Consider the following 72,089-nt stretch of genomic DNA (forward strand, 5'->3'; position numbering starts at 1 on the left):
ACCCCTGTCCTGAGCCAACCGATTCCAACCATCGCCCGCGAATTTCCTAATTCCATCGCCCAACCTAATCTTCTGCCGTTCTCGACTGCGCTTCTGTTCTCTTGGTACCCATTCTGTAACCCTAAGGGTCCAACCGTTATCTATTCCACGCACAACATGACGTGTTCAGCTCATTTTTTTTCTGTTAATGTCAATTATAACATCGACTATACCCGTTTGCTCTCTGATCCAATCCGCTTTCTTTCTATCTCTTAACGTTATGCCTAACATTCTTCGTTCCATCCCTCTTTTAGCTGTCCTTAACGTGTTCTCCAGCTTCTTTGTCAATCTCCAAGTCTCTGCCTCATATGTAAGCACCGGTATAGCGCAAACTAACTGTGTGGTATAGGCCATTCACATCACTGCGTTAGAAAAGAAAAAAAATCAAATGAAACACAAGTATCTGATCATAAATTAAATACAGTAAAGTTACACTGAATATAGGCAGCCTTGTCAGACCAAAAATACTAAAGAAACCAACAGGATAAGTTTCACGAACTTGAACATGACTTTTATTAAACGCCTAAATTGCTTTTCGAGATTGAATTTTACAATTTTCGTTGGACTAATGACTTATGAGATATATTAGCGGCAATAAAGAAGTCATTAAAGTCATACAGATCCAGCCCACGTTTATAATTACTGAAAGTGAAACACTCAGCCTCCGGCTGTGGGCGTAATCATACTACCATATGGTGTCTTTTTATTGAGCATTGAGTGTATTCAACCCTTATCTTACACGTCCACTCCGTCGGTGCATCAGGTAATACACGGCACCCGATCATTCTCAACTGTGTCGACGTGGCCGGGCGAATCCAGCACTGGCGCTGACCAAACGCTTCATGTGCCTATTTCTTCTCTAGCCTTCCTTTTGTCCTCGCCACTCTAGTTCCCCTCATCAACACTCACATACTCCTCTCTACCGTCCAAACGCGGCCACGTTCATCGCAAACCTGGTCATATAACTCCGTCAGAAACTGAAAAGGAAGTTTTCTTTAAATCAAGCCTCTGCTCCAAGCGCATTAATGCGGAAAACTAACCTCCGCTTTGACACAGTCCAATGACCAAACACCGTATTATGCCGGTCCTATTACACACAGAAAGTTAACCTACAATATGCGTTAACACAAGCGTAACACAAATAGGAAGCTGAAGGCATGACTTGCGCTTTTTCTGTGCGTCGCGTGGGCGCTTTTTGCTAGGCATGTCGACCTACAGGCCCAGTTTTCTTCCTTGCTCAAGCAGTAGCTAAAGCCATAAGGTACGAAATCTCATCGGGAAGGCACGCTAGCCAACTACGATGCTCTATATTCTATAAGCGTCCATCATCACTAAAGTGGATGAAAGTAAAGCAATGAAAAATTTAGCGCCACAGGCCTAGTTCAGGAGCTCAATAGGAAAAGCCCACTAATACCACTGTCACACAGCACGTGTAATGTCATTCGCAGCGAATGAGATTACGTCTTAATGCCAGTTTATTGCTACTACGCGGGCATGGTGAAGGATATTCGCAGATAATGGCATTCACCTATTGCATGAATTTCCCGAACTCATGCAAGAGCGATTTGCGTAACCTCGACGACGGCGGCTTCGCAAAAAAATTATGAAATCGATAGCTAAAACAAAATGCAATCAGAGCAGAGGTTGTCATAATTGCTCTTATAAACTCTTTAATAATTTTGTGACATACAGCACGGGTAGTCGAAGCATGATAGACGGCAGGGGCTTCGCAAAAAATTACGAAATCGATAGCTAAAACAAAATGTAATCAGAGTAGACGTAGTCATAATTGCTGTTATGAACATTCTAATAATTTTATGATGCACAGCAGGATGGTTGAAGTAGTTTGTGCTGCAATATTCTTGTTCCCAGTCTCCCACTGGATGCTAGCACCTCTTCTCCGCCATGTTTACAAACGCTCGTCTTTTCTTTTTCTTTTGCATTTCTGCATGTTGCTTTCAAAGTGGTGCCGCGATAAATCCTATCCAGAAACCACGGAAGGCAACTCTGCAGCTTGACAAGTGGAGAATGAGAAGCGAATAGCGCACTGGACCGACCACGATACACGCGCGCTGCTGAAAGTTTGGGAAGACCACTCCACTGATTTGCGCACGACGACGCACAACCTGAAAGTATGCATGTCGAGTGCGGAGTGTCTGCCTGCCGATAAACATCGCCATCAATTGCGAATGCCATTTTGTATAACCTTGTATAGAGGGAGCGCAAGACCGCAACGATATTCGGTATGATTGTAATTTACTGTGAATGACTTTACACGTGCCTTGTGAAAAAGGTATGACTCTGCCACTCGTTGGTGAGTTCTGCAAAATTAACGTTCGAGAAAGGGAGAGGAAATGAAAAGAGGGGAGCATTGTAGAGTATTGTGCATCACCAGCTCGATGGCACGGCGAAGGTACGGACTGGCGCAGAAGATTGTCGTCCAATGTTGTCTTCCAGTGTGAGCTTGAGCTCCACATAAAGGCAGACTATTGCAGAAGTGTCGTAGTCATTCGTAAAGAGGGGCCTATAATACCTAGCAGGTGGAGAGCCCGTGCGATAGAAGTAAATGGGTAACGCAGGAGGCTTGGCAAGAAGGCGGTATAACAGGCATACAAGAATTAAAGTTTGAGATATGAATGCTATAAACCGCGTGTGTTAGGATTCTTGCCACAACTATATCTAATAAGGAACCACGTTTTTTCCGAGTAAATATATTTTTATGTCTTCAGTGCTGGATTGATGGATTGATGGATTGATGGACGGATAGATGGATAGGTGGATGGATGCCAGGAGCGTTCTCTTTGAAACGGAGTGGTCGGTGGGTTGCTTTAATGTTTCAACAACGCCATCTGGTGCTTCTGCATGCCACTCTTCTAGTTAGGTTTTATCGCTGGTTAGGCTTGTCCTTCGAATCATTTTGCTGATGTCAAATTGCGTATAATTATACCCATTTGGGGGAACTACGGCGACTGCGCAATTTCTTTGCTGTGCTACTCGCCCTTTTTTGTTCACTGTGACTAAAATAAACGTTATGGTATGTGTTGCTGGGGGCAACTGTTGATACTCCATTCTGGCAAAAGTAACTTCTTTGGCAGCTTTATTTGTCCTATCCAAATGCTGTTGCGAAAATTCAGAAATGTAGTTCAGTGCGAATACTTTGCTAAATCCTGACTACTTCAAGCAATGTGTAAGAAGTGTAAGCATTTTGAAAGCTTCGGGATGTTGCATGACATTTAGAAGCATATGATAAGAAAACTAAATCGAATAGGTTTTAGGAGCAGCCATCAACAAAACACTGCCAGGTCTTGCTTTTTTCTTGTCTGTTCCATGGGCCTCTATGCTAAATAGATAGTTTCGCGATGAAGTTGCCTTCCTATCCCCCATGCAGATATCTGAGTTAGTACAATACTGGAAACTCAATATTGCTAAGGCCAAAAAAACAGGGACATACATAAAGATGCTGGCACACGGCGCTAACTTCCAATTGTTTATATCGGAAAGATTAGTATGACACGCTCCGTATATTATTTTTATCTGTAGTTATAATGGAGAAGAGCGAGACGGGGGGGGGGGGGGGGGAAGAGCGGTGGAACGCAAACTACCTGATTTAAGTGTGAAGTATTCTTAACAAGTTCACAGTACATGTTCTAGAGGTAGTCAAATCACTCTCATTTGAGTGAACTTGAAGAAAAGGTTACACGAGACAATATCAAAACTATAAATGCTTTTTAGAAGTTTAGGGACAAATGAATGCATTCGAGTACCCCTATAAATTGCAGGTTTCTGAACGCCTAATATCGCAAAGTATCACAAGCGCATTTATTTTAAAGTATTACGCAGCGAATGCGCCATATAGATTCGAAATTTATTTCTTGAAGCAAGGCACAAAATACACGAAAGCTTACCTGACGTGTAACACAGGCACATGACGCGCAGCATCGCCGATGGGAGAACGAATCTCATCGGTAATGGCAATGCTTGAGCCATTGTTGAAGTAAATGTTTTCTCGAATTATAAAGGCCGCCTTCTCCCTGCGCAAGGTTTTAAGTTCCTAAGTTTAGTTCAGTTGCGAAATTTACTTTTCTCCACTCTTTTAGGAATGCTAATATTTGCAATGGGGGGTATACATTCGTCAGAACAAATCTAAAACGGGTAAAACCCTTCATTTCATAACCCTGTCTTCGTTTTCCTCATGAATTCATTTACTGTTGATTAGAGGCAAAGCACTGCTACTATTATAAATCACACTAGCATACACAAAAGAAATGCACACGTATTATACAAGTCAAAATTGTTATACATCGCACCATAATAAGTAAATCGTGACACTCTCTGTTTACAGCCAACGAGGTTTTGAGTGATAATATCTAAGCTAACGGTACATCTTCCTCCCTCTGTGGCACCTAATCAGCGGAACTTGTTTCTGTTGAAGCATCTGCTTAACGCAGACACTCGCTGATGGCTAAATTGGGCCCTATAGACAAAAGAAATATGGCGTTTATGTTCTTTAATAGAGGAAAGAACTGAACCGTCAGTAAAGAAAGAGAATGTACAAGACCTAGGCGAATACTCACTTTTTAGTTAACTATATTCAAGTATCAAGCACAGATCTGAGCACAATAAACGTCTGCGTGAAATGCGCACTACGGGCTGACTAAACACGGAGCACAACGCAGCTGACCACTGAACAGGAGACGCGTGTAGTTTTTCTAGGGCCGCGTCATACAAGTATTTGTACTTCATTTTGCCTTCTACGCAGCTGCGCCATCGAGGTGCTTGTTATGCTGGGCATTATTTGTCAAGATTCCAAACACTGATGAATTCAACAGCGCTTTCTATGTGCGTCTTCTCGGAGTTTACAAACGATAACGAGAACCTTCAGACGAGTTCTTCATTGTCTTCAGTTTGTGTGCAATCATTAAGGACTTGTTGGCAATGCGAAATTTCAACTTAAGGTCGCGGGCTGCATCCCAACCTAAGCGTGATTTATGCGTGAAACGCTGGCAATTCTGCTGCTGCTGCTGCTGCTGCTGCTGCTGCAGGTGGTCATCACAATCTAGAATAGGTTGCTGGCTCAATTTAATTCATTACTGTGTCGATGTGCGAACCCCAAACGACTCAAATTTATGTAATTGGCCCTTATTTTTATGCATGGTTCGACAAGCTAAGCTCTTGAGCTGCGCAGTTCATGAAAGAGACATTAAGCTAGCCTCACTTCAATGCTTTGATGAACCTTTATTAGGAATATGTCGTCAAGTGCTAAAAAATATTACATGCACTAAGCACGAGACATCGTATAAACGTGGTGGTACGTAGTAACACACCCTCATTTTGAGGACTTCACTTTACAAGTGACTGGTGTATATCTGTCGTATAAAGTGAACATGACGTTATTTTAGCACCTCGCATGACCGTAAGGACAACAAATATCTGAGCACTCAAGCCTCCTGGTAATACAACATGTAGTATATTGTGCAAAACAAAATCAGCAGAAATATGCGTCCCCTACAAGAGCTACAGTTCTACATAAGATCATCATCACGCGATCTATTCTCCGTATATCGTCACGTGAAAGAAGAAGAGAACGCAATTTGAGCAATCACCGCAGTTCTTAGCGCAATATAAATTCTGAAAACTTATGAAGTGTGAAGTAGAAAGGCAACAAAGAGGTGAAAGGCGCTGTTCAACGTGTTAGCATTAGGTGTGGCGAATCTAGCTGGAATGCTGCATTTCCTTACTTTGAAGATGAAGAAAAAAAATATTTGTTTCAGTACTACAAATTATAAAATACACTTTGGCACACGCAGTGCTTGTTTTATTCCAATTATTTTGCACAATGACCTTGCAGCTGCTCAAAGCTGAGTTCTTAGCAGTATAAAAACTATATTATCACCGCGCAGCAGAGCCAACCGTACGAACATTCCTGTTTGTAAAAACCGGTCGTTAAAAAAATTATCTTACCCACACAGTTTTTACAAAGGCCGAACAGCAATGTATAAAATATGCCCTAAAACAATATCCACATGAGCTATCGAAGGAGCATGCATATTTACGGCGAAGGAAAACAAATCTGTGTGAAAAAACAAGGTGGACATCAACTAGGCCATAGAGCCAGTGACGCCTAACTTAATGCGAACAAAAGCAATTTTCTAATAAAAAGTTCTCAATATTTAACCTTATTTTCTAGTTTTCTTTTTTTTTGCTTTTCTATAAAGGGGGGGGGGGCATAGTGATTGCACCGGAAGCTCCTCCTGCCACTATTGTCCCCTGAGTCAACCATGTGATGTTCCACGGTTTTTTGAGACTTGTTACACGCAAAATGTACTGGTTGATGATAGCATAACGACGATGATAATGGTAATGAAGGGGATTAAAATTTAACATCACCATGCATAAGGCCATTCAATACCTAATAGTAGTTTAATGTGAACGCGTCAGCTGCGTGTGTAGTTCTGGGTCTAACACAGCTTGTTTTCGGGCCAAAAGGTTCTTAGACGCCTTGTTAAAAGCGGCGCGAATTTTGTTTCCTACCGGGTATACTTTGGCAGTTATCCGTATTCTTCAGCGTAGAATATCATCTGTGGGCACCGACTTGAAATTCCCCATCTCGAAAACACGGCAAGCCGATTACAGGGATAGTCTCAATGACGCTCGCGCACGTGATGACTGCACTCCGAAGGCTGTGAAAGGCGTTGACACTGACATAATAGTTCTGTGGAAACCCGCAAGGAGGAGAGAGGTAATTAACAAATGGAAAATGAGACATCCACTCAATCTTGGCAATTCTTACATGGCTGTCATTGAATGGCACTGGCTGAGCCCTTAATTGCTTCCTACATTTTTGTGAGGAATTTTCTTTTATGGCTGTAAACAGCAGTAATTGGAAACTTTGTTATGAACGGACAGAGGAAGCAGCGCTCAGCTTCTTCGCGTATCCACTTTTATCTGCAAATCGAAACAAAGTCGACTCCTGTGATTTATATAGATCTGAACTGGACTGCCTCCATTGACCTTCAACATACATGCGGATATGGCATCACTTTTCGTCTCCGTGGGCAACAAAACCTAGCAAAAGTTGTCAACGTCAAAGCGTCAGCCATAGAACATTTGTCAGCACGCTCGAATTTCCCATGCATATTTCCACACAGTCATGACTATCGTCTTACAGTAAAGTCATTACTTGCAGCAGTCTGCGTTACAATCAGGTTCTTGCTGACAATAATTTCTTATCAATAACTAGCAGTCTTTTTCTTCTCTTGTTAATGCTGTACGGTCAACTGCAACTATCTTAATATAGTGTAGCTTCTATTATGCATAAAACCTATTGTACATAAAAAACATGTTAGAAAAGCCAGTCATATCGTATTTTGCGTCCTGTCTCTGTTCATCGTGCATGATCCGAGAGCTGCACTAGCGAATGGCACTTTATAGAACATCATAAAAAACGTGTTATACTTATACTGCAATGTGATTTCTCAGTGGTACTCAGTGTCAAATAGCTTAATATGTGGTGCCTAAAACGAATAAAAGGCTTTTAGATTTCTTTATTTATGCTGCGTCATACATCTCACCACATCGAACTTGATAAGTGAAAACTGGCGATGAAACATGCAAGCACATGTGTCGTTGAAAATGATTACTTTTTTCCTACAATCTGTTCATCTCTCAAGTAAACTGCACTTGGTTGCTCGCTTGCGTATTTGGCTTTTCTGGTTCTCAATTCTTGTAACTCTTGACTTTATCTCCGTAGTTGTCTGCAATACTGAACTTGTTTATTTTTATTTTTTGCCACGGCCATTGCCGTTATAGCACTAAACAAAAGCGTGACAGTACTTTTGGAGGCATTATCAGCAGCATAGAAAGAATCACTATTTAGCAAATTCATTATTGTTAAGTCAAACTGATTTACCAATAACAGCGATAGGTATCGCGGTACGAAAAACCTGCTTCGATATATGTTTTACGTAAAATGAAGAGCAGTCTTTGAATGTTTGAGGAGCTAAGAAGCAATCTACAATGCAGACAGCACGAATACAAGTAGGCACTTATTCATGTTTTTTTTTCATATTTCTACAACTTTTTCATTTCTGCTACTCTTCTTCCTAGATGTGTCCCAATGTAAACTTTTTCTGTAGCGATGGATGAAAACTCCCCTTCTTAAGCGGCGGTATGCCGAAAGCACGATGTTTTAAGTATGGCACTATCTCAGTAAATTTGCACATGAATTTAAAGCCCCTCAACTCTTCTAATGATGTTGCTAAATGTAAATATACAATTTTCTAGACACACTACAATGAGATCACCCGTAAATCATCGGCATTGCTCTACATTGTGAGTGTATTTTAAAAAAAAGTTAGCTTAGCGGAAGTTTGTGAACACTGTACACTCTTTTTACAGCTGGATATCATCTTTTATGTACAGTTAGGACATTACCTAAGCACTCCTTCTTTTCACAGGAATAAAAGCCATTACGTCAAACAAAGAGCACCTTTTTCACAAGAAATGCCAGCGCTTTATTAGTGAAGCGCCGTGGAGTGCATATTGTCGAATGTGGACCCCACACATAGAAAACTAAACTTTCATTCGAATGTAAAATTAAACGCAACCTCCGAATTTAGGCCAACTTTAAGATATTCTTTATTTTTTACTAGGATAACTGGGCGACTTTACAAATACAACTTATGCGACAGAAAAACACCGAAACCCTCAACATTTTCTTCATTGGTAAACAGTTTTTTAACTGCGTAAACAAACGACCCCAGAGAGAGAGAGCACACAAGGACAAGTGCCGTCCTTGTGCGCTCTTACCGCGCTTGTTTGTTTGCGCAGTTAAAGAACTGTTTGCTAATATACAACAACTCGTCCAACAGGAAGCTCTTATACGCTACATAGGTCCTTCATTGTTCATTCTGCATCTTTTTCAGCCTAGTAGTGTATGCATAGCGGTCTCTATCAGCTTCGTGGAGTGTCTATAGAAGAAATCCTAAAGCATATTTGCTTCTTTTTTTGTTTTTTCTCAAATCACTGCATGCATTTTGGGCTATTCCTACATCTGACTAAAGGTATTTTCTGCTCGTACTTGGCCCCCACACTCTTTGAATATATATTATTCAGGCGTCATGGTATACCATTTTTTGTGCAAACTAATATTTAGGAAAGAAAAATTGACTTTTTGGAGACAGCATTAGGGTGACGAAGACGCTCTTGGTTGTCACTAGTGCAGGCTTCTCAGCAAAAACTTCACACACAGTTAGCAACATAGATATTCCAGTGATTTGCTTTCAACTGTAGTAACCTCAAAAATGAGCACCGATATTTCTTTCGCAGTCATGTTTTTACCAAGAACGGGTCAAGGTAGCCAGTCTTTCCTTAAAGCTCGGGCAGTGATCGGCGTGTACTTGCTAGCCTACTTGTGCTCAGATGCAGCGGACCAGTCAATTCACGGTTACCCACCCGGATGTTTGCAAGTAGGCAGTAAATTCTAAAGCGAATTATTTGCGCTCATTTTCGTTGTAGTCGGATTTTCGGATTTGACACCAAGGAGGATTCAAAGTATATTTATTACTTCCTTGTTTGTGAAGCGCCTACTGACGCGCGAGAGCTATGGATCATTCATTGGTTTGGATACTACAGTGAACCGCTTGGTGGGATGTTGCCTTTCCTTCTCTCGCTTGCCTCTCTCTCTGTGGTTGCTGCGGGATAAAGCAAGGGTACCCATCTTCCATGACTGTGTTTGCGCCGCGGTACAAAATACACATAATACGAATCTAGTTACAAGTGTAGCCCGCTATACTACTACTTCAGATGTGCTCATTAATGAATCTGTTTACTATGAATTTGCACAATGAAACAATACACGCTATCTGAAAATCCTCACAATTACAAATATGCGCACTCAGGGGCATCATACCTTTAATAAACCACGTAGCTTATTTAGAAGCATTCGGCTCTTTGGTTTATTACAGTGATCGTCGGTGGTCACCATTCGATTTTCATTCTCGGAATGTGATGCACAAGTTGTCGATGAAATGGGAGCTCAAATGTTTCAAAGCTGATAAAAAGCTTTTGGGATGGCATTATCAAAGCACATTTCAAGTATTTCGAATGATCTACATAATCTTGAAGCTGCACAGCAGTCCCTACTGTGGCGGCACTGGCACTGAGTGATCGAAGAAAAGTGAAGGCCTGCAAATCAATTAGGAAGGTTACCAATAAAATTTTCGGGAAATAAAGAAGGAATATAATTAATCAAATGCTCCCAGTATTCTTCTACAGTGAATTCAGAGTACGAAGGAACCTTATTGTTTCAAGTGACAGTCGTGTTTTCAGAGTGAACGAAGTGCGAAATTGGTAGCGTGTGTTCAAGAGCGAATGGAGAGGGAAGTTCTATAAAGGTGTTCGCTTTTACCAGCGCTATGCCACTTTACACATAGCAGGAAGAAAAACGGGTTGCTTAAGGAAACTATGATTTAAATTCTTCAATCACACACCCTGCTCACACGATCTTGTTCCATGTGACAGCTTTTTGTATCAAAATTTTAGAAAGTGATTAAAAAAATAAAGTCTAATGAGTCTGGGGTCATAGACGTGGCGGAGTGATAACTAAACTTGCAATCTTTACATTTTTTGCGGGATTTAAAAGAGCTGCTTAAGAGTTTTGCGAAGTGCGTCGTCCGTCAAGGAGCATTTGTAATACAAAGAAAAAGTTTCGAAGATTTCATGTTATTTCCTTTTCCTGCAAGCCGAGAACATTACAGTCCCCTCGTACAGTTTCCGGACGTTTTCATATATCTGCTTCTCGCGTCCTCGAGAATGCCTTGCCTGGAGTCTGCGAGCCTGCAACGAACACTCACAAAAAGTTGACGCACGTCACAAACAGATGGGCCTTATTACAAGCAGCACACAAGCCCGTTTCATCGCCTTTTTTCAGAAATATCAACTATTGTTCTCCTTTGCGTGTGGTTTCGGAAATTGTTATTGTATAAAACATGAACTTTATACTTGCACATTTATATATGTATATATATATATATATATATATATATATGCAAAAAGAAAGAAAGACTAACGCTATGACATGTGTTCTCCCTGACGTTTTGGCCGACGAGAATCCACATTCCAGTATGATCACTCCAATATCGTCGTAAGAGTGTCCATTTGTGCAAAAGTGCTTTGAAAACGCAAGGTGTGGGAAATGCTTTGCGTAAGAACGACGATTATGAAATCGGATTCTAAACGGCGTTCCTGTTCGGCCAATATATTGTAGGTGGCAACTACCCCATTCAAGCAGAGAACTGGCGTTCGACTTGTCACAGTTGAAGCTGCCTTTGATGTGGAGCGCAAAGTTTGCAACACAGCTTTTTGCTGTTATTGTAGTTGGAATATGTGGGCATACCTTACTTGCACCTTAAAGCGTACCAGCTTGCGGCATGAACTACAATCTGCAGGTGCGCGGGCGCCGATTTTAGAAGACGTTATCAAATCGCGAATGCATTCTTAAGCACCGGTACACTACTCGTGGTGCCTCTGTAAAAGTTGTTCTAAGTCTTTCACTTAGGCCTAGAGTGTTTTGATGGCGTTTGAGACTGCCGGAAACATTCGGAGTTAACTTGACCCAGAAAACAAACTTTTAACGGTATCTTTATCTTTCTAAGGAAAAAGCAACAATTTATTATGCATCTGTGTTTTTGAAGAGCTGTGGAGCATTTCCTTTTAATTCTTTCTTGTATAACCAAGGCGCTCATGGAGGCCCCCCATTAGACATCACATAAGAAACACTAAAAAAGAGGACATAAGCTAACTTAAACAACTTCACTGCGAACAATTGACATTGTTCTGTCGAAAAGCGTTTGGCCAGGATATAAAAGAAAATTCGAGTGAACATGTACATTGTGTGGTTTTTCGTCTGTTTCTCGACCCATACGCAGGCGATGATGCAAGGGTAGCACCGATGTGTCTATTGGCTTATTCCACCGACGCATAAGGCATGAAACCCTGCTTGATGTCTCGGTAAGCAAGTATTTCATATAAATGGCGATCCTATTTTAGTTAGTCAAATACACGGAATACCCAACTTTTCCTTGTATAAACGTGTCTGTTACTTCACATGTGCGCAGCAGGATTCCGTTTTATGACCCACTTCTCCGGAAGTCGTCACAGTCGTCTGTCTATATTATATCCACTACAGGACATACACGTTTTCAAATGATATAGACGACCCGCGTATTACCCACAGCCCTGTGATGTAATCAGGTGACGCTGATTTCTGGAAGCCATGGTGAGGGATACATACAAGCAGGCTCCAGTAGCCAGTTACGTGCCTCACCACGTGATTGAATGCGTTGTGCTGTTTCTGCAGCTTTCCTCCACTACAATTCGCTATGCACACCGACAGCTGCGTGTTGCTACACAAGTAGTTTGTCTACACGTGAACTTCGTCATTAGGTGAACAAAACTGAGTGCGGCGTTGTGTGCAATATCTGCGGTCGTTCGTCCGTATTATAATTGATAAAAGATAAGTGCAGCCGTCACACGAGTATTTCTAGATGAATGCATACAGTGTTTTCTCACTAATGAGATAGAACGCACTGTCATAATGATCTCTGCCACTTGCCTAAAATCGCGTCAAGAATGACAAAGAGGGCAATGGCATCGGTGACGCGCTCAATCATGGCGGCACTTTATCACAACACCACTAAACAGATATTGCAGCATGCCGTGCTTCTTGAGTTACTTCCATATTTGTCATGCCGCTTGCTTTAACGTGATTGCGAAAGGCATAAGACTCCACAAAATGTTGTATCCGTTGCAGTCAAGCTTTCTCCCCGTCGCTGATTTCGCTTTATAGCAGTTGGCGAAGCCTTCGTGGGACAAACTCGGGAGCGTGCCAAGATATTCCACCTATCATATTGTGAACGTTCAGGCTAGCGTTCGCAGAGCCATGCCATGTGGCTAACACGCTATGCGAATTTAGAACACCACAGCAAGCTGAAAGAGACGTTTAGCAGGGTGCGCCCGTCTACAAAGTTCGAAGGCGCATCGTGCGCATGGCCACGTGTCTATCCTTCACGATGGGGGGGGGAACCCAATGAGCGTACAGTGTTGTCGGTATTATGCGAAATATTGATAGGTTCTCCTTTCCTGCTTCAAGCACATTTTATTCTATGCGCTCATATTTCCTAACCTGATTCCACTTGCTAACACTGGGCCATTCTCCACTTTTGTCTCTATTCCATCACACCCGCAATAAGAGATATGCAAGGTGCACATTCATCTGGCAACACTGGTCTGGTCAGATTCACTGTGTTAATTATAGCGCAGCTCAGCGGCGGTTTGCACGTTTTCAAGCTAGGCACTAGTGGTCGAGCGGATATTCAGGATTCTAAATGTAACAATTGGCTTCATCGTCGAGTGACTAATGAACAGCGAACTTCCTTTTGCCCGCCAGAAATAAAAAAAGTTGCCCGTCCCCTTAGCATGCTCTAAAAAGTACGAAGGCGAAAGCCTACACACTCATGAGATATTTATTAAATTACAGTACATTCTCATTCGAATGCGTTGTTACTTCCTATAACTTGTTTTCTCCCACCTAAGGTCGGGGGTTGCAATGCCTCCATTAACTTCGCCCTAATTAACACGAAAGATCATGGGTTCATCTCCGTGTCCGTGTCTGCCTCTACTAATACAAAAGATAGGCAAGTTTTGCATCCAATTCAAGTAGATCGCATGCCCGCGGAGTACTTTTCTACAACTGAGGTTCGTCGATTGCTAAATAATATAAAAGAGAGCAAAGCCAGTGGCCCTGATTCTATCCCGGCTGCAATTCTCAAGGACTGTTCAGGGGTATTAAGTTTGTATGTTTATCGGTCATTTCAATGTCATTTAAAGCATGCTCTTTACGCCGTGACTCGACGTTGGCCCAAGTAGTGTCCGTAATTAAATGTGGGCCACGCAACAACGTTCAGAACTTCAGAGTGGCGTCGTTAACAAGGATCCCATAAAAAATAATGGAACATGTAATTTATTCTTCTATATTGTCAGATCTTCAAAAGCATAATCTTCTAAATGACAGAGAGCACTGACTTCGTCACAAATTTTCATGCGCTACAAAGCTGGTAGAATTCACACGTGGTTTGGCTCTGGCTATTGACAGGCGTGTAGTTGTTGAATGTGTTTTCTTCGGTTTTCGAAAGGCGCTTGATTTTGTTGCACATGGCTTACTTACATCAAAACTTAGGTCTTATAATCTGGATCATGTGCTCAAATAGATTGCTCAACACCTCTCTTTCCAGCAGCAGTCTGTTGTTTTGAATGGTATTTCTTCGGTAAATGCCCCAGTCACTTACGGTGTACCCCAGGCATAAGTACTGGGGCAATTCTTATTCTTACTGTTCATTAATGCCAATACGGATAACATCACGTCATCGTTACGAATGTTTGCCGATGCATATATTTCATACAGAATCATTACCAATCATAGTCATTACGTAGCTTTGCAGAATGATTTGGACATTGTAGCAACATGGTGTGCACATTGGATGATTTCGTTGAATGTGAGCAAACGTATGCACTTGACTTTTACCCGGAAGCACTCCTACCACGGATACAAGTATCGAATCAGTGAGGCTAGCTTAGTTACTGCAAAGGAATTCAAATATTAACGTTTTCTTTTGACCTCGAGCTTGTGATGGAATAGACACATAAACTATTTACCTCATCAAGCGACGTGGGTGCTAGGCTTCTAGAGGCGAAATTTCAGTCGCCTGCCCAATGGCCTGCCCCGCAGGGGCGTCTTCGTCAGCAGGCGTTTGGTGTGTTGCGACACCACGTAGCCGAGCACACGAGTGTTGGCCCCTGCCGCGTGTAGCCGTGCGCGGCTTAACCGTGTCTGGGGAAGGGGGGATCCTGGGGGTTGAGCCGATGCTGGGTGTTTGGACCTTTAAGGCTCCCCGGCGGAGGCAACACACCTCTACGGCCTCAGCTTCACATAGACGGCACCTCCATGCTGACCCACCTGGAGAAAATCGGCAGTCGCCTTTTCCTGTCCCCCTCTCCAATCTTCGTCTTTCGCTCCCACTTTTCCATCTTTCCTGTCTTCTCTTCACTTCTTTTACTTCCTTATTTCTTGGCGGCAAGGGTTAACCTGGTGTAATTATCCAACCTTGGGTATTTTACAGTAGGTTATAATGGTGATGCATGGCTGGCGTTGGCAGGGTTTCTCTAGCAGGAACTCTTGTCACATCCCCCTGTTGGGCTCCATGGTGGGTGGCCAACATCGCCGCCGAATTTTCCAGTTTCTTATGGTAGAAGCTTTTCTCCCATTACCTGATCGCTCCCTGAAGAGTGGGCGCACCGATGAACACTTCAACTTTCTTATGCAACCGAAAGTGTCCTTTCTTAAATACCACGTTGTCCACAGTCAGCACGAAACGAAGGCAGTCCGAATGATATCACCATTTCTTGTAGCCAAATCTATCACTGAAGCAACAGACCCAGGTTATAAGGTAACGAAGATGGGAAGTCGCGATCTTCTACTCCTAGTTCGCGACAAGCCACAATATGACAAACTTTCAAAAGTTGTAGCATTGGGGGCATTCCGATTTCTGTAGGCCCACACCGGTCGATAAACACAGTGCGCGGTGTCATCTCGGAAGATGACCTTCTCGAACTTACCGAAAGTGAATTATTAGAAGGATGGCAAGAGCAGAACGTTGTCAAGGTACAAAGGATAAAAATAAGGCGAGATGACAAAGAAATACCAACTACGCACATAATCATCACTTTTGGAACTAGCAACTTACCATACTCAATAGAAACAGGATACTGCAAACTCCGTGTAAGGCCATACATTCCTAACCCACACGTATGCTTCAAGTGTCAGCGGTTCGGGCACAGTTCACAAAGCTGCCGAGGGCGCACTACTTGTGCAAAATGTGCATCAAACGAGCACTCGTCCGACACTTGCAATTCCACCATACGTTGCGCTAACTGTGAAGGGGATCACCCCGCATACTCTCGTTCTTGCCCATGCAGGAAATAAGAAAAACAAATCATCAAAATCAAAGTAAAAATGAACCTTTCCTTCCAAGAGGTGCGCAAACGCTTCTCCATCAATCAATCTAGTCCATCCTGCACCGATGTGGCGCGCCGGGGGCAGCGCTACATCCTTTGGCGGCCGCCCAAGTCACATGGAGTGTGACGGCGGTCACGCCATCAGCCCCCCCCCCCCGGCTGGAACAGCCAGCGCTGCACCAGCCCCCACAAAGGAGGACCAGCCGACCCTCGGGCCTGTTGGACCCAAAGCCACTGCGCATGCAGATAGGCCCGCCACCCCTGCGAACGTGCCCGCTGCGCAGGCACTATCCACCGCCTCAGACGAGGTGATGAATACAAATACGAATCCGGCGCCTCAGACGCCGAAGGAACGGCGCAGCTCCCTCGAGCGCGCCTGGAAGTTAAAGAGATCTCGTTTCACGGGGCCTGGAAAGGTCTCGTGAGATAATCTAATCTATATTTCTTAGTCACACAGCACAAAACACCTACATTATGGATACACATATAATACAATGGAACGTTAGGGGTTTACTCCACAACCTAGACGAAATTAAAGAACTCTTAAATAAGTACAATCCAAAGGTGTTGTGTGTCCAAGAAACGCATCTTCATCCTTCACGCACGAACTTTCTCCGGCAGTATGCCATTTCTCGAAATGACCGCAAGGACGCCCTCGCCTCGTCTGGCGGTGTGGAAATAATAGTAGATAAGCGTGTTGCTTGCGGCAACGACAGCTTAAAACACCCCTAGAGGCAGTTGAAGTCCGTGCGGTACTTTTTAATAAGTTGATCACAATTACCTCTGTATACATCCCCCGGAACTACCAACTTTCAAAAACAGAATTTCATACCTTTATCTATGAACTGCCCGAACCTTGCATTGTCGTTGGAGATTTTAATGCACACAACACCCTTTGGGGAAGCCGTCGTTGTGATGGCAGTGGACGCTTAGTGGAAAACTTCCTCCTCTCTACAGATGCTTGCTTGCTAAATGGAAAAGATCCTACATTTTACAGTGTCACAAACAAAACATTTTCTTCTATTGATTTGAGCATTGCATGGAGTTCACTCTTGCCGCATCTGGAGTGGAACGTGATTGAGAATCCGTATGGGAGTGGCCATTTCCCCATTGTCACAAAACTAACAAAAGGTGGTGAGTGCTCTCCACATGTCTCCCGGTGGAAAGTTGATTGTGCCGATTGGACACGATATAGGGAGCTGACACATTTGACTTGGAATGACATCTGTAATCTTTCTATCGAAGATGCAGTGACATATTTCACGGCGTTCATAGTTGATGCGGCGTCAATATGTATCCCCGTAACAAATGAATCGTCCTGTAAGTGACGTGTTCCATAATGGAACGATGACTGCAAAAAAGCGCGTAGAAATCAAAATAAAGCTTGAAACAACCTTCGAGACTCTCCAGCAACGAAGAATTTGATCATTTTTAACAGAATAAAGTCTGAGGGTAGAAGAACGCGGCGCTGTGCCAAAAGGGAGAGCTGGCAAAGATATATTTCCAGCATCAACACTTATGCTGACGAACGAAAAGCCTGGAACAGAGTGAATAAAATCAAAGATCGGCAAACTCATCCTCTACCATTAGTAAACACGCAAGGAAATACTCTTCAGGACCAAGCTGACTCTCTTGTGGCACATTTTGAAAACATTTCTAGCCCATTGCATTACTCCGATGCATTCCTTAGATACCAGCAACAAGCTGAGAGACTGCCTCTGGACCTAAAAGGAAAGAGCAATGAATCCTACAACCGTCCTTTCAATATGGCTGAATTTCAGGCTGCACTACATAGTTGTAATAAATCAGCTCCTGGAACCGATCGAATAATTTACGAGGTCATTCAACACCTCCATCCCGAAGCACACAAAACACTCCTCTCTCTCTTTAACGCCATATTCTCTGCCAGCTACATCCCGTCAGCCTGTAGGCAAGCAGTCATAATCCCTATTCTGAAAGAGGGCAAGGACCCGTCTTTGGCCAGCATCTATAGGCCTATAGCCCTAACAAGCGGCCTATGCAAGTTTTTTGAGAAAATTACTAACCGTCGCCTGGTGCATTTTCTTGAAAGTAACAAGATACTAGATCCCTTGCAGTGCGGCTTCAAGGAACATAGATCCACAGTAGATCAACTTGTCCGTATCGAGACAAATATCTGGGATGCCTTTGTGCACAAACAGTTTTTCTTATCAGTATTTTTAGACATGGAGAAAGCATATGATACTACTTAGCGTTTCGGAATCCTTCATGATTTAGCTGGAATGGGCGTCCGAGGCAACTTGCTAAAGGTGATTCAAAGTTATCTGTGCAACCGCACATTTCATGTTCGGATTGGTAACGCCCTGTCTCGTCTATTTACTCAGGAAACAGGTGTGCCACACTGTGGAGTGCTCAGCTGTACTTTATTCCTTGTAAAAATGAATTCGCTCCATACTGTCATACCACGTACAATGTTTTATTCCGTATACGTGGATGATATCCAAATAGGTTACGTCATGTAATCTTAGTATCTGCGAGCGACAAGTGCAGCTTGGCCTGAATAAGTTGTCTAAGTGGGCAGAAAAGAACGGCTTTAAACTAAACCCTGAAAAAAGTACATGCATTCTCTTCTCCAATAAGAGAGGCGTAATACCGGAGCCCGTTATTGACCTTAATGGAGAACGGCTATCTTTGAGGTTGACCATAAATTTCTAGGCCTCAGTTTAGACTCCAAACTAAACTTTTATCCCATACTTAATATATTTGAAACTGAAGAGCTTGAGGACATTGAATCTACTGAAGCTCTTGTCCCGCACATCTTGGGGAAGTGACAGAAGATGCCTCTTGAGCTTGTACAAAAGCCTTATACGGTCACGCCTTGACTACGGAGCCATTGTGTATAACTCTGCCACGCCTAGCGCTTTGAAGATGATCGACTACGTGCACCACTTGGGTATCCGTCTTGCAACTGGTACGTTCAGGACTAGCCCTGTAGAAAGCCTGTATGCCGAATCTAACGAATGGTCCCTACATCTTCAAAGAACATATTTAAGTCTCTCTTACGCACTCAAAGTTAAATCAGATTTCCATCATCCATGTCATTCAGTTATCCGCGACCTGTCTACGGCTAGGCTTTTCCGTAACCGCCCAGGCACTAGACCTCCTCTGTCCCTTCGGTTGGAAGCGCTGTCTGAAGAAACGGGCGCGTCGATTTTGGAGAATGTCATAATGGCAAGTGCGCGGCTTCCACCCCCTTGGGAGTGGAAGACTATCGAATGTGACGTGTCGTTTGCAGAAATATCATAACGAGCGCCTGAGGCACACATACGCTCACACTTTCTTGAGCTTCAGGAGTTTTCTTGTGCTGAATTTTAAACGGATGCCTCTAAGTCTCCTTCTGGTGTTGCTTACGCAGCACTAGGCCCAGCATTTTTAATATCCGGTACATTGAACCCACATACATGTATTTTTACAGCGGAAGCATATGCAATACTCCCTGCAGTAAAGCACATCAAGCAAACGAATCTGACTAGGGCTATTGTGTTCACAGACTCATTGAGTGTAGTCCAAGCCTTAAGGAATGTATGTAAACATAAAAACACTGTCCTTATTCAATTGTATACATTGCTATGCTCAGCTTATAGTGCCAAACAAACGATCATCCTATGCTGGGTACCTGGCCACTATGGCATAAAAGGCAACGAAGCTGCTGACGAGAAAGCTACTTCGGTAGCTTTTAGTGACACGGACATAAACATACCGATCGCAGCCACAGATCTTAAAGCCTACTTGCGTCACAAGCTGAAAATCCACTGGCAGAAACAGTGGAATGCTCAGATATCAAATAAACTGCACTTGGTAAAACCCAAATTAGTATACTGGGTATCGGAGAGAACATCACAATATAACGAACTGCCCTTTTGCTTATTAAGAATAGGACACACTTACGGCACTCACTCTTACCTCTTGACTGAGGGGAATCCTCCGACTTGTAGTAAGTCCGGCCAAAATCTCACAGTCCTGCACGTTCTTATTCAATGCCCTGCAATAGAACGACAGAGGAAAAAGTATTTAATTTCTGCATATCGCGAAAATATTCCTCTTCACCCGAAATCTTTTCTTAGCAATGAACCGCTTTTTAATGCGAAACTAGTCTTAGATTTTTTAGCTGAAACAGACACTCTGGAAGTCATATGGCCAGGGAATTTTTAGCGCACGTATAACAGTCCCTGTACTCAAAGAATTTCTTGAAAATAAAGTGTCAACGTTATGTTTTAATGCATCATGCCTTTAACGAAACCCCATTGCCATAGCCCACAGCTCTACTTATTGCCATTATTTTAGCAACAACATATCTTACGTCATCCACAGCAACACATTTTAGGCCTCTTTACAACCATATCACATATACTATAAGGAATTCATTATCTACACCATTCACAATGCACCATTCTTTGGCCATAACTGGCCCTTGCGCCATTAAAAACTACATATCATCATCATCATCATCATCATCATCATCATTCACAATGCAGCGTAAACATTAAATTTGTCATGGCGCTCTTTGGCCATACCTGGCGCTTGCGCCATAAAACGCCACACATCATCACACCCAATGGCCTGAACCAACAATGGCATTTCACACATGTGCGATCAACGCTCGAATACACATGTGGATGTTGGGCCCCTTACACCTCATCATTATTTAACGGACTTGAAAAACTTCAAAACTGGGCTGCCAGATTTCTCCTTGGAAACTGTGACAGAAAATTCAGCATGACAGAGGCTAAACACCCGTTTCAATGGCCGGACCTAAAGGCTCGCAGGAGGCCCTGGAAGCACAGGGCTAGGTCCAATAGCGTGACATCTTCGCACCAGTGCCTAAAAATAAGAAAGGCAATGAGAATAACTGCCAAAGGAGAGGACGCAAGACGAATGCACATGCAATTGTAAGTCATTGGCGTGGCGAAGCAGGGACAGCTTCCTGACAAAGCGCGCTGGCCTTGCCTGTCTCTACCGTCCGTGGACTGCCTGGAAGATGTGCAGGAACAATGTTACAGTGTGCGTAAACAAAATTCACCGGTGTCGATATTCCATTTACTCTTGACGCGAAAGCTCCAAATGTCCCAATGCGCGAAAAACATGACGCATTCCTTCTGCAACAGAGAAACAGCACCTAAACTCACATTGCCATTGGCTGCGACGCCATGTCATGAGCTGAGCCCCGACGGAACAGAGCGGGCGAAAGGGAACACCTGCGGCAGCGATAGCGCACCTGGCGTTGCGTGAGGGGAGATAGCATCGCCGTGGCGCGTTGGTGGAATGTGGCATTGGCACCACAGGCTGCTACTGCTTGCTGGCTCGGGCAGCGTGTACCACTATGGCGCATTACTTTTCTTTCTTATCTTTTCATATTCTTTTCATATAATCTTTTCATATTTATCTATTATTTGTCTATTAATAATGTTTTCGTATTCCTAACTCATGATAAGTACGTAGCGGTTCTAGGGTTTCTCTGATAACCGCTTTGTAAAACCTGCTTCTATGAACCTTTCGAAGCTGTCCTAACTATTTAGGGGATAAATCACGATGCTTAATTTTAAATTCGCACGCTCATAGTCAAGTATCCAAAAGGATTTTAGTGCGATCAGCATTATTTGCCTGCTTCAGCCGTTTTGATCCTGGTAGTGATGCCATCATGGTCTTTCCATCGTCGTTGCTAGAAAAAAGTAGTGTCATGAAATTAAAAAACTTATTATCGTGGTTGTAGGCTAGGCAGACGTTTCTCCCCTATCTTATATCATGTATCCTAGTTATATTACTTATCCCTTTGTTATTTCCTACATCTCTCTAACGACAGCTAGCGTTCCACTTAAGTGCGCATTTCAACGATGGTGACATGGTTAAAATTATGATTTTTTTTTTTACATGGAAAGGTGCGAGGAGCAGTTTTCTAGCCACAGTGACGACACGAACGAAAGTAGGGACACTTAAGCACAACTTTTGCGCGTGAACAACACACATAGTTCGTGTCTTCTAAACGGAGTTGGCCCCTCTGCAAAACACTGATCTTGATTTTATTCACTCATTTTGTTGTTTCTACTGCGGAAAAAAAAGCTTTTGATTGTTGCCGCTGATCCCTTCTTTAGCATATAACAGCGAATGATAGTGGGAATACACCTTAGTACACGAATGAAAGCAGATTTGCCTGCAGCTATGCTGTAGAGGGAGCAGTTTGTTTTTGCCGTTCCTGAAACACGGTGGCTAGCAGCGTTTTCCGGCAGCTTTATAGATGGCGCTTGACATTTTGAATATGGTCTATTGCGTTTAGTATCCTGCAAAAATGTGAGGGATTATTAAGCTGCGCAAAGTTTGCGTATTCTCTGATGCTACGCTTCAGTTTAGAAAGTGTTGCAACTAATTCAAGCTTCAAAATTATGTGCTACACTATTTCCTTCATTGCTATAGCCACCTCCATAAAATTTAGGAGCCTACATCACCCGAATCGAAAGTAAGCAAAAATACTTATTTGCGTCATGCATACTTTCTTTATCTAGTCATGAAAACTGGATCCTTTGCTTTCGGATGTATGCTGCTCTTTTTGGCCGCCACTGTCGATTCGAAGAAAGTATGCAAACTACCAAGTGAGTGAAAATTTCGCATACTATAAGTTACAATTATATCATATTATTACACGCTAGCGATTTCCTAAACACCCTGCCCAAGTGCAGGATAAATTTGTATATGCATTGTCATGTTCAAACTTCCGAAATAGTATTATGTTTCATCGCCGTCAAATTTTATGCAAAATATACAATTATCCTCTTCCAACATTTTCCGATGAGTGTTTCTTTTTATTTCACGCGTTCTACGGAATGAGGGTAATAGCGCTGGGAGACACTGACAAGAGCGAGACAGTAGGACGAGTGCTAACTTTCATCTCAACGTTAATTTCCACAAAACCACCGTTTATGTGGGTCCGCACAGCGACGAGGCCCAATCACCGCCCATGAAAAGCAGCCGCTACCAGGAACGCAAATTCACTTGTAGTCAGAGCAACTGAAGGGGAACTGATGCAGTTATCAATGGCCCTCGCTATCAAAGCTGCTTGAAAAAACTTTTCGCGTAACATTATCTACATTTACATACAAAACAGAACTTCTTAAACAATGTTCTACACCCAGAACCTGCACCAGTTGCTGCAGTAGTATTTCCTGCGCGTCCTACCAGCGGATAAAAACGGTGGTTTTGTTGTCCTCACTGAGGGTGAGTTTGCATCAAAAGCTTTTGAAGCAATATCTTCCGTAATTAAGGCAAAAGCTGAGTGGAAAAAAATTATGGTGTCGCCTCAACCTTGCGCTGCTGGGGAAGTGTTTGGAGACAAACAGCTTCTTCTCGAAAGATAGACCTCGCTGAGCGAGGTGGCTTGGCGTATCGGTCGATGATTCGGCTTTTCCATAATGACAGCTTACCGCACGCGACCTTTAAAGTGGGGTTTTATGTGCATGACGAAGTAAACGCAGTGCAAGTCGTGAGCCAGTTACAGGTGCCCCCTCCCTCCGGAGAAGAGAAAGGGTGTTATCGCGTGTTCGCTCACCTCGCACACGCCGTTTCCGCCAGTTCAAGCCCGGCTGTCATATGGGGAGGCCGTGTTTGGTTCGCTCTGGCAAAGAGTAGGCTGCGTTGAAGCAATGGCAGCGGGAGTGGGCCGCGCACCATCCGTTCGGCCGAAGAACATGTGGCGTTTGATTAACGCCGCCGGAAACTCGCTCGAGAAAGATCTAGTCGTCGACGTGCTGACCTCCCCGTGAAGCAGTGCGAAGCCGAGGCGTTACGACAATGAAGAGCCGCGGATCCCGAACTTCGCTTGCAACCCCTTCACATTGGTGGAAGGGCGGTAAATCTCTTTTTTAATCCAGGAGCTCTTTACTGCAGCCTGGCGCATTTTCTATAATTTTCTTTATTTCTTTTTTTTTTTTGCAGAGCTACATGGCTCCCTATGTAACACTACTTGGGCATGCAACGTTGGTCAAAAGCTGGCATGTCTTCTGATAAATGGAAATAAACTGGTACATTGCAGTAAGTAGTACTATGCTCGCCTAAAGTATTATGGGCACTGCAGCTTAGTATTGGTGCTTGGTGTTGAAGTGTTGAAGTTAGGCTATGAATAAATTAAATCAGCACATTAGCTAGGCTTCACGCCTAATAAAAATATTTTTTCTCGTCACATTAAACCGGTAATACGAATGACATATATAGCTTCAATGTGGGAAAAATGCTGTTGTTATATAGCGAATGAAAACTTGTTCAAACACCAAATGTTTCTTTAACGCTGAAGAATGTATAAAAATTCCATCAGATTCAATAAATAAGACGCGAGGTCAAGAGAATCAGTCAAACTGACGACAATATGTACTTTTAGTTGCACCGTAGCTACAAAAAATAGGCGAATAATTGTTAGCTCTGGCCACCCTGATTTTATCATAAACGAAAGTGCTTTGGGAAACAGCCACTTCTGAAGCAGTAACAATGAACCTAAGGCGCTCCTTAAATGTAGCAATTTACTGACACCAGGGAAACTTCTTATGCTAATACCACAAGTGTTTATCAAGCATTCATGCAGGGGCGTCTGCGCAAGCAGGCGTTTGGTGTGTTGCGACACCACGTACCCGAGCACACGAGGGTTGGACCCTCCCGCGTGTAGCCGTGCGCGGCTTAGCCGTGTCCGGGGAAAAGGGGATCCTGGGGGTTGAGCCAATGCCGGGTGTTTGGACCTTTACGGCCCCTCGGCGGCGGCAACACACCCCTTTGGCCTCGGCTTCACGTAGACGGCACCCCCGGACTGACCCACCCGGGGGAAATCGGTAGTTGCCTTTTCCTGTCTCTCTCTCCCTCTAATCTTCGCCTTTCTCTTACTTTTCATCTTTCCTGTCTTCTCCTAGCTTCCGCTTACTTCCAATTTTTCCAGGCAGCAAGGGTTAACCTTGTGTGAATAACCAACCTAGGTTATCTCATATTTGGTTATAGTGACAACGTAAAGCTGGCGTTTGCAGGACCTGTTTTTACAGTCCCTGTAACGTCCCCTTGTAGGGCTCCATGGTGGGTGGCTGGCGTTGTTGCCGAAAATTCAATTCCTTTATGGCTAGCTCCTTCCCTCCGCTTCCTGATCGCCCTCACAAAAGAGGGCGCACCGATGAAGTTTTCCAGTTCCTTGGACGACAAAGACAAAACTTCCCACTTTACCATGTGATCCACTCAGAAAAATCAGAAAAACAAGTACGAAACATTTCCCCTTTTCTAGTTTCAAAGTCCTTAACTGATGTCCTTGGTCCAGGCTACAAGGTATCAAGGCTGGCAAGTGGTGATCTCCTGTTAGAGCTCCATGATCAGAAACAGTACGATAAGTTGCCCAGTCTAGTATCATTTGGAGATGTTCCATTAACAGTGACTCCACACCGCACTCTCAACACCACCCGCGGCGTTGTCTCGGATGACGATTTGCTCCAGCTGACAGAGGCTGAGCTCCTGGAGGGCTTCAGTGATCAGAATGTTGTCAATGTGAGAAGAATTAAGATAAGAAGGGATGGAAAAGAAATTCAAACAAAGCACCTGATACTCACATTCGGTTCAAGTAGTCTGCCCGAGTCTGTAGAGGCCGGGTACATCAAGCTCCGTGTCAGACCATATGTGCCAAATCCTCTAAGATGCTTCAAATGCCAGCGCTTTGGCCACAGCTCGCAGAGCTGCCGAGGCCGCCAAACATGCGCCAAATGCAGTGCCCTTGAACACGCCACTGAAGCTTGTGCGAACGCTCTCCACTGTGTAAACTGTGATGGGGAGCACGCCGCGTACTCGCGGTCGTGCCCATCGTGGAAAAAAGAAAAGGAAATTGTAACAATAAAAGTAAAGGAAAATATAAGTTTCAAGGAGGCACGTAGGCGGGTATCGTACCTGCCCAGGAAAACCTTTGCCGATGTGGCGCGTCAGGGGGCAGCGTCACAACGGCCTCCGGCGGCTGTCCGACCCACAGTCAGTGAGTCGGCAGTCACGCCATCTGCCCCCACGGTGGTTGCAGCTAGCGCTGCTCCGCCAACCGAGCAGACGGAGCCATCGACCCCGAAGGTGGGCGCAGCCGAGGCTGCCCCAACCGTCGAGGCCCCCTCCAGCGCTGGCAACGGCCAGCGCAACCAAATCCCTCAGGGTGCCCCATCGACCTCCGGGCTGGTGGGCACAGGGGTCTTGCCCTCCAAGGCGGGACTCCCTCTGAAAACCTCTCGCTCACAAGAGCGCTTGTCCGGCGTCTCACAGGAGGCAATGGACACTACACCTGTCCCCAAGGCGCACCAAACGCCTAAGGAGCGTCGAGACTCGCTCGAACGCTTCAGAAAGAACAAAACCCCTATTACAGGGCCTCGAAAGGGCTCTGTAATATAAGGCATCCACTCCATTTCCGTAAACACAGCACCAATTTACCTTAAACATGGATACACAAATCATTCAATGGAACATCAGAGGTCTCCTTAGAAACCTTGATGATTTGCAAGAACTCATACACAAACACAATCCAAAAGTGCTGTGTTTACAGGAAACACACCTAAAATCAAAACACACAAACTTTCTCCGACAGTATATAACTTTTCGCAAAGATCGCGATGATGCTATCGCATCATCGGGAGGTGTAGCTATAGTTATCCACAAAAGCATTGCGTGTCAACATTTACAGCTCCAAACGCCTCTTGAAGCAGTGGCAGTTCGAGCTGTCCTCCTAAACAAACTCATCACCATTAGCTCGCTTTACGTACCCCCACACTACAAATTAAACAAACATGAATTCCAGTCATTTATAGACGAATTGCCAGAACCTTATGTTGTTCTTGGCGATCTCAACGCGCACAGCTCCCTGTGGGGTGACTGTCGTATAGATGCGCGAGGTCGTCTTGTTGAACAGTTCCTTTTTTCTTCTGGTGCGTGCCTTTTGAATAAGAAGAAACCCACTTATTACTGTCTTGCAAATAATACCTTTTCTTCAATTGATCTCAGCATAGTTTCCCCGTCTATACTGCCTGAACTGGAGTGGGAAGTTGCGAACAATCCTTACGGAAGCGACCACTTCCCCATACTATTAAGAACACTTAAAGAAAACGAATATCTACCACAGGCTCCTAGGTGGCAGGTCGACACAGCCGACTGGGAGAAATTCCGAACCATAACAGGCATATCATGGGATGACATGTCCTCGTTACAAATTGATGCTGCTGTGGATTACCTTACAGCTTTTATTATAGATGCCGCATCTAAATGCATACGTGAAGTAAGTGGCTCGGCATGCAAACGGCATGTCCCGTGGTGGAACGATGAATGTAGAGTCGCACGTAGGAATCAAAACAAAGCGTGGGGGTTGCTACGCGCTTCGCCCACTGCAGAGAATCTCGTTAACTTTAAGAAAGTTAAGTCTCAAGGCAGGAGAACCCGCCGACAGGCCAGAAGAGAGAGCTGGCAAAAGTTTTTATCGAACATCAACTCGTTTACAGATGAGGCGAAAGTCTGGAACCGCGTAAATAGAATTAGAGGGAGACAAACATATTCACTCCCTCTGGTAAACACACAGGGTGATACGCTGCAACATCAGGCAGACTCACTTGGGGAGCACTTTGAGAGTGTGTCAAGTTCAAAACATTATTCGAAATCCTTCCTGAAATATAAGCAAATAGAAGAATGTAAGCCACTCAAAAGAAAATGTCCACAGAGTGAATCCTACAACTGCCCATTCAGTATTGCTGAGTTGAAAGCTGCCTTGAGCTCATGCAAGAGCTCTGCACCCGGATCTGACAGAGTCATGTATGAAATGCTCAAAAACTTACACGATGACACGAAAGTTACACTACTCACACTTTTCAACACCATCTGGGATGCAGGGTACCTTCCAACCGCATGGAAGGAAGCTATTGTGGTCCCTGTTTTGAAACAAGGTAAAGATCCTTCCTCAGTGGCAAGTTACCGCCCGATAGCCCTCACAAGTTGCCTTTGTAAGGTATTTGAAAAAATGATTAATCGGCGACTGATCCATTTCCTTGAAATGAGCAAAATGCTTGATCCTTATCAATGCGGCTTTCGAGAAGGGCGGTCCACAACCGATCATCTCGTACGTGTTGAAGCAAATATTCGGGAGGCATTCATACATAAACAGTTCCTCCTATCGATATTTCTCGATATGGAAAAGGCCTATGACACAACGTGGCGTTACGGAATCTTAAGAGACCTGTCAGAGATGGGCATCCACGGTAATATGATTAACATAATGGAAAGCTATCTGTCAAATCGTACGTTCCGGGTAAAAGTAGGCAATGCACTCTCACGTCCTTTTACGCAAGAAACGGGTGTACCCCAAGGGGGCGTGCTCAGCTGCACGCTCTTCATCGTGAAGATGAACACGCTTCGCGCTTCATTACCTCAGGCCATCTTTTACTCTGTCTACGTGGACGACATTCAGATAGCTTTCAAATCCTGTAACCTCGCAGTGTGCGAGAGACAGGTACAGCATGGCCTGAACAAAGTCTCAATGTGGGCAGACAGGAATGGCTTTAAGATCAATCCTAACAAAAGCACTTGCGTTCTTTTTACAAGAAAGAGAGGAATGATCCCAGACCCTTGCTTAGAACTGGGTGGACAACAAATACCTGTAAACAAAGAACACAAATTTCTAGGTGTCATACTTGACTACAGACTCACTTTCGTCCCCCACATTAAACATCTTAAAGAAAAATGTCTAAAAACGATGAACATAATGAAACTCCTATCCCAGAGTACATGGGGTAGTGACAGGATGTCTTTATTGAAACTCTATAAAAGCCTCATTCGTTCACGCCTAGACTATGGTGCCGTGATTTATCACTCTGCCGCCCCGAGCGCGCTAAAGATGCTAGACCCTGTTCACCATCTGGGTATCCGTTTAGCCACAGGAGCTTTCAGAACGAGTCCCGTACAAAGCTTATATGCAGAATCGAATGAGTGGTCACTTCATATCCAGAGAACATACATCAGCCAAACATATTTTTTGAAAGTCCACTCTAATCCTGAACATCCCTGTTTTAACACCATTAACGACATGACATATGCTACACTGTTTCGTAATCGTCCTTCTGTAAGACAGCCTTTCTCGCTGCGTGTGAGGAAGCTTAGTCATGAAATGCATGTTCCACTTCTCGAACTTCGCCTAATGCATCCAGCCAAGCTGCTACCTCCTTGGGAGTGGCAGTTGATACAATGCGATACATCTTTCATGGAAGTTACAAAAAACGCCCCAGAGATTGGAATCCAAATGCATTTCCGGGAACTCCAGCACAAATACTCCTGCACGGAGTTCTACACAGACGCATCGAAGTCACACGACGGGGTGTCCTATGCAGCCGTCGGTTCATCCTTCTCGGAATCCGACGTGCTGCATCCGGAAACTAGTATCTTTACGGCTGAAGCCTACGCAATATTGTCGACCGTGAAGCATATAAGGAAAACAAAACTCAGAAAATCAGTTATTTTTACGGACTCCCTAAGTGTTGTGAAGGCTTTGATATCGTTCTGTAAGCGCAAAAATCCTGTTTTAACTGAACTCTATTCCGTGTTATGTAAAGCATATGTATCTAACCAGCATGTGATTATATGCTGGGTGCCTGGCCATAGGGGCATCCAGGGTAACGTTCTAGTGGACCAGATGGCCACATCAATTTCATTACATGCAGTTAGTCCTACTGCTTCGGTCCCTGTCAAAGACCTGAAGCCTTTCTTAAGAAAGAAACTACGAAAACACTGGCAACGCATGTGGGACGAAGAAATAAATAATAAGCTCCACGTGATAAAGCCACAGTTAGGATTCTGGCCTTCCGTAACAAAATCACGCCGGACAGATGTCCTATTCTGTCGTATAAGAATAGGACACACATTCGGCACACATAACTATTTACTCACCGGAAACGAGCCTCCAACCTGCGGTAGATGCGGGGAGAGGCTCACCGTCCTCCACGTCCTTCTGGAGTGTCGGAAAGCTGAATATGAAAGAAAGAAACATTTTCCCATAGCATATCAGCAGCAGATCCCCCTTCATCCAGCAATGTTACTCGGCCCAGAACCGCTATTTGACACCGTCGCAGTTCTAAGTTATCTGAAAGATGTTGTGTTTCATGTTTTTAGCCCCACATGTTCGTAGCGTCTCCTCTCTTCAGAGGATGGCGCTATGATAATTATTTTTGAATAGCACATGCCTCTAGGCCCTTGTGGTTCAAGGGCTCTGGCGAGGCAGCAGTGCTCCAAGAAATTTTACCATCTTATATATTTTATATTTTGCATCATCCTTCTACGATGGATTTTAATGTTCATAGTACTCGTCATTAATCATCGCCATAATTTTATAGCACATAGATTTTACGCACTTTACAGCGACTATTTTTAGGCCACTTTACAGCCAAGTCACATCTTCGTCACAGATCTCATCATTCCACCGCGAAATCACTAACACTGTCTTGGCGCTCTTTGGCCATATCTGGCCCTTGCGCCACTAAACCACATACATTCATTCATTCATTCAAGCATTCATGCATGTATGTGTTAAATAAAAGAACATAGGCCGACGCGCCACTCTTCTGGGTGACATTAAATACCCGACAATAAACTGGACATCGGCACATCCATGTTCCACACCGTATTCTTCGCACTGTAAAGCATTTCGTGGTACTACTTGCTCTATTTTCAAGTTTAATCAAATCGCTGATGGTCCCATACGCCTTGTCGGCAGGTCTGCAAACCTTCTTGACATAATTCTGACCACTAAACCCGATATGGTAGGCACGATAACTTTCATGCCTGGAGTCGGCGATCAATCTTAACTGCAATTTGATATCTGCTTCATTACATTCCCAGCTATGAAAAACGAAGGGTTGTATTTGACTACAATAGGGCAGACAATGAAAATATCAGTAGTGATTTTTTTGTTTTTTCTTGCTAACTACCTTCATAGTTTTGAATATTGTTCTGTCCTGGAGATCTGAGACCTTTTTGCAAAGCTAATTATAGACCTTACAAAAGCCTCAATTCTCTAAAAAATAATAGCAACAAATAGATATGCATCGTGGTTTAACCCATATTTAAATCGACTTTGTAACAGGAAAGAGCGCTCATCTGGCCCCGCCAAATTGCGACGAACTGAGGAACGTTGGCATGCATACACTATCGCGTCTAACATCTACACTCAAGCTGTTTCTGCGAAATATTATTTCATGAAAAACACACTCCCTTCTATGCTTATGAGTAATCCTCGTAAATTCTGAAACATCGAAACTAATACCCGCCGCGACAACGCGGTCTCTTTAGTTGACCGGAATAGCTTACCTGTGCGCATGCGTTTTCAATGTTAGGTTTTGTCTGAATGTTCCATCCTGAAGCAACATTTCATTACCATCAGATCCTTTCTCGGATTTAATCAACATGCATCCAATATTAATAGATGTAGCCGAAATTATCAAGCTCATTTACACACTGAAACCCTCCTTTTCCTCTGGTGTTGACTGTATAAATGTAAGATTCCTCAAGAAAACAAAGATTCATTCCTCTATGTTTTTTAATAAAATATTTCGGCAATCACTAATTACTGGCATTCTTCCCGAGCATTCGAAGCAGATGAAAATGAATGCACCTCATATGTTACAACTTAAGCAATCACCCCTTAAGTATCGCCCCATTACTCTTACCAGCATACCTTGCGAAATTCTTGAACATGTCATCTACTCCCACTTTGCTAGCTTCCTTGATTCGAACTCATTTTTTTTTGTTTCGACACAGCATGGTTTTAGGAAGTCATACTCTTTTGAGACTCAGTTGTTGAGTTTTACTCATTCCATGCTTTTATCGACAACCGTTCTTTAGCGATTGCATCTTGCTAGATTTCTCTAATCCATATTACAAAATTAATCATTGCCTTCTTCTTCCTAAACACAGGCGCCTCAATATTGACGTAAATATCAGCTGGATAGAATTTTTTTCTGCAGGGAGAATCGCAGTAGGGGTGTTCGCTAACAACAACAGTCCATCGTTAACATCAGTCGCGTCAGGCGTGCCACACGGATCTGTTTCGCGCCCTCTTCTCTTCTTAGTTCATAATAATGACCTTCCTAGCAGCGTGACTTGCCTTATCCACTTATTCGCCGACGGCTGCGTTATATATCGCGAAATAGCTGACCCTACCGATGTTTCTGCTTTGCAAATTGACCTGAGTACTATAGTTGAGTGGTGATGAGCAAAACAAGAACAAGGTGAAAGCAGGAGCTAATGTTTAGAGAAGTGTCGACTTGTCTTCTTCAAGACTTGCCTTGGAGAAGACAAATGAACCTCTGGGCTACCCAGTGACTGAAGTTAACGGGAAAATGTTTAGAGATGCAGACAGAGACAGACAATCTTCTGAAAGTGCGTGAAGTTCGCGGATTATACCAATCCCACTCAAAGGTAAAACGTATTGGTGCCAGCAGTGAGACAGGAAGAAGAAATAACAGCATGGTATGTCGTCTTCCTGTAGCCCGAGCTGCTGTTTTTTGTTCATGTTGCCCAAAGTGGGTGCTAAGGCCAGGTGCTGCTCTCTCTCGTAATGATGAATCTCCCTATGTATCAGTCAGTAATATCACAAACAGAAAGACACACATGAGCCACCGTACGAAACAATTTATAAGATCAAGCACACAGAATTGAAAGAAATGACGGAACAAATTCCCTCCGTCCTCATGCAAGACAAAAAATATAGTAGACCTTCCTGCTCAATCCTTCGCAAGCTACAAAGCTCCAAGTGTGTAACTTTCCTTCTGTCAGTTGATGAAGATATTACTTGATGCTCAGTCGAGGAACTTATGTTTTCGACAACTTTACAGCTTGTGTGCACCCGCGTTTGAATCGGCACATTCTTTTAAAATGAATCTGTCCAGCCATAATGTGGAAGAGTTGCAGCTTGGTCCTTATCTATGGCAAGTTAATAATTATATGACCAATTTGCATTTCTCTGTTTCTTATTACTTCTAGATTTTAACTGCAATAACACAAATAGTAATTTTCCCCATGTCGTTCCTGGTTTCTTTGTCCGTTTTCTTCTGCATAATTCTTGCAGGATAACCACGTCACAGTGCCGTAATTTCAGAAAGTCTACGTGGTTTTCAACACACAAAGCTTCCCATCGTTTCTTTAACTAACTTCTTTAACGTGGTCCCCTATGTTAGGGGTGTATTGCTTCACCTTTCATTTGAACATGTAACATACATAAGTAATCAATAGTTAGAGAAGATTATTGATTACTTATGTATGTTACATGTTCAAATGAAAGGTTAAGTAATCAATAGTTAGAGAAGGTGGCAGTGGTGGCGTAGAGGTAGAACATCCGCCTCGCGTGCAAGAGGTCCGCGGTTCGAATCCCCGTGCCGCGCAATTTTCCACCGGATTAAAAAAAACAAAATAAATGCAATTTTTGATAAAACTGCATAAACAGGCCTGGAGTGTGGCCTGATCCCGGTGCCTGGAACCGGTAACGCACTCCCTCACCAGAGCAGGATTGGCCACCCTGGTGCAGTACTTGGCCACAACCTCCTATATGAACACAACAATCTAACCCCGGCCCTCAGACCCCAGCAGCTGCGAAGCAACTGACCGCGGCGGCAGTCAGACCTGCGACAAAGCAGAGGGTGATAAGAATGCCTGGCTCATGACAGGCCTCCATTGGAATATGAACCTGGCAACGTTTAACGCTAGAACGTTATATAATGAGGCGAGTTTAGCAGTGCTATTGGAGGAATTAGAAGGCAGTAAATGGGATATAATAGGGCTCAGTGAAGTTAGGAGGCCGAAAGAAGCATATACAGTGCTAAAAAGCGGGCCCGTCCTGTGCTACCGGGACTTAGCGGAGAGACGACAACTAGGAGTCGCATTCCTGATAGGAATATAGCTGGTAACATACCGGAATTCTATAGCATTAACGAGAGGGTGGCAGGTCTTGTTGTGAAACTTAATAAGAGGTACAAAATGAAGGCTGTACAAGTCTACACCCCTACATCCAGTCATGATGACCAGCAAGTCGAAAGCTTCTATGAAGACGTGGAATCGGCGATGGGTAAAGTCAAAACAAGATACACTATACTGATGGGCGACTTCAATGCCAAGGTAGGCAAGAAGCCGGCTGGAGACAAGGCAGTGGGGGAATATGGCATAGGCACTAGGAATAGCAGGGGAGAGTTATTAGTCGAGTTTGCGGAACAGAATAATATGAGGATAATGAATACCTTCTTCCGCAAGCGCGATAGCCGAAAGTGTACGTGGAGGAGCCCGAACGGCTTGGCTAGAGATGAAATAGACTTTAAACTCGGCGCCAACCCTGGCATCATACAAGATGTGGACGTGCTAAGCATGGTGCGCTGCAGTGACCATAGGATGGTAAGAATTCGAATTAGCCTAGACCTGAAGAGGGAAGGAAGAAACTAGTACATAAGAAGCCGATCAATGAGTTAGCGGTAAGAGGGAAAATAGATGAATTCCAGATCAAGCTACAATACAGGTATTTCGCTTTAACTCAGGAAGAGGACCTCAGTGTTGAAGCAATGAACGACAATCTTGTTGGCATCATTAAGAAGTGTGCAATGGAAGTCGGCGGTAACTCCGTTAGACAGGATACCAGTAAGCTATCGCAGGAGACGAAAGATCTGATCAAGAAAGGCCAATGTATGAAAGCCTCTAACTCTACAGCTAGAATAGAACTGGCAGAACTTTAGAAGTTAATCAACAAGCGTAAGAAAGCTGACATAAGGAAGTATAATATGGATAGAATTGAACAGGCTCTCAGGAACGGAGGAAGCCTAAAAGCAGTGAAGAAGAAACTAGGAATTCGCAAGAATCAGACGTATGCGTGAAGAGACAAAGCCGACAATACCATTACTAATATGGATGAGATAGTTCAAATGGCTGAGGAGTTCTATAGAGATTTATACAGTACCAGTGGCACCCACGAAGGTAATGGAAGAGAGAATAGTCTACAGGAATTCGAAATCCCACAGGTAACGCCGGGAGAAGTAAAGAAAGCCTTGGGAGCTATGCAAAGGGGGATGGCAGCTGGGGAAGATCAGGTAACGGCAAATTTGTTGAAGGATGGTGGGCAGATTTTTCTAGAGAAACTGGCTACCCTGTATACGCAATGCCTCATGACTTCGAGCGTACCGGAACCTTGTAATAACGCTAACATAACCTTAATCCATAAGAAAGGGGACGGCAAAGACTTGAAAAATAATAGACCGATCACCTTACTGTCCATTGCCTACAAAGTATTTACTAAAGTAATTGCAAGTAACATCAGGAACACCTTAGACTTCCGTCACCCAAAGGACCAGGCGGGATTCCGTAAAGGCTACTCAACAATAGACCATATTCACACTATCAATCAGGTGATTGAAAAATGTGCGGAATATAACCAACCTTTATATATAGCTTTCATTGATTACGAGAAAGCGTTTGAATCTGTCGAAACCTCAGCAGTCATAGAGGCATTATGGAATCAGGGTGTAGACGACCCGTATGTAAAAATACTGAAAGATATCTATAGCGGCTCCACAGCCACCGTAGTCCTCCATAAAGCAAGCAACAAAATCCCAATAAAGAAAGGCGTCAGGCAGGGAGATACGATATCTGCAATGCTATTCAGAGCGTGTTTAGCGAGGTATTCAGAGACCTGGATGGGGGAGAATTGGAGATAAGAATTAATGGAGAATACCTTAGTAACTTGCGATTCGCTGATGATATTGCCTTGCTTAGTAACTCATGGGACCAACTGCAATGCATGCTCACTGACATGGAGAGGCAAAGCCGAAGGATGGGTCTAAAAAGTAATCTGCAGAAAACTAAAGTAATGTTTAACAGTCTCGGAAGAGAGCAGCAGTTTACGATAGGTAGCGAGACACTGGAAGTGGTAAGAGAATACATCTACTTAGGACAGGTAGTGACTGCGGATCCGGATTATGAGACTGAAATAATCAGAAGAATAAGAATGGACTGGGGTGCGTTTGGCAGGCATTCTCAGATCATGAACAGCAGGTTGTCATTATCCCTCAGGAGAAAAGTGTATAGTAGCTGTGTCTTACCAGTAGTGACGTGCGGGGCAGAAACCTGTAGGCTTACGGAAAGGGTTCTACTTAAACTGAGGACGACGCAACGAGCTATGGAAAGATGAATGATAGCTGTAACGTTAAGGGATAAGAAAAGAGCAGATTGGGTCACGGAACAAACGCGAGTTAATGATAGCTGAAATCAAGAAGAAGAAATGGGCATGGGCAGGACAAGTAATGAGGAGAGAAGATAACCGATGGTCATTAAGAGTGACGGAAAGGATGCGAGCCGAATCGGTCACCTCGCGCATCGTGGTCATGACCCAGGTTAGCTGCTCCTTCACGGAAGAAGGTTATAAGCTAGGGGATGTTCCCTTCCCGAGGACGGCAGGGTAGGTGATGGGTGCCGTTCCTTGATACGCATCTGCTGGTATCGATCGGGTCGTAGACTAGTTTGAACAGGGGTTTTGTCGTGATCATATTATAGTAATGTTCACCTAGCGCTAAAACTGCGCATGCAAACGGCTGGAGTATTAAAAAAATAACTTCGTGCAGCTGCAGATAGGTAGCGAGGATGGGTAGGGATGGGCAGGTAGAATATAAGTATATCAGGATTCCAAGGGAAGCGAAGCGTAGCAGAGGGCAGCAGAAGGTTCGGTGGGCGGATGAGATTGAGAAGTTTGCGGAGACAACATGGCCATAATTCGTACATGACCGGGGTTGTTGGAGAAGTATAGGAGAGGCCTTTGCCCTGCAGTGGGCGTAACCAGGCTGATGATGATATATATATATATATATATATATATATATATATATATATATATATATATATATATATATATATATATATATATATATATATATATATATATATATATTCAGGTAAGTCTTATTTATTAACCCCTGAATGTAGGAATTCTCGTTTTCCTGTATATAAATGGCCAAGCGTTTGTTTAGGCTCGAGGCCACTCTCACTTTTCTAAAGAAGCGCTCGGTTGCAAATTTATCAGCATCAATTCGATCACATTATATATGATAAGCCATAAGATTGGAAGGATATTTTGATAATGTAAAAATACATTTGAAGTGCCAAAAACTTGCAACAAAGTTTCAGATACATTCACAAAAACTTGTCATCTATTTCAGAAGGTGATACATATTTATCAGTACTCCAGATAGAACAAGTTGCATTCAAATAAGATGATTTCAATCACGATTTACATAGTCAAGTCTTCAATATCTACGCCGAATCACTTATAGCCCGTGGTTTATGTGAGTGAGTGAGTGAAATAACTTTATTAGGTCCAGAGAAGACGCAGGGGAGACCCTGCGCCACCCGGCTAGTCCCACGTAGGGACCGCCAAGCCGAGCTTGACGGCCCGATCGCGGGCACTCTGGACGGCCAGGGTTTGGTCACTGAGTTCGGCGCTGCCCAAGAGCGCAGCACACCTATCCTCGCTGAAGGAGGAGCCGATGGCTTCGCACTCCCACAACACATGGTCCAATGTTGCCCTTAGTCCACAGGCAGGGCAGTCCGCACTGGGATATCTTTAAGGGTATATGGCATGAAGAACCGCGAGGTTAGGCTACGCACGGGCTTGTAAAAGTCGAAGGGTAACCGCCTGCGCCCTGCATAAGGCGGGGTGCGGGAGGGCGAATACCCGTCTTGACAGATAGTAGTGTGTGGTGATTTCATTATACGTAAGCAAGGGTTCCCCGCGGGGCAGGGGGACTGCTGAGGCGGCGCGGTCAGTGAGTCCTCGCGCGGCCTCGTGTGCGCCCCCGTTAGGGTTAGAGGGAGAACCCTCAATCGACCTCAAGTGAGCGGGAAACCAAATGAGAGAATGCGGAGAGATACTTTTGGCGCTTTGGAGAATGCGGAGGGCCTGGGGGGAGACCATACCGGTTTGGTAGGCCTTAATGGCTGCCTTGGAATCACTATATATTGCCTCTCTGCGACCATCGAGCACAGCCAGCGCGATTTCAACCTGTTCGGCTTCCACGGGCCTCGAAGTGCGTACCGTAGCGCAGCAAATGAGCCTTGAATTGGAGTCTACGATGGAGACGGCGGATGCCTCTTGTTGGACATATGCCGCGGCATCCACGAAGCATCCTCAATTTGGTTATTGCGGACACGCTCGAGTAGAGCTGTACCCCTGGCTCGACGTCTGCCGAGGTTCTTTGCGGGGTGAATATTGCGGGGAAGGGGCGCGATGTGCAGTTGAGACATGATGTCGCTGGGAATCCGCACGGCGTCAGGGCACTGGTCGACAGGATTGAGGCCCATCTCGTCGAGTATCTTGCGGCCCGTCGTTTATGTTAATGGTTCCTATGTGTAGTCATTGTGAGTTTGGCGCAAGCGGAAAGGAAATCGTCGTCCCCTGATGGGTATTCTGTAAGAGTCCACCTAGTGGACTGCCCATTTCCGCCGCTGGTCATTGGATGCAACTGTACAAGCGAGGCGTATACGAGCGGCCCTAACCAATCAGGAACGGCCGAAATGGACAGTCTACTAGGTGGACTCTTACAGAATACCACCCATGCTTTCAAGAGGTATTTGCTCCTGTTGCTGCCCCATGCTATATTCATCGCAAACACTGCTGTCGTTTTCACTTTCTTTACTATTGTGCACTTTAGTGGTTGGAAGAAAAAGTATGGTTCGTATGAACAATAATTTGTGGTGCCAAATTTGTTCTTTCGTGAAGTAACACGCATATATAGCCATCCACAAAACTACCGATAATAGCACTGCGTATCATATGTGATACAGCCAATAAATGCTTGCCTCACAGAGCCGCCTCAACTTATTTCTTGATTTAAACGTCACAGTGGACTAACAGAGAGTATATTAACACCTTACCATTTTTTCGGGATGAGATGAAGTACATGAATTTAGGAATAATAATAATATTATTTGGGGTTTTACGTGCCAAAACCACTTTCTGATTATGAGGCACGCCGTAGTGGAGGACTCCGGAAATTTTGACCACCTGGGGTTCTTTAACGTGCACCTAAATCTAAGCACACGGGTGTTTTCGCATTTCGCCCCCATCGAAATGCGGCCGCCGTGGCCGGGATTCGATCCCGTGACCTCGTGCTCAGCAGCCCAACACCATAGCCACTGAGCAACCACGGCGGGTATGAATTTAGGAAGTAACCTGTTTATTTACGAAAAAAACGAGTAACCGCACAAAGAACAGAACGTGCACAGTGACATAAATGAGGCGCTGACTATCAAACAATATTTTATTGCGCCTACAGCAATATTTACAGTAGCTTGCATAGGCAAGAGGGAGAGGAGAACATGTTAAAGCAGGAATACATTGTCGGAAAAATAGCAACAATGCCGAATATCGAAGACAAAACAACGGTTGGCATCACCTACGTACAAGATAAGCGAGTTCCTGGGTGAATAGCGATATCGAAGGCATCCTCACGCACATATCGCCTTTTATTACTACAAGCAAAATACCAGCGTTTAGTCTGCCTTAGCCTGCACGTCCCGTTTCTCGTGCTGTTACTCGTTTTTTCAGACATGTAAAAACCAGCCTCGCTTACAACCTTATTGCAATTTAGTTATGATATTTTGGCACGTTGTGTGACGAAAAGCTGCCATACATTTTTAAAAGAAAAAAAAACTTGATATTTCCAGTGCTTAAGTCGCCATGTGTTTCATTGCTGTAGAGGGCAGATTCCTGGCGACTATGTAGGTTTTTTTTATTTTGTTATGCCAGAAGTCTTTCTGTGGGTGTTACATATAACGCATGCTGTTGTAAGTGGCTAAATATCTTATACGTTTGAATATTTAACGTCGTTCGTAACATGAGCCAGAAACATAAGCCCTTTCTAATATGAGCAAGAAACGGTTGAGCTCTTTCGATGAATGAACGTCTTCCTTAAAGAAATGGTGTCCTTAGGTCGTGTCTTTCATCCAGCCGTGCTAGTGAAGTGCAACAAGTTATGGCCTAGCAGTTGGTATTCCTAAAATAAAGAGTACGCAATAAATAACCCTGCTATTCTGGCATAGCTCGAACATGCCAAATCAGTGGATAGTTGGTGGAGCAACGTAGGCCACCCACTTATAATATTTCTTTGTTGTGTAGTGTTACTCCATCTTTCTAGCACTAAAATGGTGAGCTCGATATATCGCAAATCGCCAGAGACACACCTTTGGTCAAAACCCGTAATGGTTTCGAATTCAGCGCTAAATTCTTGCAGATGCATTCATTTACTCCTGCCAAATTATCAAGGCCTGGCATATAGTAGTGTGATAACTTCCCCCACCCCACTAAGAAACACAGTTACATATAAAATGTCCCAATCCAAATTTTATGCTTTTACAATTTCAGTACATCATGCAATAGTCTGCAAAATCTACTGGGAAAAGTATTGCCCAAGGCCACTTATTCCCCGATGCAAAAATGAGCCTACTGAGTGCAAATGCTGTTGTGGTAAGTGCGACCAGCACTTTAGAAATGGAGTTGATTTGAAAAATGACAAGGCATTAAAACGACCCTGCTTAGCTAATGGTCGTTACCAGTCGGTTTTCTACTTTATCACTTTATTTCCACCACCATATTTCAACATTTATTGCCGCACTTGTTGACTAACCACTGCTAGCTAAACTCAAGGCACAATCTGTCAGGTCACTGGGAAATGTTTTCTTTTTTTCGTGGACAACTAACAAGCAAAATGTGGACCACACATTTCTTAATTTTATCGTGGGGCTCAAATGGTAATCATTGGATAAGCTTTGCATCAGAGCAGTGTAAAGGTGACGTTCCCACAAAACGAATTTGGTTCTTTTTTTGTGGTTGTTGTTTTTGGAACTTCACGTCTGTATCACTTCAAGCTATTGCTCTGTAATAACAAACTGCATCGGGTTTTGTGCGCAATTTTCCTTCTATCAGCGTTTATGTCCTTCACCCATTATCTTAGAACAGTGACGGGAAGGAAAACACTCCCCGAAATTTCTCGTACATTTCGTTCTCCTACTCTATGTGACAGAATCGATTAGCACAACCACCGTACAAATGTATAGTTTATTCAGTGATTAAAGATTATTGACTTTATTAAATATTTCAGGTGACCCTCTAAACACTCTGAGATAGTGACAACGGAAAATAGTTCATTAAGCGAGCCGATAATACACAATTTCCTGCTTCCCTAAATCCTGCGGACGAGCATAAATGAACAATTACTCTATCTTCATCATACATATGCTTCTTTTATAATCAGCCTTGTTTATCCCATCAGCATTTGCTGTCTTTTACCTTCTGCTCCAACGATGTAATCATAGGCGTAAAGGTAAGCGACATGTCTGTGGTAATCCAGTGGCTTGATAATATTACCCAATTATATAGGCAATGTAAACAGTTGTATGTAATGCTCATTGACTGCTTCCTCGATTTACCATAAATTAAAATGAGGAAAGTGTAATTATTTGTATGTGTAAGTACTGAAAAGTGGCCTTAAGGACCCAGCTTTGCAGGAATTTGTCAGCCGGCTAGCAAGTCATAAAGCTACCATATTGTATAAAGTCTAAAACACAACCGATAATAGTATTTTTTTTGCAAATTTCGTTGTTTGACATTCACTTCATTCATCTCAAGCTTTCTCTTCTGGTTTGGATGTCAATACTCCTTGGAACGTATAAAATATTAGGATAAATTGGCAAAACTTGCGAGGTTTCCCTTACGATGTTTTCTTTTTCCTTGCAGCGAGAAAGGACTCTTGGGTTACAAGGTTTCTTAGGTGTGTCATCTAAATACCTACAGCTGACTGCTACAAACACGCCCAGCCCCCGTAGTGTGCGCACCCGTATTGAGAGTGAGAGAGAGAGAGAGGACAAAGGTTTATTAATCTGAATCAGTGAGAAAGAGTTCTAACCTTGCCAAACGCGTTTAGAGAACTTCAAAAATATGAGCGAATAAATTTCAGTCGTAGTCGGTATTAGAAGTAAGACTCAATAATCATTCATTTGTAATGATGATAGAGAATAAGGAAGTTTTCTTTCATGTGTAGAAGCTTAGTCCACTGAGCGCATATTCTCAAACTATTTCTCCGTTAGCTTCCTTCGTGTTCCGATAAATGTTTGTCAACAAACTTCAATGGCTTGCTTCTTCCTTTTATCGGAGGGAATGAATGAATAAATGACGGAAATAAAAGCTGACAATTGTTTTCATGCTTGACATTTCCCTCATATCTGCGAATACGAAGGTACGGAGCAAAGATTAGACGAGTGTTTCTGTCGCAATGCGATCAAATCGAAGCGCACGAGCCAACTGGCGCCTTAATGTTGGCAACGCACTCCCATTGTATTTTTCAAGCGCCACTACAGCATATTCCAAAACTTTACTATAGACATAAAAACTATTTTTGTGCCAAACATTATGCATATTTATACACAGTGAAATGTTGTCCGACATACGTCCCGCCCACAACCGCCAAAGCTTGAATATGCGCATGCCTTCATTAGTTTCATGTCTACATGGGGAGAAAAACCCTATAAAAATGAATTCGTACAACATTCATGCTAAATTGTCTACTGATGTATTCTTGATCAGTCGACCCAACAACATTTGTTCTGCCGCTGTCATTCAGCATGTCTTTACATATCCAAAGATAGATCTCATCAGCTGCATGACAGTAAAGGTAGGCGCTTAACTAATTGATCGCTTAAATTAGTTTGCATTACATGGTCTCGCCTGATTTTACCGAAAAATATGTGCCCTAATGTTATGTCCTGAAGTGAATACTCATTTCGGCGAAAACGGTCAGTTATAATAATACGCGAGATCATTTTGCTCCAGAACGGCCACTACACCAGATTAAGTCAAGTATGGGCTTAAAGTTAAACGCATTTCTTAATAGTGGCAAAACTTTAAACCACTCCGCAGGGGCGCCTGCGTCCGCAGGGGTTTGCTGTGTTGTGACGCCACCTACACGAGCACACGAAGGTTGGCCCCTCCCGCGTGTAGCCGTGTGCGGGTTTAGCCGTATCTGGGAAAGCGGGGATCCTCTGGGTTGAGCCGATGTAGCGAGTTCAGACTTTAAGGCCCCTTGGCGAAGGCATTACACCTTTTTGGCCTCTGCTTTACGCAGACGGCACCTGTAGACTGGCTCACCTTAAGAAAAGCGACAGGCGGCTTTTCTTATCCGCCTCTCCAATCTTCGTCTTTCTCTCTTGCCTTTTTATCTTTCTTGTCTTCTCACTTCTCACTTTTAAAGTTCTGGGTGGCAAGGGTTAACGTGGTGCATTTATCAAGCCTGGGTTATTTTACAATAGGTTATAGCGGCGATGTATGGCTGGCGTCTGCCGGTATTCTTCCAACCCTGAATCGTCCCCTCGTTGGGCTCTGTGGCAGGTGGCTACCATCGCCGCCGAATTTTCCTACATTATATTGCAAACGATTTTCTACTAGTTCCTGATTGCTCCCTGAGGAGGGGGACCCCCGATGAAACATTCCCGTTTTGATGCTGCCAAATTTTTTACCCAAGTACCAGGTTGAACACAGCACAGTACACAGTCGTGCAGTGCTCCGTTTTTCGCCATACTCTCCTACTCTTTTCTCCTCATGCACCCGCTACACCCTCCTCCTCCCCTTTCCTCTGGGCGCAGTCTTCGCTATCGCCGTCTTTCATCCTCCCCTGCACTCCGCTCACTCAGCCTGCCGCTTACACCGACGCCAAGGCCGACACTCAACGCAGTAACGGGAGCCTAAGAGCTGCGCTCAAAAATACGAGAAGATGTGAAAACAAGAAAATGGCAGCTTCGCCCGAAAGCGAACACAATGACCGCGAGAGCCAGATGTAGAGAATAGCTGCACCTGAAGTCCTTGTAGTGTGTTTTAACTCCATACCAGAGTAACGAGTACAAGAGCCTGTGACATGCGCGGGTACACCAAAACTTATCCCATTCGTTAAAATCTTTAAAATGGCGTCTAGCCGTGTAGGGGTGTGCAATGACATCGCTCAGGCGTGACTGTGCTTCCTGTAAAAAGCTGCGCCAGTAAAATTGCATCACTATAACTGGTGGCGCTCTTGTCGGTTCAAAAAAAAATTGTATATAGGGCATGCGTTGGTAACAAAATGCTTCATAAATTTTGCTTGCACGCTGCCATTATCAAAATTTCTGAGGAATAATTCAATGAAGGACGTAAAACCTGTCTTCCTCAACTTTTGTTGTTGAACATTATATGTAGCACCTTCGTTGCATATACGTCATAGATAAACATATAGCTTGCACTTACATGTGTATATGCCGAACATCACGGCTACGCTGACGGCAGAGATTTCCCTGGAATGTCCTTGTAGTTTCTGTCGCAATAAAAGAAATCTCTTGAAGTTTTTGTGTGCCATATACTCATGTAAAATGTCTCGTTACAAGTGAGCATCTCATTGTTGTAGCGTTTCCAAACAGGAAATGGCCAACAAGAAAATATCAGTGGTTGTCATGCATGCTTTCGCCACGAAACCAAAAACAAATCTTCCGTTTCGCATTTTCTTTCTGTATAGCTTGGAAAATGCTTGTCGCTGTCACAATGCTAAATATCAGTCAGAATTCACTAATTATTGCCAAATGACAGTTAATATCACAGTTCCGATAACAACTTTGTCTAGCAAACTGACAGTAGCGACCAGATCCAAACTGTCGGTTGTTACGAAATATGTTTTTGAATAAGAATCGACTGTTAATTACTAACTATTCATATTTGAAATTCGGAATATTCTCCCGCCGTTATTTTTGATTGAAGAACGAGTACATGGCACCCAGTCTTGCAACTTCCAGAGCTTTTCCTGCGCTGAAATAGCCAAAATAGAAGAAAATGCTTTCTAATTATAGACGTCACACTGACTTTCTGGTAGTGACGTTTCGGCGAGCAGTTCAAGGAACGCCATTTTGACGAATTGAAATTTGAGTCGGTTGGTACAGACTCATCACTGTATCTAAGACGCCAAATAAGAACACAAGTAGATAGAAACGATAACTGTGCCAGGCGTAGTGAAGCACTAGCGCATACAGCAGAACTATACGGTTAAGAAAAGGTCACAGATTTTAGGCATCAGATAAAACCGAAGAATGACAGAAAGGAGGAAAGCAAAGCTATTAACTCGCCTTCCAACGGGTATGCTTTCTTAGTGAACAATGGAATTGACCAAAAGCTCACTCAGCCATCGTAGTTATTGAAGATATGGCATGTTTTGATGACTGTTCGCGTAACCTTACTACTGCGCCTGAATAAACGGGCACCACGAGTAACAACAGATATATACTGCACAAGTCATATGCTATGTTTTATGACTGCTATTATGCGGGACAGAAGGGTAGATGTAAAATTTTTGGTCAAGGGAGTACGCCGAAATATCAACAACAAAGACATAGGCCACATGGCTCATCATAGTATGAGGTGCTGCGATTCTCGACAGCGCATGCATCTGCTTCCTGCGTAGTAGGTTACGCGAGAAGGTGTGGAAGCATGTATGGTATGTGGCAGGATGCCATTCCTTTTAAGCACTGGGTAACACTCTAACATACCACATAGAGGCGACTGGTAAGATGCGGAAGTGACAATGTAGTGCAGTTGTAGCGTTAGATGTGCGTTATCGAGAATTCAAACACGTGGTTATGTATCTGATGCAACATAGCAGCTTTGGGGCCGTTAAATCTAAATAATGCCGTACAGGACCTCTCAGATACGTTGCGAGCAAGTCTAAGAAATGTTCACGTAGGAATCCATTTTTCCCGAAATTTGAGCATAGCTTTGATACGATCCAAATGCGAACAGTACACATATTGAAAATGCTGTAGACACTCCTGTATGGGCGACTCAGAGGCTCTTTGAAGTGTCACGAGTGAAGACGGCAGGTAGGTGGCGGTGAAATTCTGCACTCATCACAAATACAACAGCGCCAGTGTCAATGATTGCTTCAGCGCCTATGTCAACTAATGCAGTATCATTTACCTTGTTACTAATTCGCTCTAAATATAAGCATCTTACCGTGAGAACAATGATAAACGAATATATCAACATCATGGCGTGTGATAACCTTATACTGGGAACCCCAGTCAAGCAAGTTCACATCTTTACACCGAGAGCAACCTAGGAGGAAAAGAATATTAAGCCTATAAACTATTTACAAACAACACAACGTATCTATGCCAACGTAATTTGTGCGTTAAGCAAAACAAGCAACAGTACAATGAAGTACAATAGATTACACAGGTGGTTCGTGCGATTCACAGTAACACTACTGGAGACATGTATCACAGATTGCCATCAGTGTAAGCATTGCAGCTACCTTCGCAGAGATGGTTGAAGTCACACAGAACAAAATAACGGACTGCTATATCACAGAGGCTCTTTATTTGGCAAATGGGTAAATTTATTGCCATTGTTTTACTCTACCCTCCTCCCAATTCAGAAGAGAGGCACATAGTAGCCACATTCCTTCTAAAAAATATTAGTATGTTCGTATAAACGTACAGTTCTTCTATCGCATAATTCAGCAAGACGTTAGTCCACACGGTTCGAAAATAGCGTTTGACAAAGGCAATTCCAGTAGCTCCACGCGGCAATGATTATGTCCATCGCTGAAATTCTGCAAGAAAGATAAAACTGTTAGAGAAAATATGTTTGGTTCACCTAAACAGGCAATATGACCGTTGTATAAATACAGCTGCAACTATTTGCACTGCTTGTATCAAGAATTTACACAGGGGAAAAATTAGGCACCCGTCATACTCGCACGATGTCGGATAATCCATTAGTGAAAGCGTAGCGGTATTCGAGATGTGGCCATTGTTAGCGATGAAGAAGCCTGCAATAATTAGTTTGTTTGTTGGGTGAGTGTTTCGATTATTTTCTGCGAGGAAAGAAAGAGAGCAACGCCGAAGACGAGAACGCAGGTTTATTCGCGGAGACTTTAGCCACCATAGTGTAGGTCGTTCCCCTATTTTAAGTACCCTTGCTGAATTAAGTTCGGAGCTGTTTCGGATCGAACAAGAAAAAGCGCCGCCTTCCACGAGAGAGCCCCTGCTCACGAGCACGCGCAGCCAGAATCTACCAACACGGCTGAAAATAAATATCGTTCCTGATAATTTAAGCCTCACTTCTTGTCACTGAACAGTACGCCACCTTAAACATTTGGTGCCGGAACCCTGCATCTACTACCGGAGATGACGGAAAGCTACGAGTGAACTGCTCATTATGGAGAGGCTCAGATTGAAACGGAAATCGGGACGATCCCTGAAGACCAGGATTATCGACGAGGCAAGAGCTCTTCTGCACGATACAGCAGCCACAATATATCAGCTCAAGCTATTTAAGGACTATCAGTGCGAACAACGATGAGCTGTACTCAACGAGGAGCTAGAGAGCCACATAGCTGATGAAGAGTTTGATCAAGAATGCAGCACCGTTGTCGACCATGAGGAAAACGCTATCAGCGTCACGACTGAGTTGCTTAGCAAGCGAAACCACGTTGTTCAGTCCACGTCACCAACATCGGAGCTTCAGACTTCATCGGTGGCCAGTACCTCGGGAACCTCTGAAACCAAGCTACCTAACCTTACCATCGCCGTATTTGATCATGATCTGTGTCGAGGGCACGACTCCTGGGAAAAATTCGACCAGATGATTCACCGCGACAGAAGCCTCATAGCGACGGACAAGTTCAACTACCCGAGGTTCTTCCTAAACCGCGACGCAGAGTCAGCTATTATGGGCCTGCCAACCACAGAAGCTTGCTATAAAAACGTCATCGACATACTCAAGAATCGTGTCGGTGATAGAACGAGACTCTGGCAGGAGTATTTCTTCAGGTTTCATATGTTGCCTTCGGCTCGATCAAGCGATCCGACAGCTCTTCGAAAGCTGTGCGACCAAGTCGTCATCAACGTCCGAGGACATGGGACACTTGGGAAAAGCGATGGAGACGTCCTTTTCCACTGTTGTGTGCGACCTGCTGCTGCAGGCTCGTCCACACTACCTAGTGGTACAGCACCACCGGTCCTGCGTCATATGGGCGAAAAGTTATAGCAATAATGCAACGTCTATCACGGAACTGGAACGCGTATTAAAATTCCTCTCCCTCGAGCTGGAAAGCTAAGAGACAATTGAATTCGCGCATCACCGAGGAAGAGACAGCAATTAGGAGAATCTGCTAATAAATCTGGCCATTTCCATGGCTCTAAACTCAGGTCTTTGATTTTCCGTAACAACACTCTGAAAGTATTTGATAACTGTGTTTTGTGAATCAAGTGAACATTCTACTGAAATCTGCTGGCATGATCTCCCGCTATCGCAAAAGAAGCACATCTTATCTGGAGACATGAGGCGCTTTCGATGCACGACAATAGGTCACAGAGCATGTAAGTGTGGACGCAAAGTTACGGGCTGTACTTGCCAATGATATCATTCGGCGAGTGCGTGTCATCCACAAAAAGCAAGCCAGAAGATGCGCGAAACCGACAGAACAAATGACTGAGTACTCTAAAGAAATCCAAGCACAAACACGACCGTGTGCTCATATATGGGGAAAAATGGGCGCATCATCTAGGATTCACTGACGAGTGTCCTCCTGCAGATAGTCTGTGTTTGGGCAGTAACAGATGTCACAGTCATTATCGCAGTGGTATCATATAGGGACGCAGACAGCACACGTTATTGACAGAGCGGTTGTCACGACAGCTGTAGTTGAAGTGTGTGGGCTCTACCATCATTGGGCTTAACTCGTTTGCAAACAAATAGAGTCGGGCAGCGCAGAAACGGCGTGTTGTGCAGCTCCTTCTACCAAGTCAGTTCTCACATACGGAAGTTGCCTTAGAAGCGATAGAAATTCTACACGTTTGCCACGATATTGTCGCAAGTACCGCTGACTCACCTTTCGTCATGGAAATCCACAAGTCTGGAAAGGACATCGCTGACCAACGATTGTACGAATTCATTGTCGGGGAAGCAGGGATAACCATCCTCATTGGTTCCGACCAAATGTGGACGGTGATATCGGGAGAAGTCACTCGATGCGAGAGAAATGAGACACTTATTGCGATGATATCTAAGCCCGGCTGGATGTTGTCAGGCAACACCAGCTTCATGACATCGGACATAAGAACTTTGTTGATTATTGTCTGCGTACTGAAGACTAGTGTGCAAGAGAGTGACAAATTCCTCCGCTAATTTTAGGAACTCGAAAGCGTGGAAATATGAGGCACCGTCTACAGTGAGAGCAAGCTTAGTACAGCATTCAAGCAATTCGAAGAAACCATCAGTCTTTAAAACTGATGGTAGCACTAAAAGGGACGAACACATGGCGAAAATACGACACGACGACGAGGGAACGCTTCGTTTCCTCATCGTCGTGTCGTCCTTTCGCCGTGTGTTCGTTCCTTTTAGCGCTACCATCAGTTTTAAAGAATGCATCACCAACTAACCCAGCACCACGTTTTATTAAACCATCAGTCTTCGGGACGGAAGATGCGAAGAGACGTTGCCCTGGAAGGAATATTGGAAGTCTTGTCATGGCATTGCAAGCAAGTCGTAATAACAAGACATTGGAAACTTCTCTCCAGACTGTTGAGAAATCAAGGACTGTTCGAAACGTATAAGAGCACGATACCAGAGTACCTGAGAGCTAAACATGCGGAGATTATCGAAGGGCCACCCGTGGATCCCACCAGGTTCATTATACGACGCCCAGGGAAGTGATCATAGAGCACTCACTAGCCACAAATATCAGAATCATTTTCGATCGGTTCTTCGCACGCCAAAGAGTACTTCTCATTAAATGAATGCCTCGGAAAAGGTGAGAACCTGTACTAGGATCTGGTGAAAGTAATATTACGCTTCAGACCGCACCGTATAGCCCTGCTAGCCTGCATTGAAAAATCGCTCCTTCAAATATCAATCGCAAAGAAGGACAGAGACCCCTTTCGATATATCTGGTTTGGATAAAAAAGGAGCACTGCGTTTCTCAGAAGAGATTGAAGAGTGGAGATTGACGCGAGTGCCATTCATTGCAAAATCTAGGGCTTTCCTACTGATTGCAAATATATTACATCATCTAAAGAGTGCGCCTCTAAACAAAGCAAGTACCGTGAAACTCCTCAGCCAGCTATTCTACGTGGATGATCTAGTGGCTGGAGCAGAGTCAGATGAAGAAGCACTTCAAATACGCCGAGAAGCCAAGACGATTATACAGAAGGCAGAAATGACGCTTCGAAAATAGACGACCAACTCAGATGACCTGATTAGCGCATTTGAGCATGAGGAACAGTCAGCAGGCAAAGAACTGGCTGTCCTCCACCAGAGAGGTATGGAGGCACTGGGAATCACATAGAATCCACACACGGATACTTACACTTTTTTCTTCAATGAGCCTTCTCAAATTTATGAAAGAAAAACGTAATACTAAGCGGGTCTTTTTTCGAGCTGCTTCATGGATATTTCACACAATGGGATTTGTGGCGCATCATCCTTGGCGCGCCATCACTTGAAGTGAAAAGTCTGCTACATCTGTAGCACAGATGGTGGACAGGGCACGTGTAGTGGCATAGCGCGACACATATTCTATGGCAACGGTTATCCATGTCTTTCCTTTTGTGGATGTGGAGAAGGGGTCAAGAAGGCCCATGCCTACACGGAAGAAAGGTTCCATGGGAACATGGATTGGATGAAGGTGGCCACCAGGTTCCATGCCCTCTTTCGACGCTGTAAGGGGTCGCAAGCCGCAACGTAACGTTGCACATAGCTGTAAAGGCCTAGCCATAAGAAGCGACGTCGAACTCCGTCCTAAGTGCGGGCGAGTCAAGGTGTCTGGCAGTGCGTGCGTCGTGGAGCTCAACAAGAACAGTAGAACGGAGGCGACGAGGGACAACTAGCAATAAATCTGGTCCATCAGAGATGATGTTGCGGCGATAGAGAATGTTGTCATGAAGCACATTCTGGTTGGGCGATCTGGTTGTTCTGAAATCAAGCTCTCAGTGATCGACCGGAGAGAGTCGTCCTTACGCTGCTCAGCAACGATGTCACGAATGTCAGAAATGGCCAGAAGGCAAGTGTCGGCATCCTGTTCGTCGTTGTCAGGAGGATCGACGCGACGGCGAGAAAGGAAGTCGGCGTCCACGTATAAGTGGCTGGACTTTTACATCACAATGAAAAAATACTCCTGAAGCCTGAGGGCCCAGCGACCAAGGCATCCAGTGTAGTCTTTTCAGTGATGATAGCCAGCACAGGGCATGGTGGTGCATGATGACAGCAAATGGGCGACCAAACAAGAATGGGCCAAATTTAGCGACTGCCCACAACAGAGCCAGGCACTCAGGCTCTGTGGCAGAAAAATTCCGATTCATTTCTTGCCTTCTTACTAGAGTGTACTAGAATATGATTAAGTGGGACTAGCGGCTGGGGCGGCGCGTGCTTTACAGTTGTGCACGCAACGACGAAAAATACTCTGGCGGCGCTGTGAACGAAGTGGATCCGGCCGCATCAAGGTCTTGCCTTTGGAAACTGCTAGCGATTCTGCTCGGAAGGGTCATTCGTACTCCTTCGCGCGCTGCTGCGTGCGTTCAGACCGCTCAAAGGGTGTTTATAATTGGATATGACATGCAGTTATGCCTGACGCCTAGATTCCTTTCTTTTTCTTCATTACTTCACTTGATATTTTTAATAGCGCTCGGGGATTGCGCGTGCATTCCGGCCGCATTGTCCGCTTTCATTCTACTATGCTATTGTAGGTTTCCCTTTGGAGAACAAATATTTTTCTTGTTCTTCAAGGAGCATGTATATGGTGTGCATTATTGCGCATATAGTTTTCCATCAGTAGGTCTTGGGAAACGAAGACGGAAAGACATATGTAACCTTTTTGCTTGCCGCGTGGAACAAATAAAACAAATCTATTCACATTTACGGCAAGTATTCTTTGGAAAAATAAATAAAAGGCAGTGCAAAATTCCCTTCATGTTTCCGTCTTCCTCGCGTAACAGAATGTGGAGTAATTGGTACGGGCTCTTTCATTGCTGTCGGGCCTCGGGCGCAGAAGACAGCTTTAGGTAGCCATTATATATGCTAATCTTTGGCCCGCAAGGTTTTTTACCTTGTCCATGCTTAACAGCAAGAAAAAGAAAAAAAAGGAAGAAGCCGGCGTGGTAGCCTAATTCAGTTTCTACATAGTTAAATTTCTACATAGCATCATGTCATAGTATCCTACATATCAGTTTCTACATAGTGAATATGGGGTTGTGCTGCTAAACTCCAGCTCACAGGTCCAAACCAGGTCATGGAATTCGATGGGAACGAAATGGAAAAAAACATTCGTGTACTTCTGTTTAGGTGAGCTTTAAAAAACCGCAGATAGTTAGAACTGAAGAGAATGCTTTATAATCTTATCGCCAGACTGTAAACCACCAGAATTTGTTTCAAAAGAAGGAAAAAGGGTGGTAGCTGCGTTATTCGGCTTTTTTCTAGAGGTGTAAAGGAAAGAAATTATTCTTGAGTCTGATTTTTGAGAAAAACATGCAACACTTATCTTGCATTTCATACTTAAATGTAAGTCTTAAATACCTAAATGTATGTCAGCCCAACTAAGCAGCTTCTGTATTATAAACGGCTGCTTTCAGTTATCAGGTGCACTATCATAGGGACAATAATGAAGCAAGTAAAGGAACGACATGCCTCACATACACGTAGAGATATTTGTAGATCTGCTGTGTTCGTTGAAGAAGATAGGTGTGGTAACCCATTGGGCACCCACATTTAATGGGTTTCAGACTTGACTGTCAAAAAAATGTTGTCCATATTTAATCAAGTTAGTGGATTTACAGCCTGCCCCAAAATGGGTCGCTTATATTGATTGAGAGCTGGGAACTTGCTCAGCAGGACCTATAAGCATTTATGCGTTATTTCTATCAGCAACTGGTGCGCCTCTGCGCAACAGCCACGACTCTCCAGCAGCACAATCCCTCGTAATAAGAGTCCTCACTTCCATCGGGCCCTCACCTCCGAGAGTTCAAAAATGCTTTGATGCGTTACATTTGAACGAAAACGGCTATTCGGCAATTTTCAATACTGAATTCTGAAGTCAAATGCAATCTGATAGCAAATGCCATACTAAATTTTATGTCATCTAATAAGAGATTGAATGCCAGACCTTGGGCAGAAATGTTAATTTGATTATTATTTAGTATACCGCTTTACATTTTCCAGTCCCCTAAGCTCAAAGCCACTGACAACTCGACAAGCATTCCAAGTGAATGACAAATTCGCATGTGCTGTCATCTTGATGTGCCTTCTCTTTTGCTGCGGAGCGCTGAAGAACGTCTCTGCAGATGACTGTAGGCATCTTGATTGTACATTACACATTATGTAGACTGGAGATCGTGATTGCAAACGGCATCAAACTTCCGCAAGCTTCCATACTTCCATGTTTCTTCAGTGTAAAGCGCTAATTCCTGATGGCAGTGCTCAAATCTGGATATGGAAGGCACTCAAGAATCTATAGCTAAAGAAATTTGCTTTCTTTCGTGGTGAACAACATTAGCACATTACCCTTTGTGTGGCCTGTTGATCATCTGCCAACTTGATGAACAAGAAAATCACACGTGCATCTAAAGAGCTCAAGCACTAGCAGTTCATTTAGCAACCCTTTCAGTTTGTCCGCTCATGCTTCAAGATATCTTCCGTGTAGAGCGCTAATTCCTGATGGCAGTGCTCAAATCTGGATATCGAATCCATTCAGCAGTCGTTAGCTGAAAAACAAAGTTCTCTTTGTTTCTTGGTGAACATTAGCACATTGCCCTTTGTGTGGCCTGTTGATTATCTGGCAAGTTGGTGAACGAGAAAATCACCCGTGCATCTAAAGAGCTTAAGCACTCACAGTTCATTCAGCAACTCTTTCAGTTTGTCGACTCTTATGCTTCCATATTTCTCCAGCGGGCAGTGCTAACTCCTGATGGCAATGCTCACATCTGGATCAACAATCGATAGCTGAAAAACAAAGCTCGCATTATTTCGTGGCGAACAACATTATCACATTGCCCTTTCTGTGGCCTGTTCATCATCTGGCAACTTGACGAACAAGAAAGCCACACGTGCGACCCACACGTGCATCTAAAGAACTTAAGCACTCGCAGTTCATTTAGCAACCTTTTCCGTTTGTCCGCTCGTATACTTCAATATTTCTTCCGTGTAGAGCGATAATTACTGATGGCAGTGCTCGAATCTGCATATCGAAGCCAATCAGCAATCGACGGCTGAAAAACAAAGTTCGCTTTGTTTCGCGGTGAACAACATTAGCACATTGCCCTTTGTATGGCCTGTTGATCATCTGGCAACTTCACGAACAAGAAAGTCACACGTGCATCTAAAAAGCTTAGACACACGCACTTCATTCAGCAGCCCTTCACTTTGTCCGCTCTTATACTTCCATATTAAGGCGGAAGCCTTTATTAGCTCATTGTCAAGGTCATCTGCCGTCAGCAGAAACTGTCACAGCTTTCCGACCTCCCGTTCGGTCTCCTCTGTGTCGTGACGTCACTGTCGCTAGGCAAATGTGTGCGCCTCCTGATTGGTTCGCGTGCATGACGTCACTGTCGCCAAGTGCTGGTGTCGGGGTGATTCGGCGCCGCGCGGAATGACTCATCACATCGGCACGTGTGGCAGCCGTGTGTTTGACGGCGCGCCCTGACGTCACTGTCGTCAGGCGCTTGAGGTGGCCACTCGATTCGGCGTTGTGAGGCCTGACGTCACTGTCGCGAGGCGTGCGTGGCGACCAGCTGCTTGGGTGTGGTGTGGCTGCGGTGGTGGCAGCAGTTTACTTTGCGATATGGTGTATGAAAGATGCCTCATCTCCCCAAACCAGTGTCTCCTATCACGCGGCGTGCGGCAGCCGCTGAACGCAAGCGGCGCTCAAGAGAGGCTGAGCGTATACGTCACATGCATCAGGGCGTCGAGGCGCGTACCACAACACTGAGTCCAGGGACGTGATGGGCCAACGCGAGAGGCAATTCGTTTGAAGCGACTCGCTGCATCTCTGGTTACCAAGTTAAATGAAGCTCGGAAGCGCCGTGACCGCCACCTTGCCGCGGCAAGCCTTGCCGCGGCAAGTCAGTCGAGCAAAGTGGATAATGAGGGTGGCCAGCTACACCCCGACACCGCCATTAAAGACGCGTCTCCTCCTGATCGAAAAACGGCGCTGCAACAGCCCCAGGTGGCCACAAACTACTTTAACAGACACTTCGTCCAGAACGAGTTCGGCGCCACGTGCTCTGTGTGTGATCGGCTGTGGTCCGCCATGGACCTCTGTGTAGCACGCGCATACAGTCACGACTTACTGCGGCAGTACTTCCCCGGGCGGCACGTAGAAACGTTTCTCATGTGCCAAATGTGCGTGGGATCGCTACGCGCCGCTGAGATTCTCAACTTCTCGACTACTAACAGCTACGTTTACCCACCAAAGCCGGCACACCTAGCCCCCTTGAACGCAGTAAGCGAGAGACTGGTCTCCCCCCAAATCCCGTTTATGCAGATCCGGGTACCACACGTCGGGGCAACTGGCGATATCTGGCGCCATTGTCAACGTGCCCATTGACGTCGTCAACACAGTAGTCATGCTACCCAATCACCATGCCAATGACGTCGCTCTTCATGTGAACATCAAACGCCACATCGTGTAAAGGACGTCCTACGTCCAAGGCATGGTTCACATAACATTCACATAGCAGTGTGCGAGTTCTGTGCGTCCGTGGTGTTTCCGACGCAACAAACCGTCATTGGCAATTTTGTCAGGCTTCCGCCGTTTCGCACTTCAGTCTCGACAAAGTGTCTTCAGATTTTTCTTCCACGTACAGCGCTAATTCCTGATGGCACTGCTGATATCTGGACATCAAAAGCAATCAACAATTGATATAGCTGTAAAACAATATTCACTTTGTTTCGTGGTGAACAACACTAGGACATTGCCATTTGTGTGGCCTGTTGATCTTCTTGCAACTTGGCAAAGAAGAAAGTTATCCGTGCAACTAAGGAGCTCAATCACTCGCACTTCATTTAGCCACCCTTTCAGTTTGTCCTCTCTTGTGGTCACGTACATGCCTGTCCACGAATACCAGTCACCTTAACCAAAGATACAGCGGCACCAATCCATTCCGCTGTTGTGATGTGCCCATAGTCCAATATTTATTTCTTGTTTCCTGCCTTAGAAGGCCCGGCACGTCGAATTATTGTCAAAGGCAATCCTGAAATGGAGATTTTCAAGCCAATCCTCAATCGCGAGCTCACAAATGGAGTGAAAGATACTGTGCTCCGCGGTAAAAACATTCTTCAGCTTATCCTTTACATGGCTGCTCAGTCATGTAAAGCGCCTGAAGAAACCAATTTTTTAGCGTACTTTCAGATTTCTTTTAGTTAAGCACAGGTCACACGGAACAGGTGCAATATGTGACCTTATGCAGATGTTTCTGTTTTCATAATTGTCAGGCCGCTCAACCTAAAGTGCAGAGGTGAAAATGTCGTAGCGTAAGAAGTCTAGGAACTTTGCACACATACTCCCACATGGGCTCGTTATCTTCACTATGTCATAAGCGTCAGTGGCTTCTTCGAAGGCTACCTCCACGTGTGATGCGTGGGATACGTCTGGACGTGCAACATTCAGTTTGAATGTCTCATACATGTTCCGCAGAATCCAAAGAAAAAAATCATAGAAGCGCAAGTTCACAGCGTCGGCCGTGCACCCGGCTTTGCCTGTCTGGACAAGTTCATCCGCGAGGCTGCTGCATGGTACTACCGCGGGTGCTCTGCACACCTGACACCAAATTAGGGTGCTCAAATTTGCGACGCCTCTTACAGCTTGTCTCATAATTAAAATCGTTGGTTACATGTGTTCCCTTATAGAAAAGAAATGAATTAATATGAGCGTTACAAAGTAATGAAATGTATCAGTTGCAAAGCTAATATAACTGTAGTTTTTACATGAACTTAGTGACATTTTGTTTTTGTTTTTTTAAGTCCAATTTTCATATTTTCGTATCACAAAGTGCTCCTTGGCTTTGTTGCATTTGCATGGCCAAATTAAGCAAAAACTGGAACTGCTTCTAGAAGGCTAGAACTTTGCGCAATATTGATAGGCGATAATTGATGGTGCTAGCCTAAAAAATTGTTCATTTGTAATAAAGTGTATACCGAGTTTAGCTTTTCAAGGGTGCACTATTCGCTTGAAGTCACAGCGAGCAACAACATGTGTGTTTTGTGTGTCGAAAAGTTCAGTAATCTTGTCAGATGAGTTCCTACGCTGTTTTGGGAAGCTGGGGCATCTAATATGTCGAATGTTGGCGAAAGCACAAATGAAGTTCATGAAGTTACAGAAGATTATCACAGAACGCTTTCATATCACACAAGATATGAACGGCGTTGCCATGCAAGGATAGCACTGAGCTTCCATTAATACACAAATCCCTGTCAAAGGGATTCAAGTACTCTTTAATCACCTAGGAAACGAAAGCAGCTGGTTCCTAATATACGACTAAAGCATACGGGCATGCATGCGAGATGGCTTCATTACGGCAAACATCCTGAAAAATAGCGCTAGAAGTCAGAAGGTATTTTGAAGGTGCTCAATAGACGCGTATGAGTTCACCATACGCGTCTCGGCTGCATTAACCGACAAAGAGAGTAACTATATCCGCCGCGCAGTGGTTCACCGTACGAGATGGGATAGGACACATGCACGTGTTCTGTCTCGCTCTCCTGGTATGGGTATAAAAATATGGGTATAAATAAATTTTGCCTATTGTGATGGCAAATTTTGGTACGTGCTGAAAGCACAAAGGGATGCTTCTACAAACTCCAATTACAAAAAATCCGAGGACACCTGAGCACTTCTATGAAATGTGTATGCTGAACGATCCTTTGAGTTAACTCCTCGCAGGCAAACGAGCGCCTTGGGACGCTTGGCCAACGCCTCCTATAGCAAAGGTCGGCGCACTTCGATGTGTGAAAGAATGCTACTTTGCTCGACTGCCATAGAATCGAATGGGGACGCTGCGAGTAAGCCGAGGCCATTTTGACGCCCCTGTTTTCGTCATGCCGGGCTTGGCAATGGAAACCTCGCTCCAGGTAACATGATGTCACAAAGCAGGGTGCACAAGCCGACATGTGGAGCACGACACTTGGCGTCTAAGCGTGGTGCCTTAGGTTCGAAAATCACTACTTGTTTCTTGATCTATTTTCCGTTTTACAGCCTAAGCTGTTATGGGTTCATTTCAATAGCGTTTCGATTGGCGATAATGTCCGCCGCTGCCGCCGCAGCCGGTGTCCGGTGTGCGTAACCGTGATCATCGGCAATGAGATTAGCGAGTTCCCGCCGGGATCGAACCAGGGCCCGCTGAGCCGGAGTCAGCTACTCAACCACGGATCCACGCCAGTGCTTGCTGCGTGCAGCGGGAAAATGGCCTGCAAACGCGTCATAGCGTGCGAGGAGACACGCGATGTGACATGCGCGCCGCGTAGCGTCGATACGTGCACATTTTGCATATTATATTGCACCAGATAAAACTCCGTGCAGCCGATGCACATGTAGCGGTACAAATGTAGTTAGAGATGGTTTGAGGAAGAAAAAGAAGTTTAAGGAGATGTATACAAGAATGCTACAAAAATATAGATAGTGTACCTAATTAAATTAAGCGGGCTAGGTGACTATGTCACCACCGCGTTTCAAAGGGGATGCCGACAAATTATGATCATTATCATAATTAGCATCCTATCGTGCCACTTGTCTTGAGATGTTAGATGCGCGCCGCATAGCGTCTCCACGTGCACCCTTTGCATTGTAGTTACATATTATTACACCAGCAGGCATGGCACGCAGCAGTTGCATAGGCCACGGTACAAGGTAGACGAAGAAGTCCTGAGGAAGAAAAGTAATATTATGGAGATGTATAAATATTGCTGTAAAGACAAACATGCATGACATAGGCGCTCAATTCAAGCAAGCTAGGTGACTGTCACCGTCACGTTTGAAAATGGAATGCCATTAAATCATCACTTTCATTAATTAAGGTCATGTCGTGCCATTTTATACGCTATGTGACATGCACGCCGCGTAGCGTTGATACGCGCGAACTTTGCATAGCATTTCCGTTGTATTGCACCAGGTGTCCCGACATGTGCCAGTTGCATGCTGCATGTAGCTGAACCTGGTTATCTCAAGCCTTCTAAATGACTATTTGCCATCACCCTCTATCGAAGGGGATGCCAAGAAACCATCTTCATCATCAACAACATCAACGCACTGTACCACGGGGCAAAGGGCGTGACATGGGCGCACATAGTGTGGATACCTGCATTTAGTCTTCGGTACACGTTATGGCGTCTCCTCGCAAGTTAACAACCGCTGCTGAAAAGCGAATTGTAGAGCTGCGCAGGGGGCTCCAAGGAGGCAAGATTGGGCTGAGCAGACCACTGTGCAGAGACCAGCACAAGCAGCCGCCCTTCGTCGACGCCGGGCGGACAATTCAGAAAATTTTCGTGAAAACGATGCGAAGACACTTCGCCGCGAAGACTCTGTAGTGCGTGGTGCCGAAAATGGAGCTCCTATGTATCCCCTCCTCCCGGTGATGCTGTGACTGTGCTGCGTGCGCCACGCAGGTCCGGGACCTTTTTTGTAGGTTATTTCTTTGTATCAATTACCGAGGCGAAGCTAGAATTCAAGCGAGAGCTCGCATGGACAAGGAAAGCGCGAATAATACCCTTGTAATCCATAAGAAAGGGGACGCCAAAGACTTGAAAAATTATAGACCGATCAGCTTACTGTCCGTTGCCTACAAAGTATTTACTAAGGTAATTGCAAAAAGAATCAGGAACACCTTAGACTTCTGTCAACCAAAGGACCAGGCAGGATTCCGTAAAGGCTACTCAACAATAGACCATATTCACACTATCAATCAAGTGATAGAGAAATGTGCAGAATATAACCAACCCTTATATATAGCTTTCATTGATTACGAGAAAGCGTTTGATTCAGTCGAAACCTCAGCAGTCATGGAGGCATTACGGAATCAGGGTGTAGATGAGCCATATGTAAAAATACTGGAAGATATCTATAGCGGCTCCACAGCCACCGTAGTCCTCCATAAAGCAAGCAACAAAATCCCAATAAAGAAAGGCGTCAGGCAGGGAGATACGATATCTCCAATGCTATTCACGGCGTGTTTACAGGAGGTATTCAGAGACCTGGATTGGGAAGAATTGGGGATAAAAGTTAATGGAGAATACCTTAGTAACTTGCGATTCGCTGATGATATTGCCTTGCTTAGTAACTCAGGGGACCAATTGCAATGCATGCTCACTGACCTGGAGAGGCAAAGCAGAAGAGTCGGTCTAAAAATTAATATGCAGAAAACTAAAGTAATGCTTAACAGTCTCGGGAGAGAACAGCAATTTACAATAGGCAGCGAGGCACTGGAAGTCGTAAGGGAATACATCTACTTAGGGCAGGTAGTTACGGCGGATCCGGATCATGAGACGGAAATAATCAGAAGAATAAAACTTAAGCCTCAGGGGTGCCTTTAAGGAGACAATACTGTAAACTGTTATCAACATTATCTCGAATAGATCTTTATATGTGTGTTCTCATGAATGACTAGTCGCCTTCGAAGGACGCAAGGTGGCAGCAGTACTTTTTAGTATTTTCGAGTGCACGCAGGCAAACAGCAAGGTAAGCCAAGCATGTGCGTTGATTGCTGATGGCAATGCTCAAGTCTGCATATCGACAGCAGTCAACAATCAATAGCTGAAAAACAAAGCTAAAAGCTTTGTGTGGCCTGTTGATCATCTTGCAACTTGGCGAACAATAAAATCGCCCGTGCATATAAACAGCTTAACCATCACCCGCCGTGGTTGCTCAGTGGCTATGGTGTTGGGCTGCTGAGCACGAGGTCGCGGGATCGAATCCCGGCCACGGCGGCTGCATTTCGATGGGGGCGAAATGCGAAAACACCCGTGTGCTTAGATTTAGGTGCACGTTAAAGAACCCCAGGTGGTCAAAATTTCCGGAGTCCTCCACTACGGCGTGCCTCATAATCAGAAAGTGGTTTTGGCACGTAAAACCCCAAATATTATTATTAAACAGCTTAACCATCGCAGTTCATTTAGCTACCCTTGCAGTTTGCCAGCTCTTATACTTCCATATTTCTTTCGTGAACAGCGCCAATTACTGATGGCAATGCTCAAATCTGAACATCGAAGGCAATCAACAATTGATAGCTGAAAAACAATGTTCTCTTTATTTGATGGTGAACAACATTAGCACATTGCCTTTTGTGTGGCCTGTTGATCGTCTTGCAGCTTGGCGAACAAGAAAATCATCCGTGCATCGAAAGAGCTTAACCGCTCGCAGTTCATTTAGAAACCCTTCCGCTGGTCCTCTCTTGTGGCCACGCAAGCGCGTTTCCAGGAATACCAGTTCCCTCAACCAAAGACACAGCGGCAAGAATCCATTCCGCTGTTTTGATGTGACCATAGTCCAAGATTGATTTCTTGTTTCTTGCTTTAGAAGGCCCAGTACGTCGAATTATTGTCAAAGGCAATCCTGAATTGGAGATGTTGAAGGCAATCCTCAATCGCGAGCTCACAAATGGAGTGAAACATACTGTGCTCCGCGTTAAAAATATTCTGCACCTCGTCGTGTATATGGCTGCTCAGTCGTGTAAAGCGCCTGGATAAAATAATTCCTTTAGTGCACTTTCAGATTTTTTTTCGAGTTAAGTACAGGTCACACCGAACAAGAGCAATATATGAGCTCACGTAGATGTTTTCGTTTTCATAACAATCAGACCGCTAAACTCAAAGTGCAGAGGAGAAAATGTAGTAGCGTAAGAGGTCTAGGAACTTTTGAGACGTACTCCCACAGGGGTTCATAGATTTCAGTAAGCGATATGCGTCAGTGGCTTCTTCGAATGCTACATCCACGTGTGATGCGTGTGATGTGTCTAGACGTGTGACATTCAATTTGAATGCCACAGACATGTTCCGCAGCATTCAAAAGAATCAGCAGCGCAAGTTCAAAGCATCGGCCGTGCACCCCGATTTGCCTGTCTCAACAAGACAATCCGCGAGGCTGCTGCATGGTACTGCAGCGGATGTTCTGCATACCTGACACCAAATTAATGTTCTCAAATTTGCCTCCACTCTTACAGCTTGTTTCATAATTAAAATAATTGGTTACATGTGGTTGGTTATAGAAAAAATGAATTAATATGAGCGTTGCCGAATAGATAAATGTAACTTATCAATTGCAAAGCTTTAAAACTGTAATTTTGAGATGTACACAATGACATTTGTTGTTTGAAATCCAATTTCATAAGATTCCAAAGGGCTCGCCATCCTTGTGGTATCTACTTGGTCAGATTGGGCAATACCTAGAAATGCGTTTAAAAGGCTAGAACTGTGCGCAGTATTGATGGGCGATAATTGATGGGGTAAGCGTAAGAAATCGCTCATTGTAATAAAGTGTGTACCGAGTTGAGCTTTTCAACGATGCGCTATTCGCTTGAAGCTACAGCCCGCAACATCATACGTGATGCTTTGTGTCTTGAAAAGTTAAGTAATTCAGATGAGTTCCTACGCTGTTTTGGGGAGCTCGAGGGTCTTAATATGTCGGGCACGTGCGAAAGCACAAATGAAGTTAATGACGCTACAGAAAATTCTCCCAAAACGGTGTCGTGTCACAAAAGATATGTAGCGGAATTGCTTTCGGAGGATGACACTGATCTTTCATCACTAGAGAAATCACTGTCAAAGGACTTGAAAGAGTCCTTAATCACTTGGGGAATTTGGGAAGCAAAGCGGCTGTTTCCTAATATAGCCTAAACCATACGGGAATGCATGCGGGATGGCTTCATTACGGGAAACAGCAAGCAAAAATAGCGTGAGACGAAAGAAAGATTGGGCAGGTGCTCACTACAAGCGTATAAGCTCACCGTCCATCGTATTAACCGACAAAAAGGATATCTCCGCAGCTGAGTGATTCACTGTCCGAGAAGGGATAGGACACATGCTCGTGTTCTGTCCCTCTCTCCCGGTATAGGTATATAGTTGTGCTTGCAAAATTAAATGTAATTGTCGGTAGTCATTACCTGTTCAGTCTTTCTTTCCAGATTATTTTTCGAACTCCTTCCCGTAATGAAGCCATACCAACAAGCCCTATTTCAGAGCTATCTAAAATGTCAGATGTACACGCGAAATTTGCCGATTGCATCCCTCGAGTTCAAAGCAAGCTATATGGCCGGTCATTCGGAGTCGTCAATCAAACGGGTGAAGTCTGAGGTGGCTAGCATGCTGACATCAGCAAGCGTTGTCAAGATGGTTTAATTACAGAACCTTGCAGTACATCTTCCAGGAAGCTGGGTAGCACTTAAACTCTAGTAAATTGTTTTAAGTTTTTTTACTATGCTCAATATAACCCTTACTGAATGCCTATTAAGAGTGTTTATAATTTACTAATTGACTAGTGACTTCAGTGACATCCTATCGACATGTACAGTCTAGTAACACTTGTTTGTACAATGCTAAAAGACAGGCTAGGTACTCACTTCTGAGGAATGCTCTCTAAAAAATGTGTTTAGAAATTCAAGTTACTTGTTCACAGAGATCATTTTTATTAGCACACCTTTAAAATTTGAAGGGACTTATAAAGACAATTTTCCCTACAATCTCCTTATAATTTGAAGGTACTTTAATGGAAAAGCGAGTTTTAGTGGAAAGGAAATATTCCCTTTTCGTACTTTTTTTTTCTCATGACACATGGAATAGAATGCTACGAGACACTAGTAATGTTCGCAAAAGCCAATTTCACATCGGACCCAATTTGAGAATCGCTAATTTTTTATGGCCGTTTCTAAGAAGCACGAAAATAATCCTCGTCTCACTTGAAAAGTTGTGCTTAAATCATTACATGCTACTGTGAAATGCTAACGAATTTCATGCGCACGAAACTCCCCCCCCCTCCCACTTAGAATTGCTTCAAAACACTCCATGGTTGTTCCCCAATCATTTGCTTTGTATATGTAAACATGTTTTAAATCAAAGCCGGTGGCCACTTGTTGACGGATTGCCACTGTAATGTTTAAAGAAATATGTTAGTAAACTGTTATTAGAACTCAATTTTTTAATGGTTCGACTGGAATAAGTTATCCTGCTGTGACATCAGCACTGTTTAAGAAAATTAGCTTGTGCTACACGAAGAGAATGGTGTGCTGATAGCAGAGCACTGTGCAGGCCGCGGCTCAAATGGTCAGTTACACAGCTTTAGCGGGGCTTTACAGCGCACTACTACTGCAAGGCCACCAACTATCTTTGTAATTAGATAATCAGTTGCGTGCCCAGCACGAAATAAAAAGTACGCCCTAAGTTGGAACATGGGTGCACAGTAGCGTCGCGGTATCTGTGAAAAGAAAGAAAAATAGCTAAAGCTCAGTGCAACACTGTGCTGGAACCTTCGCGCTTAAACATACAGAAGACTGCATAATACAGCTGGGACGTAGAGAGAGCAAGTGTTAACCTGAGAAAGTACACGGGCCCAACAACGAAAAAAGCTGGAGTGATTCCAAGTATCAACGTTTAGGGAAATTATTTCGTAAAAAAAAAAAGTAGGGGAGCCTTGGGAAGATGGATAAAGGTGGAAAAACCTTTTCCGAAGCTTAGCCGTAGAAATGCCGCATGATATTTCAAGTCTACGAACTTAGATTTCGTCGCTTTCAGAAACTTACAGAACCTGCGGTGATTGAGCTCATGAGTGCTCCTAACAGCTGCAGAAACAAAGCTTTCAGAGCGCATTACATGCCCACATATTTCCCACAGAAGGACTACTCATGAGTCATGCAGTGCAAAAAAGATCTGTTCCGCTCGAAAGGCGAAGCATCAATTGCAATACCAAATTAATAGAGTTATACGAAGCAAGGATAGTAGTTAATTCTGCCGTACAAACTTATAAACATTCGCTTACTTACTGAGTTAGCAAGCATCGTGTCAGCGCGCACAGGCAGTCACGAACACATCACACTTGATGGGAGCGGACACTCGCTGTCAAAACGCTGGCGTGAGCAAGCGCGGTAGCAGCAGCGAGCGAGATGACCTTCGTGTGGTCTATAGCTTCAACGCAAGAGCGTCGTGAAGACGCCGCACGCAAAGGCATGAGCCGTCTGCCGATACCTTTCAAGGATAGGCACGCGCGATCGCGCGACCGTGCAAAGTACCTGCTTGTTGACGGAGTCGAAGCCACCCCCTCCCTATCGTGCTGCCTCTCCGTTTTCCCCCAAATACAGTGCGGGAGGTTGAGCCGCGATTGTCCGCTCCCCTTGCGCCCGGTCGCGAAATGCGCAGTTGGGAGCCCAACACCACCCCCCTCCCCCATTCCATCCCCACTGCCTTTCGTGCGGCGGAAGACGGCGCGTTTGCTCTTCTCTTTTTCTTTCGCGCGCACCAGATTGAACGGCAGTCAACGGTTTCGCTCGCATGCTTTGCACATACAGCATACCACGCGCGGCGACGGTGGACTTTAATCGCCCTTGCACTTTAAACAGAACATCACGGCGACGGCGACGGCGACGGCAAAAATGCATCTGGAGTGTCCATATAACTGCTATCACAATGAAAAATTGCTTTCAGAATTCGCCAGTTTGAGCAGCTTTTATTTTTTTCTTATGAGCTCGTTTTTAACACCAAGCACGTTTTCCCCCGATCAATAGGGAGAGATTTTAGTTGGCCCACCACAAGCTGTACGTGGACAAACTCTCTGATGATTATTTACAGATGTACTCCACTGTTACCGCACCATGCATTCTGTGGAATGAAGTTTGCTGCATGCCGTCGGCTAAGGATAGGAGCTTTACTGTATATACAGCTGTTTGCATGAACTAGTTGCGCAGGCGAAACGCTGGCGAAAGCTTTACGGGCCCAGCGCATCTGGGCAAAATCGCGAGAGCCTCGGCGCGTCTTTTTACGTGGTGGCTTGGCCCACCCATTTCGAGAGTCACACGTTCCTAACGCTATGGTCGCATGAGGCTCATAATTCACCGGTGCTGCCTCGGGCTAGGCAGCGTCGTGGCTCCATCTTGTAGCTACAGGGAAGCCGGCTTCCAAGAAGAAGAGCGAAACTGCGAGGTTTCGTGAAGGAGCCCTCCTCGTAGGTAGAGGCTTTGCGTGGAAACAAAGCCCAACTGCGGACCGGCCGTTACCGGGTGGATCAACGTCAACCGCGGGCCGGTGGGAAGGCCTCCACGTGCATGATCCAGCCAGCAGGCTGAAGTTTGGAGATCTGTGGTCTAAGTTGATAAGCTCCTTGCACACAACTAATTAGAGCTGTGGTTGCTTAGTTTGCGTTGGATTCTCGCTGCGAGTGTGTTTGAACTGAAATTGTGCGAGTCAGGTCGGGCATGCAAACGGCGGGAAAGCAAGTGAAATGTTAGCACTTCACCGACTGCACTATTTTTCATTCGCCGAAGCACGTATAAAGCTTTCTCACAATAAGAACTTGCTCGTGTTTTCTCTCCCTCGCCTACTGTGCATTGCCTAATTCTCAACTTGATTTTGTGCATACGTATAGCTGCCTTCACTACTGTACGGCTGCAAGCACAGCGCAATAGTATGAGCAGGGCTGCAAGCGCGTGTTTAAGGCCAACTAGTGCCGCATCTTTATGCCAGAGCTTAGAAAGAGGAAAGGCAAGGCGAATACCCAAATGAAAGTACGTAAAACTAACGCTCGTGCAATTTTCAATCAAGAGCGTGGTGAAGGAGGGACAATTCCGAGACAATGCACTGTATCCTTGCCTAGCTCTACCTTCGGGGCGCCATATATGCGCAGTTCGTGGGTATATCCAGTTCGTGGGTAAGGTGAAGCGAGAATTTCGTGCCAATGTCGTCATTGCAGTTTCACCTCGAGAAGCTGCACTACCTAGTTTTCCGGTCGGGGGTGCGGCGAGTAGGTCGGAGAAGGAGAACGGCGTGACGGGGCGAACGAGATTGGCGGTGGAAGAAAGAATGCAAGGGGGAGTAGCGGGGTCGTGTCAAAGGTGTCGCAGAATCCGATGATAGGGCGGGTATAGAAGGAGCGAAGGAAAAGGACGCGCTAGAGGGACGAGCGTGGTAATCAGGAGAATAGCGCGTCAGAGAAGTCCAGCGGCTGCGGCAGTGGCGAGCGACATGTCCAATGTGTCGGCAGTTAAAACAGCTCGGCTTGTCGTCCACGGTTGGCCATTCGGAGGGATTGCGCTGTCCATAACAGGAGTGAGAAGAGTGGGGTGGGGATGTGCGTGGAGAGAGAGGTTCCGAGCGTGCGGAACGAATGGATTGCAGGCCGACGTTGGATACCTCTTGACAGACGACGGCCTGGATCAAGGGGATTGTCCCCGGAGAATGATCAGGTGACTGGAATGAAGGGGCCGCCGGATGTGCTGCTTCGACCTCACGACGAATGATGCGGGTCAAGCTGTCACATCGCGACGGCTGGTGGAAGAGGTCGTCACAAGATGACATAGCAGCTGTGTTGGGTAGTCGCCTGATGTGCTATGATACCCGGCGGCTTTTATCATGTTGGAGACGGCGGCACTCCTTGAGGATCATATCAATGCCGGTGACGTTCGTTAACACCAGTAAATTGAAGGCGTCGCCAGCAGTGCCTTTGAGCACGTGATTAACTTTACTGTCCTCAGACATGTTCGGGTCAGCCTTGGCAAAAATGGCCAAGATGTCGCGAATGTACGACACGTAGGACTCGGTCGACGTCTGTACACGTGTTGCAAGGGCTTTCTCGGCATTGACTTGGCGACCGAACAGTGCCAAAAACATCGCGGAGCTTCTCTTTGAAGAGATCCAAGCTCGAGATCTCCTCTTCGTGAGTCTGGAACCATGCCAGTGGAGCTCCGTCGAAGTAGAAAAGAACGTTGGCAAGCATAATCGCCGGATCCACACGCTCGTATAAGCGGAGCCAGTCGTCAACATCAGGTCTGCCGACTCCAGTGAAAACACCAGGATACCGACGGGGGAAGCGGCGACGTAGGTAGGGACAGCAGGCAGAGACGCTTGCGTAGATGTAGTGCGGCCAGCAGGAGCCGAAGTTGCCCTGGCGCCATTGCGACCGCTGTGGATCTCCATGACGGGTATGGCGAACGTCCGCTTCCACCAAATTAATATTAAGTGTAGCTGATGCCCAATGCTATTTACAATTTATTTACAGGGGAGCTAACGGAGGCCAAAATGGTGACGCTATATCAAGCGGGCACACGTCGTCGTCTTCCTCCTCAGTGCAGTCACTCTGTGGCGGCGGTTCCATATCAATATGTAATGTTCTTGTACATATTATTAACCTTACTTACCCTGAGCCCGGGTATCCTTCCGCAAGCTTTGGAGATTGCAAGAATGACACCCGTCTATAAAAACGGTGGAAGGAATATGCTTACAAATTGTCGACCGGTGTCAGTCCTACCCACTATATCCAAGGTTTATGAACGCATCATACACAGTAGACTAATATCATTCATAAATAAGCGCAACATACTATCTAAGAGTCAGTATGGCTTTCAGAAGAATAAATCAGCAAGCAAGATTTGATGTTCATTAGGGATAAAATAATACCAACTATTGAAAACAGAAAATATATGCTTGATTTGTTCCTATACATTAAAAAGGCTTTTGTCTGCATTTATCATGAAATATTGCTTAATAAATTGTCAAGGTATGGTATAAGAGGGACGGCATTAAAACTAGTAGCGAATTAGTTAAAAGATGGTTTTCGAGTGGTTAAGGTAAATAATATCTTTTCTTCGAAACAAATGTTAGCACAAGGTGTACCACATGGATCGGTTCTAGGGCCACTTTTGTTTCTGATTTATGTAAATGATCTAGTAAATATTCCTCATTCCCCTGAAATAACCATGTATGCAGACGACATGAACGCGTTCTTCGCATCAAAAAAGCTACAAACACTCGAAACAAATCTAAACCATTATCTGTCAGTTCTTTCGTCGTAGCTAAGGGTCAATCGAACGGAATTAAATACAAAAAAGACGACACACATCATATTTCAGGCAGTTCATAAAATGAGAAGCAAAGAGTTGAAAATTACATTTGACGGAGAGTCGATTAATAGAGTCAATAAACAAAAAATTCTTGGTATAATATTTGAAGAGCACCTATCCTGGAATGCTCATATCAGTAGTCTAGCAGTATAGAGCTTGCACAGTGTGTGGGGTATTTATACAAAGCGGCCGCTTTCATTCGTCTGCGGCTATTGAAATCTATGTTTTACGCACTGTTTTAATCCATGCTATGTTATGGAAATTTGGTATGGGGAACACCAACATGTGATAATTAGGATAAATTATGGGTATTACAAAAACGAGCACTACGCTGCTACCAACGTTATAAAGGGAACCCACGGGATCTCGGAACACCACCTTTATTTATACAACATGGTATGTTAAAAGCTGACCAAATATTTTATTACAAGCTACTACAATTTGTGCAGCATGAAAAATTATGCATAAATAGCAGCATTGACAAATCATATTACCACTTTAGAGAACAAAAACGACACATGCCAATACCACGGACTAACTATGGAAAAGAATCCATGATATATTGACACAAAGGTATGGGGCACCCGCACTGTAGGACGACGCGCGCGAAGGTCGTCGCCACGAAAGACGATGAAGTGCGTAAGTTGCAAGCTCTTGTTCTGGTCCGCCATTAAAGAGAAGCGTGTATTTTGCAAAGCTCCGTCTCCAATCTACGTTACATTTTTCTGGTGGAGGTGCGGGGTACATGCTACGACTCCCAGATCGAACACCATCTACAAGCCCAGTACGAAGCCCGGTCGAGCCGACTCCTGTGCATGTACGGACAAGCCGCCGACTTCAAGGACTGCCGCCTGAGCACGAGCCTCTACACAATCAAGTCAGAAGGATGAATACATCACTTCCATCTTCTTCCTCGACCTGCGCTGACCGAGGTCGTCCTCAACCAGCCGCGAATCCCCACGTCCTTCCATGGGACACCTTCGAGGATGTAGACGACTGGCTCGGTCACTTTGAGCGAGTCGCAGAATTCAACGGCTGGACTCCAGAGCGCAAGCTACGCAACGCATAATTTGCCCTCGAGGACAACGTGCGGACATGGTTTGAGGACCGTGAGGCGGCCCTATCGACATGGGACGAATAGCGACGGCAGCTAATCGGCACATACGCCAGCCTCGATCGCAAGGAGTGAGGTGAATCTGCAATTCAGGCGAGAGTACAGCGGCCGAACGAAAGCGTCCCAATCTTTGTTGAAGATATGTGCCGACTTTTCCGACGCGCAGAGCCATCCATGCCAGAAGAAAAGAAGCTCAGGATCTTGATGCGCGGTGTCAAGCAAGAGGTATTCGGTACCCTAATACGCAACCCACCAAAAACCGTTGCAGAGTTTCTCGCGGAAGCCGTATCAATGGAAAAGGCATTGCAGCAGCGAACAAGGCAGTACAACCGCGACGTGTCAACCCTATAGCGTGACTCTCTCGCTATACCCCTGGACAATACTGACGCCTTGCGGGAGCTCATTAGGCTTATCGTTACAGAAGAGCTCCAAAAGCCTCAGGTGGCTCCAAGATCGGTACAGCTACTCGCTCTGGCTGAGGTAGGCCGGGAGGAAATCAGGCAGGCAGTCCAAGTCCCAGATCGAAGCGAGACACCACAGCACGAGGTACCACAGCCACAACCTCGCATGTCGTATGCGGAAGCGGCGCGAAGTTCTTCGTCCCCATTTTTCGCGATGTGAGCGACGTCCTGGACTTTCATGGTGTGCGCGCCATTGAACACGCAACTGGCGACTTCAGGCCTCGCCGCACGCCATTCATGGCTGAAACATGACCACCCCGCAAGAGCGACGTATGGCGCACCGCAGACCGGAGGCCCTTGTGTTTTCATTGCGGTGAAGCCGATCATTTCTACAGGGCGTGTCCTTACCGCCGAGCTGGGCTCCGTGGATTTTCATTGAATGCGCCGTGCCCGCGCAATGGTGAACGCCTCCTGGAGATTGAAGGCTACCTCGCAGACGCCAGGACATCGTTTACCCCACACTTCCGTGAAGCCCGGCCACCGTCGCCCACCCGAAACAAGTCTTCCCGCCATCTATTCACGCAGAGAGCAACGAGGCGTCGCTCCCCCAGCCCAGCCTCCCGGGAAAACTGAGTCGCTCAAGGTTGCGTAGGAATAGTATAGTTCTAGCGTCTAGGAAAAGCTTTAACAGGTGCGAGGACGGCACGCATAGCGTGGGAAGCTAGCCGCCGGAATAGCTATCTTCGAGAGCTATTCTATATTATATTATATTATACTTCGAGAGCTATGACTGATGCTTTTCTATATATATGTATTCATCTCATCTATGCGATCGCATGCGCGTGCTCTTTCTTTGTCTCTGCGTGTAGTAGTTAAGAGAGCCAGTTTAAGGGCGGAGAAGAGGGAAGGAAAGGAAAGCAAACTTGCAGCGCCGTGGTTTTAAAGCGCAACCGTGGTAGAGAAACGGAAAGGCGATATAAGCATGCGTGGCCATGATACGCACACGACAAACTGCCTTACAATATTTAGACTTGAGGGGAAGCTTCGTTAACAAACTATAACACGGCAATGAGCACTCGAATACGACGAGAGAAATAATTGAGACGTGGCAAATTCCCTTGAAATAAATCTGGTTTGCGAGACAAATGCTTGTATGTATTGAATCTCTTAAAAGATGAGGGGGGAAATATGCGCTCACGGAGAGGGCATCGTCAGCGCGAGTCCTCCACCAGGCTCCTTACGGGGATGTGGAGAGCTTCGCGGCCGGAACGAAGCCTCCCCTCTCCGCCGGCCAGGCGTGGAAAACGCGCTTT

General features: G+C 44.8%; 1 protein-coding gene across 1 annotated transcript; it reads left to right on the top strand.

Annotated features, from left to right (window-relative positions):
• The first annotated feature begins 11,939 nt into the window (after positions 1–11,939).
• On the top strand, positions 11,940–42,381 carry LOC142587859 (uncharacterized). Its single transcript, XM_075699170.1, has 5 exons — positions 11,940–12,048; positions 22,647–22,733; positions 24,073–24,168; positions 40,547–40,648; positions 41,918–42,381. The coding sequence occupies exons 2-5, from the start codon at positions 22,649–22,651 to the stop codon at positions 41,962–41,964; spliced, it is 330 nt and encodes a 109-aa protein (XP_075555285.1). The 5' UTR covers positions 11,940–12,048; positions 22,647–22,648; the 3' UTR covers positions 41,965–42,381.
• The last annotated feature ends 29,708 nt before the right edge of the window (positions 42,382–72,089 follow it).

Source organism: Dermacentor variabilis, chromosome 7 (assembly GCF_050947875.1).
Source record: "Dermacentor variabilis isolate Ectoservices chromosome 7, ASM5094787v1, whole genome shotgun sequence".
NCBI classification, from domain to species: domain Eukaryota; kingdom Metazoa; phylum Arthropoda; class Arachnida; order Ixodida; family Ixodidae; genus Dermacentor; species Dermacentor variabilis.

Excerpts from the sequence above, each read along its gene's own strand:
- LOC142587859 (XM_075699170.1), top strand. The coding sequence starts at position 22,649 with ATGAAAACTGGATCCTTTGCTTTCGGATGTATGCTGCTCTTTTTGGCC. Across the intron at positions 22,734-24,072 it reads GAAAGTATGCAAACTACCAA|AGCTACATGGCTCCCTATGT; the intron begins GTGAGTGAAAAT and ends TTTTTTTTGCAG. Across the intron at positions 40,649-41,917 it reads TGAGTGCAAATGCTGTTGTG|CGAGAAAGGACTCTTGGGTT; the intron begins GTAAGTGCGACC and ends TTTTCCTTGCAG.